The 65570-nt window shown below is 33.2% G+C and overlaps 5 protein-coding genes across 5 annotated transcripts in view; 1 reads left to right on the top strand and 4 right to left on the bottom strand.

The window, feature by feature from the left end:
* Positions 1–7037: 7037 nt before the first annotated feature.
* On the bottom strand, positions 7038–8069 carry LOC132624606 (uncharacterized). The gene has a single exon (XM_060339361.1). It carries the CDS (start codon positions 8067–8069, stop codon positions 7038–7040), a length of 1032 nt encoding a protein of 343 aa, XP_060195344.1.
* Positions 8070–10545: 2476 nt separating this feature from the next.
* Positions 10546–12962, bottom strand: LOC132622451 (DAG protein, chloroplastic). The gene is made up of 5 exons (XM_060337057.1): positions 12555–12962; positions 11753–11850; positions 11590–11655; positions 11316–11499; positions 10546–10818 (listed from the first exon to the last, which is right to left on the bottom strand). The coding sequence occupies exons 1-4, from the start codon at positions 12899–12901 to the stop codon at positions 11333–11335; spliced, it is 678 nt and encodes a 225-aa protein (XP_060193040.1). The 5' UTR covers positions 12902–12962; the 3' UTR covers positions 10546–10818; positions 11316–11332.
* Positions 12963–35283: 22321 nt separating this feature from the next.
* Positions 35284–38575, top strand: LOC132622966 (transcription factor bHLH112). The gene is made up of 7 exons (XM_060337659.1): positions 35284–35827; positions 36131–36740; positions 37057–37179; positions 37314–37379; positions 37474–37539; positions 37641–37691; positions 38002–38575. The coding sequence occupies exons 1-7, from the start codon at positions 35532–35534 to the stop codon at positions 38149–38151; spliced, it is 1362 nt and encodes a 453-aa protein (XP_060193642.1). The 5' UTR covers positions 35284–35531; the 3' UTR covers positions 38152–38575.
* Positions 38576–45265: 6690 nt separating this feature from the next.
* On the bottom strand, positions 45266–48101 carry LOC132623118 (NAD(P)H dehydrogenase (quinone) FQR1-like). The gene is made up of 4 exons (XM_060337826.1): positions 47944–48101; positions 46493–46586; positions 45809–46071; positions 45266–45724 (listed from the first exon to the last, which is right to left on the bottom strand). Exons 1-4 carry the CDS (start codon positions 47964–47966, stop codon positions 45493–45495), a joined length of 612 nt encoding a protein of 203 aa, XP_060193809.1. The 5' UTR covers positions 47967–48101; the 3' UTR covers positions 45266–45492.
* A 17177-nt stretch (positions 48102–65278) lies between these two features.
* The window catches only part of LOC132622902 (U-box domain-containing protein 8), a 1873-nt gene continuing 1581 nt past the window's right edge, over positions 65279–65570 (bottom strand). The window contains exon 1 of the mRNA XM_060337584.1: positions 65279–65570. This exon is cut by the window's right edge and continues 1581 nt beyond it. The gene's annotated coding sequence lies outside the window, so the exon portion shown is untranslated.

Genomic DNA, 65570 nt, shown 5'->3' with positions numbered 1-65570 from the left:
ATCAAATGCCAGACGCATTTACTGATTTGAAAAGGATAACTAAGTCACATATCCCTGCAGAGAATGTGTCTATCCGAATTGATGTCCCAAAGGGAAAATCTACTAGTGTCATAGCCTCTGAATCTCATGCACGCCTGAAGCGTGGTAGGCCATTGGGTTCTAAGGATAAAAATCCTAGAAAAAAAAACACGAAAAATGATCAAAATGACACTATGAAAGAATATCATAAATATATTCAAGATCTGACTAATCCTGATACTCCTGAAGATATTAGGGAACCCGAGACTCAAGTAAATAAAGAACTATCATTGAGTTCTTCTGGTGATGGGATAAATTTGAATCGATCGAAGATTATGGTGGATAATGTTTTTGCATATAATGTTGCACTAAATATTATGAAAGACATTGACGATCAGGAACCCCAATCTGTCGAAGAATGTCGACGAAGTTATGATTGGCCAAAATGGCAAGAGACAGTACAATCAGAATTGAATTCACTTGCCAAACGTGAGGTTTTTGGACCTGTAGTCCAAACACCTAATGGTGTAAAACCAATTGGCCATAAATGGGTTTTTGTGCGAAAAAGGAATGAGAGAAATGAAATTGTGAGATACAAGGCACGCCTTGTTGCACAAGGATTCTCTCAACGACCCGGTATCGACTATGAAGAAACATATTCACCCGTTATGGATGGCATAACATTTCGATATCTCATCAGTTTAGTTGTACATGAAAACCTTGAAATACATCTGATGGATGTGGTTACAGCTTACCTTTATGGCTCACTTGATAATGAAGTCTATATGAAAATTCCTGAAGCATTTAAAATGCCTGAAGCAATTAACTCAAAGTCTCGGGAGATGTATTCAATCAGATTACAAAGATCGTTGTATGGTCTAAAACAATCAGAGCGCATGTGGTACAATCGCCTCAGTGAATACTTGGTAAAAGAAGGTTACATAAATGATGTCATTTGTCCATGTGTTTTTATTAAGAAAACAAAATCAGAGTTCGTTATAATCGTTGTTTATGTTGATGACATAAACCTAATTGGAACTCCAGAAGAGCTCCAAAAGGCGATTGAATATTTAAAGAAAGAATTTGAGATGAAAGATCTGGGAAAAGCAAAACTTTGTCTTGGTTTGCAGATTGAACATTTGACAGATGGGATCTTTATCCATCAATCTGCTTATACCGAAAAGGTTTTAAAACGATTTTACATGGACAATGCGCATCCTTTAAGTACTCCAATGATTGTTCGCTCACTTGAAGTGAGTAAAGATCCGTTCCGACCTCAAGAAGAAAATGAAGAGCTTCTTGGTCCTGAAGTACCATATCTTAGTGCAATTGGTGCACTTATGTATCTTGCTAATGCTACAAGACCTGACATAGCGTTCTCTGTTAATTTGCTAGCAAGATATATCTCTTCTCCTACACGAAGACATTGGAACGGAGTTAAGCATATATTGCGATATCTGAAGCGAACTAGCGATATGGGTCTGTTTTATACTAACAAAGGTAGTACAGATCTTGTTGGTTATGCAGATGCAGGTTATTTATCTGATCCACATAAAGCTCGATCTCAAACAGGCTATCTGTTTACATGCGGAGGTACTGCTATATCATGGCGATCCACAAAGCAGTCCATTGTTGCTACTTCTTCGAATCATGCTGAGATAATAGCTATTCATGAAGCAAGTAGAGAATGTGTGTGGTTGAGATCAGTGATACATTTCATCAGAGAAAGATGTGGCTTGAAGTGTGATACAAAATTACCCACAGTATTATATGAAGATAATGCTGCATGCATAGCTCAATTAAAATGAGGATTTATAAAAGGAGATAGAACGAAGCACATTTCACCAAAGTTATTTTTCACACATGATCTCCAGAAGAAAGGTGATATTGATGTGCAACAAATTCGTTCAAGTGACAATCCTGCAGATTTGTTCACCAAATCTTTGTCAACTTCAACTCTTGAGAAGATGATATTCAAGATTGGAATGCGAAGACTCCGACATCTGAATATTGGTCTTCGTCAGGGGGAGTGAAATACGCGTTGTACTCTTTTTTCCTTAACCAAGTTTTGTCCCATTGGGTTTTCTTGGTAAGGTTTTTAATGAGGCAGCTCTCAAAGCGTATTACTAGATATGTGTACTCTTTTTCCTTCATTGAGGCCTTTTCCCACAGGGTTTTTCCTAATAAGGTTTTTAACGATACACATCATCTATGGACATCCAAGGGGGAGTGTTATGAAATATAGAATGGATGTCCACTACACAAATATAATGCCTCTTCCATTATCTTCCACCATATTAATGGTTCTTCCATTATCTTCCACCATATTAATGGTTCTTCCATTATCTCATATATTGAATGCATATGTAGCACTATAAATAGAGGCATAAGTTTTCGTATGTAATGTACTTGAAACACATTTTGGAAGAATAATAAAATCTCCTCTTTGTCACTCTATGTTTATAGTTTTCATCCTTTAATATTATTACTCTTTTAGCTTCATTTTATAACATATAGGTTTTTGTTTTGTCATTTGTCCTGTTAACGTCGCAAATTAGTTATTCTCAATTTCTCATGTCTGCTCAGAGGTTTCCTCAAGGGATCTCTCCTTTTAAGCTTTAGTTAAGAGTAAACAAAATGAAGGAAGATTTACGCTCTTAGTCCCTCTAATATTGACTAAATTTTATTTTTGGTCCTTAGGATTCTGATTAAGCATGTTTAACGTTAAATTTGAAATATGCACTTTTAATCCCTCTGTGTGTGGATCTTCCCAAATTTATAGATTGAGTATTAATTTATTTAATTAATCATTTAATTTGTTAAACTTATATTGTTACTTCATATTTTGAGGGTAATATATAATTTTAGATATAGTGTAACGACCCAGTGCGTTTTGATCATTTTACCCCTGCTGATCCGTTTCCGAGACTAGGAGCGAATCTAGTGAAAACTTAAGGAATTAGAACCCTTAAGTGAAGGAATTTGACCAATAGTTGACTTTTGGGTAAACAGGCCTTTTTTGGATTTCTGTCGATTTCGTGAGGTCCGGACGGTCGATTATGACTTGGTGGGCTGGATGGTTCGATTCCCGAGATGTTTGGCTGTACTTTGTACACTTGTTTGAAAACTTATTTTATTCCATTTGGGGGTTGACTTAGTAAATTAGACCTCCGTTGGGAATTTCGAGGCCACGGGTGAGTCTGTAGCGTGTTTTTACCTATGTGTGCATATTTGGTTTGTGTATGTGGGCCCTCGGACTGATGTGGCGATTTTGGGAAAATTTGGTGAAAAACCAGAAGTTTCTGGTTCTGGTGTGACCGCCTTAGCGGGCGTGGTGCCGCTATAGCGGGACCGCCACAGCGGAGTGTTGATTGCCACCGCGATGAGTTGGGTTTAGGGGAAGTCTGCCATAGCAGGACCGCTACGGCGCGGTCTAGACGCTATGCCGAGTCGTGCCTTTTAATGAGGTCCGCCACAGCGGGGTGTCTGACCACTATAGCGGGACCACTAGAGCGAAAATTTCGACCGCTGCAGCGATCGTCAAGAAACAGTAACCCATTTTTATATTGCTAAGTACGAGTCATTAGCCATAAACTCCCCTAAACAATTCTCAGATGCGATTTATTTCATTACTTTGGAGGAAGCATCCTTGAGGGTAAGTCCTAACCATTACTTTGTTCACTTTCATTCATCCATTAAGTTCTTATGCTAGTTCAAGGTTCTCTAATGGTGTAAGAAAATCCTAGAACCCTACAATCAGTAAACCATGTTTAAATTGTAGGTTATTGATCTACTCATATTATCTAGAAGTGTAGTTTGTCACCTTCTAGCTAGGATGGAGTTGCTTAACTATTTGTGATTTTATGTTGAGACGTAGGGTTTCACCCAAATTGGAGGTTTTGGCCTAAATTCTTATTTGAAAGGTCTAAAGTGATTAGAAACCTATAAATTGGAGGATTATGATTGTTTGGACTGAGGGTAGGATAAATTCACCCTTAAATTCTAGTTTCGCCCTTTTGGATGGTTAGGGTTATTTTGGATAATATTTCCCAAATATTGATTCTTGTTTGATTGGATGGTCCATTGTTTACTTAGCATTATATTGCTAAACTTTGAGCGTTTTGAGGCGTTACGAAAGGGAAAATCTCCAACGGAGTAGTTGCGATTGTTTCAGTTCTACATATGAGATAGGTTTTGATTTACTTGAGTTAAACTTTGATTAGCAGATTGTATATGTAGTAGAATTGACGGGAGAAAGGATGATTAGGTCTTCGGACACGACGTCTGGCTGGATATTACCTAAGTTGGTATGACTTCTGATTATGTGGGCTTATCGCCATAACTTTATGTATTGACATGAGGTGTATTTGTTGTGTTATTGGGAGGAAGCGGTTAATATATACTCTTCGCTATTGACTGAAGTAGCTTATATGTTTATGCTGTTGTTAAGCTGATTTATCTGAGTCTTGTTATGACTTATGGCATGATGACTTGTATTTGTTGACACTGATATTATTAATTGATCATGCTTTATATATATAAGGCACATTTGACAGGGGGTGAGGATATGGCCTAATTATGGGCTCGTGATCCGAGGTCAGTTCCGGAGCGAGTGGTACATGGACACCATGAGTCCTCTACAGGTCATGACTATTGTGCCAACAATTCCCTTAGCATGTGTGTACGGTGGAGATATTATCATTGGTTGCATTGCAATGGACTTATCTTATTCTTGTGATGCATTGTTAATTGGTTGATGATTGACTCTTGATATTGTTGGGTTGTTGTTTTGTTGTGCCTATCTACCTATTTTGTTGGTTTTACAAATATATGCATGATACTAATTTTAGTCGGCCTATGATATCAATCGGTACATAGTGTTTGTACTGATACTACCTTGCTACACCCTTTTTGAGTGTAGATTGCGTCCTGGAGACATCTTCCAGACCTCATATCTAGCCCGAGGCCATATCTTGTTCAGATCCGAGGGTGAGCTCCTATCCATGCCATGCCGCTTGAGGATCTTTCTCATTTGATGTCTATTTCATTTCTAGACACTTCAGTTATTTTCAGAAACTTGTTTGTTTCTTAGACAGTTTTATGATTAGAGTTTGTACGATGACTTTCGAATTTTAGGGTTGTAATAATTTAGTATTCGCACTATTTATATTATTAAGGCATGACTATCATTGATGTTAACTTATAATTGGTTAAATGATTGAATAATTGGCTAAGGGGATTGTTCGCCCACCATGGGGGTTAGTGTGGGTGTCATCACGACGGTTTGGGTCGCGACATATAGTTTAAGTATAACACATTTTCTATATGATGGCACCAACAACGCAAAAATAAAAAATTAAGGCACCAATAAATAAATAAAAAAATTAATTAATCACACAATTTGTTAAACTTTCATTGTTATTCCATGTTTTGAGGGTAATATATAATTTTAGAAAACAGTTTAATTATAACACATTTTCTATATGAAGGCACCGACAATGAATTTCACCATAGTATCACACCTATGAACTGGCGTATATGTAAGTCAACGCAGGCAATGACCACATTATCGCAACAACCTTGCAACCTTCTCTCATTCCATTCTCAATGCATCTAGCTACACCTTCTAGCAAGTGTGATCATTTTTTGTCTTATCTAATCTTATGGAACTTACTTTTTCTTTGGCATCCTTCTATCATCAATCTTCTTAGCAAAAAATTGTCTGTCGTAGATCTACCGGCATTAATTCAAATTGATTCTATGTCATTCTTGTTGTATTTCTGAGCCTATGCTCTATCACTCTTCTCTAGAGTTTCATCGTATGACTCATGAGTTTAGTGTCAGGATAGTTCCCGCAACTAAAAACATCTCATTTGTTCTTATAAATAAGAATCAGGCAACTCTATCTCTAGTCGTGGGACATCCTAGCCCCACTTCTTAATATAGCATTGCATATATAGTTTGATGAGTCATTCTATTACAATCTCTCCAAGAGACTTTCAAACTTCGATGGGATTATTATCTGAACCACAAGTTTTTCTAATTCTCATTTTGTTTCGTGGCGCCATTTACCTTTGTCGGCTTAATTCCAGGAGTATAGCTAAAGGTCTATCATGCACAGACGTGTGAAGGTTCAAAATGTTGTTCTCTTGATTTGAGTTGAACAATTGATCAAAATAGTCTTTCTATCTCATTGACGTTGTTATCTCCTGTCAAAACTTGTTGAGGATCGTCTTTTAACACACTTAACATGGTTTATATCATCACCCTTCTTATCTAAATCGTACTAGTTTAAACATTACTTTATCCCCTTCTTGTATCTCTATCTTTAGGTACAAGCAAGCTAGAGCTTTCCTCAGGCTTTAGCCTTCTTACCTTCCCTCTTAGTTCTCTTGTAATTTGAAGTGTTTCTCCATCTTCTGCTTTTGGCAACTTCTTATAGCATTCTTTTTTAGAATTAGTAACTCTTGGTACCCACTCATCCCACCGTCAGAATTCCTGTGGTCGGGATCCTAAAACACCAGACACACCTAACACTTCAGTTGCTACTTTCTTAATGCAACCAGAGTACATTTCCTTCTATAGGACGTCTATGCCCCCTTCTCAGTCCCAAGATCCCATCTCCCAACTTTTTTTCTTGAGTTCAGCCGGGTGTATCAAGGTTTAAAATTAGAAGATATCAATAATTTGAAGACCAAAATAATAGCAATGACAATAATGATAATACCAACAAAAAAAAAGAGGGGGGTGGGGGGAGCTACACAGGCTAATTACAGCAAGATAGACAAGAATTTTAAAGATTATCTTACTATTTGACGGAGAGAAAGGGAAATGTCTAGATATTCTCTACGGAATAGTTTTTATTACTGGTCCTTGAATTACATTAACTTCAGACTTATGTTTTAAACAGCACAGAACTGTCCAAAGAACTATTACCAAATTGTAAATGAAGTATGACCTTCTACTCCAATTATTGTTGAATGGATTGGATAAGGTATTTCTTACCAATCAATCACAAATTAAAGTTGTTGCTGATAGTAGTAGTTTTGATTAACATAAGCAGAATCCCCATATCTTTGATCTCTTCCATCACCACCATATCCATAGGGATTCCCAAAAAGATAACCTGCAGTACATTCCCAGAGTTCATTCCTGTTATCTTCAGCACTGTTTACATGGTTACAGTTTCTTCTCTGATTTTCCTTAGCTATGCAGGGCCAGTAACCAAATAAGCACTCACATATATCCATAGCTTCCAAACCTGAACCATAAGGAATTTGTTGCAATTGCCTCCCATAATCATATCCATATTCCCCTATAGTCCCATTTCCAATTAGAATATCTTGATCTTGTTGAGGAGGTTCTACTGGTTTTTCAAGAATATCATCCTCAAGAATGGTTTTTCCCCCTATAGTCCCATTTCCAACAACAAAATCTTGATCTTGTTGAGGCTGTTCTATTGGTTTTTCAAGAATGTCTTTTTCTTGCAAACCAGATAAAGATTTTTGCTCATCTTTGACATCCATCTCCTTGCTTTGGTCCTGAGGTTTTTCTACCTTATCGCCGTGGTTTACATAGGGTGAACGAATTGTTCCATAGTCGAAACCATCTAAGGGAAGTCGATTAGGTTCAGGAATCGAAGGAGGATAACATATTTCATTGGAGGGAAGAAGGGGTTTGCCATAAGTTTGAGCCATGTCATAGCCACCACCATAAGGGGTTGGATCATATTCTTCAAACACAGTGTCATCCTGTTCTTTGGTTGAACAAGAAATTATGGTTCTTATCTCCAATGAATTAGCACCCTTTTCATATTGGATAACTATAGGCTCAGTAGAGTTGTGAACAGAGTAACTTAATTCTGGATGCATTTGATTAGTGTAGTAGTAATTGTAATTAGTACTCAGCTCAATTTGTTCTGAGTTGCTATATCCATAGGAAGAATATGATATTGAAGAGTGAGTTGGAAAAGCATCATAATCATAAGGGACACTGAAATTAGGAGTCCAGTGGCACTCACCAGCCTCACCATTGTACCCATAGAAAGCCATCTGCTGAACCTTTGAGAATAATCTTGACTTTCTTTATACTTTAAAATATAAGGCCCTTCAAAAGATCGTACATGGCACGAAATATAATGACCTATGAGGAAAGTAAGCCTATGTGGATGCTTTCAGAGACAAAAGGCTATAGGAAGATACCGTCTTGTGATAAATGGATCTTCGTTCTGGAAACCGTATCCAAGCTCTTCTAAGAACAATCATATCAGGAATTCATTCAAATTTTGTGCAGCCATAGAAAGATATCTATTGTACCTTCGAATTCTGAGACCGATCATATGTGAAATTCATTCCAAAGCTGGAGATCTTGATAGTTTTATCCTATTGTAAATCTGGTGAATATGGCTATGAAGGTTGTATGAATTCAGCCATATGCGAAATGGATACTGATATAGAAGAAAGGAACATGGGGACTGTATAGTGGTAGGGTGAGGTGATGCTATAATAGTGGAAGCAGATAAGAACCTAGAAAAGGAGAATGTGTGATTATTGTGCACTTAGTCTATGAACAAAGACAAGCACGTCAAATTCACATGATTGCTGATGGGTGGCCCACCTCACCTTCCTGGAAAGAGTTGGCAATGCTACTGGAGTGGAGTAGTAATATTTAGTGCCACATTGTGTTGCTAGGATTCCTTTACTGGTACGTATTGAATATGTGTTTGAGCAAATACCTGATATGTGTGTATCAATTTTTGTTGTTACTTTAAAAGTATTTTGTAGTATCTGCATTCATGACACAAATAAGAAGTATTCACGTAACATATAAGAAGTGTTGGAGCTAGAATTTCACCAAGCGATTTAAAATAGGAAGTAAATGCACAATGAAGCTAATTGGATTTAACATATATTATATAGACAAGACATAAAAATTATTCACCAAGCGATTTAAAATAGGAAGTAAACGCACAATGAAGCTAATTGGATTTAACATATATTATATATATACACAAAAATGACTTTAAGCTTGTATATAGGTACTGTGTCATTTTCTGAAAAAGGACCCCTAGCTCCGGCTTGTATATATATATAGTGGGTGAGGTTGTAAGGGAAAAAATATCTAGATTTCTCAACTGCGGAAGCATGGTTGGACCGCATGAAATTTCAATAACGGAGATACTCGGATCAAGATTTTAAAAAGGCTCGTTTTTTTTTTTACTTTTTTCTTTTTGATAACGTGGTGTCCTTATTTTTTCTTTTTGATAACGTGGTCCGGGCAAACTTGCGCATACCTCGACTAATTCCCCGGGAGCTTTACTCGCTTTCCCTGGCTATGATCTTTTAGAAACTATGCAAATGGACTTGGCTAGAGTTACATATCTGATATGGGTATATTTGAGTATTCCATAAGAATATGTGCAGTGTTTTTCTAAGTAATTTTTATTTACACTCGATGTGTTGATTAAACGCACTACATGGGTTTGAATCTTGTCACATACAAAAGTCAGGTAATATAAGTTGAGAATGATACAGAGACGGGCACGCTATCCATCAAATTTCGAACCGTACATCATTGAGAGTTATTCATATAATACAGCGAGCTTAGAACAATCACGCTTTCAAGTTGTCCAGGTTTTATTACCATTTGAATCACATGCAAGCTCCAGAATTCACTCCTTATTCCATAACCCTAACGCCAGGTTCAGACCTCACCTTGCTAAATTCCCCCAACAGGAAATGCATTTAGAAGTAGCAACATACAACAAATTTAAAAGGGGAACGCTGGAGAGGTTGAAATTAAATAGGTCAACCAAAATATTTATGTTAGAAGCAACAGAAGATGATAATTCCACAAGTTTCTCTTCAGCATATCTGTTCCCTTGACTAGATCGGATTTTAAATCACTTATTGCAGACCAAGCACATTTCATGTCACATCTGGCTTAGAGCCCTGCCTCACTGACCATAGTTTCTGCACAACCATAGTTCCATTACTGGAATTATACCATCAGTCAGTTAACCATCCAATTTGTAGAGTTCAGTATAAAAGATGGAATTTCATTTAATGTGTCTTGGCCTACCATGGAAGGGAAGAGCACTGGGTGTTATGGTATTTAGCATAATTAACTTGTATAGTTGTATTGACAACAAAAGGACTTCAAAGTCAGTTCCATTCAACACATGGGCACCAAACATTGCACCATGCGCAAAATTAGTTTTGTGAACCAAGAATTTTGAGAGGGCAACTCAAAGGAACAACATTATGCTGCTCCTTTTTTGTCATTCCTGGGAAGCATTGTGCAATTCACTAGCAAGTGACAATGCAAATAAACATATTTACATAGGTTTCAGCAGCATTAAGTTCCTTTCTTCAGTCTTTAAATAAAATGAATACTATTACTTTTCATTTAAGAAGCAAATTTCCTTCCAGGAAGATGCATCTCTATGGTCCTGCATCATCTAATTTTGTAAGCATAGCAAACATACAAGATATATGAACCAACAGCAAGGCATAATGAGTCATCACGTACATATTCAAACTTTGAACATAAAATAACCAGGTCACAATCAAAATTACATACTGACACAGCTTTCTTTCTCATTCTTGATAATGCAACTAGAAAGCTAGTCTCGAGGAAAGATAAAGCCATAAATGCAGTCGACCAAAACTCCTAGACTAGCAGTGTATTCCCATCTAACCTTTAAGCACCAACATCTTTGTCGAAATGCTCACCAATACGAGGCTATAAATGATATATTGGCGTTTCCAAATGGCAATTCGACTAAGATCAGATAAAACCCTGCAAAAGAGATAGACGAATAGCAACAGAATGAACTTATTTGGATCAACTAAATAAACAGTGGAATGGGGGAATAGTTTTCCTACAGTATTATTTCATTACTTTCCGTCACATGAGAAGGGATTATAAGGGTAAATGTATGCCAACGACAACAACATACCCAATGAAATCCCACAATGTGGGGTCAAGGGAGGGTGAAGTGTACGCAGACCTTACCCCTAACTCGGAAGGTAGGGAGGCTGTTTCCGAAAGACCCTCGGCTCAAGAGAAAGCATGGAAAAAAAAAGGTTAGATAAGGACAAGCAATTCAAAGTAGTATGGGAATGAAAGAACGAAAGCGAAAAACCATGGTACAACAGACTGGAAAAAAAAAAAAGGAGTTGTAGCTACCACAGATGAATAAAAAAATTGAAGTACAAGAAACAATAGATTGTAGCATAAAATTGTGAGTTCTCTGTTTGTTTAGTGGTTATCAAGAAAGAGACTAAGGCACTTACAATGCACCATTATAGTTTTAGGAGGAAGACTCAGGAGCTGCGGCTTGTTTTGTTCGTTCAGGGGGAGGACCATCTCTTCTTCTCACATATGCTTTACTACTCTTGCTTCTTGTTCTGTTAGACTGCTTGGGTTGGTAAGTAGGATACTGACAAGGAATTATCTCTCCATTGATGTACTTATCTCCTGAAAGAAGAAACCACAAAGAAGTTATCTCGCTGTAGAACACTAGTGAAATTGAGCTCAAAGGGAAAGAAACTTCTTAAGAAATTTAACCTCCATAGTCCTTGTTCTTCACATCTATGTAAGAATCAGGCAGGACCCACAGAACTCCAGGTAGACCTACAAACGAATATCCAATTGGGAAAATGAATGAGTCAATGAAGAACACTGGATGTTCAGTGTCTCATGTGTTGAGATAAGAAACGCTTGAACTCACCCTTAAACTTCTCTGATGTTTCTTCAGATACAGTGCATTGAAATCCAGTGTAAGTGGTAGTACTAAAGGCATACATGTTCTTCTTTGCCTCTTCCATACTGATAAGAAAATTTTGATTAATAAGCAAAAAAGGCAAAAGAGAAATCTGCTGGTTAATAAGAAAATAATCTATTCTGCTAGACCAAAATAGCTACAAATCCCTACCAAATTTTTGAGTAACTACTTTGTCAATATCAACAAGTCTACCACCCTCTTAATCAATGCAACTTTCACAGGATTAAACTGAAACTTGAGTATACCTAGCAAACTGGATTTATTGATTAGCATAAGCTTAATTTTATGCTTCACAATAAATGGAAAAACAGGGGTCAAGTGATTAGGATGGACTATGTTTGAGGTCCACAATTGGGAACAATCTATGCCTAAAGATGTCATTTTTGTACACAGTTTACAAGTAACAATTCTGTATCTGACTCTCACCACAAAGAACACAACTTGGAATACACTCACCACGGTAAAATTATCAGAAATATTCAGAATCACATATCTCCAATAACTAATTACCAAGCTAAAAAACATTCACTGCAATCCCAAAATAATATATACACTTCTTTCTTTGACTACAATTTCAAACATAGATTCTTCAATATTTTATAATAAAATTTACGTATTTGAAAACCACATAAAAAAAAATGTTATAAGTCTGCATAATTAATACTAATTCACAATATATGAAGAAAATTTCAATCAAATAAAGAGTAGGTCAACCCTCGGTAACGGAAGGAATAGTACAAAAACTAACCTGCCAAGAACAGTGGCAAGGGTGTCAAGGTAAGTATCAATCATCTGTTCTCTAGTAGGAGCAGGGTCCTTAGGGAACTCCATCACAATAAGCCAATGGTTATAATCACAACCAGGTAACATAATAGTCTCCCTTTCATCACTGCTCCTCTTAGACGAGTATTCCCCATCTGAAATGGCTCTTACAACTGGGATTCTTGAACTTTTTCCGGCTGGAATTGAAGAGATAGAGGTGGTCACAAAAGGGTAGGAAAGAGACAGAAGAAAACTTGGGGTTTTAGGGAGGTTTTGGAATTGAGAGTTAGGGTTTAAGGTTTTGGATAAAGGAGCAAGATTGAGAGCTGCCATGGCACTCTGTTGGTGTGTAAGACGGAAAATGAAGTGATAAGGGGCTTGGATTTCAATATACCATACCTCCTCTTTGCTCTTTAGAAATATCTTTTCACTCCAGGCCCTTCTTTTTTTAATTTTTTTTATTTTTATTTTTATTTTTTACCAAACATATAATACGTTATTTAATAAAATATATGCAATGTCCATTTATAACTTAAAAAATAGTTGATTCATTAGCAAATTATTGACAAGAATTGTTAATATTCCAAAGTTCCCTAATTAGAGGAAACACAAAGAATTTTTGTAGAATTTCAATTAAAATAAATCTCTAATTTATGCTATTATGCTATTATCTGTTATTTCCTGTGCTTTAATTATTCTATGTTATCTGTGTCACTTGCGTTACTTCATTTCCATATTGCTTTGAATCTCTTAGCTGTATCTGACCTCTTTCTATGTTTTATTGAGCCGAGGGTCTCTCGGAAACAGCCGTCCTACCTTGGTAGGAGTAAGGTCTGCGTACACTCTACCCTCCCCAGACCCACGTTGTGGGATTTCACTGGGTTGTTGTTGTTGTTGTTGTTCAATTATATAAAGGAGAGTCTTCTATAATACACCACTAAGGGGTTGTTTGATAGGGTGTTTAAAAATATTGCTAGTATTAGTAATGCTGACGTACGCTGGCATTAGTTATGCTGAGATTATTTTTATCCATTGTTTGGTTTGGTGTATTAAAAATAACATGCTTTGCATAATTTTAAAAAATTAGTTGTTTACAAAAATACCCTCCAACTTAATAATTGAAAAAGGTTTTGAGAGATTTCAGGGGCAATTGTGTCTTTAGCCATGCTTATGCATGTAAAAACCCTTGCATTGCTAATACCATGGTTTGCTATGTATTATTAGTTATACATAGGATAGGATGATACCAAATAGGGTGTATAACTAATACTTGTATTAGTCATGCATAGGTTGAAAAAGTGTACCGAACAAGGTAATAGTAATACACAAAGCTAATGCATGCATTATGTTTTACCTCCTACCAAACTGTTTACCTTCAAAAGGTACGGTTGAATTTGTTCAGTGATTTAAAGGATGTGTGGATCGATTTGTTATATTTAAAGTAATAGCAAGGAATAAGCAATGAAATCAAGTAATATAAAATGATAATATAATAAATTAAGCCTGGGCCGCATGAGCTCGGAAGAATCTCACAGTGAAGATGACCCCGGTTGAATACTCAGCCTTAAAGAACAATATGAATCTGGTACAGAAAGTAGATAAATTGTAAGACGATTTGCTAGAATGCATAAAGTGTAAATTGTTAGGCTAGAATTGGATGTCTTCTAACACTTATGTTGGGCTCCTTTTATAGGTACAAATTTTCCAGTAGAAGTCCGTGAATCGCTCCCTCATTATGGATAATAATGATCAATAAATGGTACTTTAATTGCAAGAACGTAAAGTTTGACTGCATATCCGGATCGATAATGTAACGCCTGAAGCACATAACTATTTTGTGACAATTGCGTCGGATTCATTGCTACGGATACACAAGGAATAGTCTCCTCCAGGTTATCGATTGAATTGCTTCCTAAATCTCTTTGTCTGCCAAGTGTCAACACCATCTCTTGCCAACGTAATTTCAGATTTTACCTTATACACAAACGACCCCTAAATAGCGAGAGCAATAACTTGTCTCTTTCCTTCCTAAGAGTTCCTAGATTTGTAACGAAAGTTTTCTTCATTACATGTCATTAACATGAGAGCCCTCCTAATAGCGCAAAAAATTAAATATTTTTTATTTCCTTTCAAATAGTGCATACAAAAATTATTAATTTTAAATTAAATGATTAATGTTCGAGAGGTGATGATGTAAGGACATTATTAGAGGAGATAAAGATGAAGCTCATAAAAAGTAGATTAACCCATCTTCACTTTAACCATGACAACCAAGAAAAGATATAAAAAGACAAACATCTCTAGAGTCTTTATAAATCGTACTCCTTCCATCCCCAAAAAGATGTTTTAGTATGATTTGTCATAGGGTTTAAGAAATAAAAAAAAAAAATGAAATGTGTGGTCCAAAACAAGTCTTAGATATTAGTGTGGCTGCAAATCATCTCATAAAAATTAAATTATTTCTAAATATAAAAATGTGACAATCTTTTTGAAACAAAGTAATAAGAAAAGTAAGAAAATCTTTTTGGAACGGGTGAACATCAAAAAAATTCATATTGCAGCTTGGAAAAGAATAAACTTCAGTTGTATCAGAATAAGAAGAAGCAAATAAAATGTAATGTTGTTCAAAATCCTCACCCTGGCTATACGAACACGTCCTTTACGTGAATTAAGAACAAAACAACCCAAAAAGAAATATTTATCGTTCTATAAAATCTAATAATCGCAAAAGGTAGAGATAAAAATTCCATCAACAGTAAAATGCATGAAACCTCATACAATTAACAAAATCAAGGCTACAACCCAAACAAAAAAAAATTGTTAGTTATAGAAATCAAATAACTGCGAAGTCAAGTTCCCAACAAAGAAATTGTTAAAAGAAATATAATATATCAAAGGTTTCTTGACAAAAATAAGCAAAAGTTCTCCTATGTCTCAATTTATATGACATTTTCTTTTATTCAGTTTCAAAACAATAAAATCTTTTTATATTTAGTAATGTTTTAATTTTAAATTTTTCATTTTACTCTTAATTACATGCCACAAAAATTTCTATAATTTATTTTAGACCACAAATTTGAAATTTCAAGAGTCTTTGTTTTGCTATTAAAATCATTGTTTAGTCAAACACATGCACATAAATTGAGATGGAGAAAATTTAAAAATAACTAAAATAGTGCGAACAAATAAAACTCCCAGAACAGAAGATTTGCTAAGAAATAAAAAGTAAACGTAGATAAAAAAAAAAAAAAAAAAAAATTGTCAAAGGAAATTTTGATTTTAACTGGTTTCATAATAAGAACAGTCAAAGTATGCTATTGGGTGGGAATTTGAGGATGTGAGAAGAAAACTTACTGAGACACATAAGTATTGTACAACGAAATTTTTCTCCAAATTCTTTGTACCTTTGAGGTTTGACAAGCTTCTTTATAGAGAATGGTTTACAACAAAGCAAATTTTAGGCAAAGGATTAATAGGAAACTCGCCAACATCAAAGGACACATCCATTCGGTTTTGAGTGTTTTGGACGGCAGCTTTTTCTTTTACATAAAAAAAATTAAAAAAATGATAATTAGATCTTTAAGAGGAGTATTTATGTAATTTAACTTTTATATTTAGGAGTTTATGCTTTTAATATAATATAGATAGATATAGATTATCAATTTTTTTGCTCTTCTTGACGTGTGAGAGTGAAATTTGTGTTTAATTTTTTATTTTTATCCCTGTTTAGATATTTTGAGCAAAAATAGTTTTCGGCATAATTTGTCTGGTACATAACATGCCTTGTTTACGATTTATGTGGTGGAATATATAACAACAACATACCTAGTGAGATTCTATGAGTGGTGAAGAATGTGAGGTGTACACAAACCTTATCCCTATTTTTGTGGTGTAGAGAGGTTGTTTACATGGACCCTCGGCGATGGAACATATTCAGAAAAATTCTGCACAATTGACAAAATTTACCTTGTTCACAAGTTTTCTCATTTCAATTATTCTTATTTCCAACAATCCCTAATGCATCCCAACTTCTGATTCGAACTTAGAAACAGATTAAACATTACAAAATCAATACAGCCATTTTTCGTTATCTCTCGTAACTCATACTAAGATTAAATTGGAGAAAAATTATATTGTACAGCACAAGTACATAAGAAGGTAAAAGGCACTTCTATTGTAGTTACAGTCATTAGTTAAAAATTCATATTTAGTGCTAAGAAGAAGAAGGAGAAATTCTGTTAGACTTCTCATGTTAGATCAATATTTGCATAACTAAAAAAAATAGGAATAAAAGTCGAACACATATCCTTGTAAAATTTTAGCCTACAAATTTCTGGGAGTTTCATCAGCAGCCCAACCCTTTGGGTTCATTTTTTTGTGCGGATTGCCCTTCAAAGGCACTGGTCTTTAATTTTTGTCCCTCAAATTTGTGGTCTTTAATTGTTTTCCTTCACCTAATACCCCGAGGTTCTGGGTTCGAATCCTAATTCAGTAAAAAAAAAAAATCACAAGGCAGAGGTTTGAATTCTTAAGGTAGAATTTGAAACACTGTATGAGGTATTAGGCGAACGTAAAAAATGAAAGACCACCAACTTGAGGGACAAAAATTAAAGACTAGCGCCTTTGAAGGATAATCGTGCAAATGTTGACAAATAGGGCCTAGGGAATGCATTAAACCAGACCTGGACATCACCATATAAACCAAAAAGCAGAATGAAAATTGCAAATTTGGGGAATTTGCACGATTGGCCTTATTTGGGGGTGGTCTTTAATTTTGGCCATAAAATTGCTAGTCTTTAATTTTTGTCCTTCGCCTAATATTCTGAGGTTTTGGGTTCGAACTCCAGCTCAGTCAAAAAAATAAATCGCAAGACAGAGTTTCATAGCAAAATTAGGCCTATTCAGGCAAAAGTTAGGCCTAGAATAGGCCTTAAGGTAAACTTTTGCCCAAAATTAGGTCTATTCGGGCAAAATTTAGGCCAGAGTAGAATGGGCATGGTATGGTAGATACCGATTACCATACCGAAATCGAAATTTTTTATACCGCGGTTTCGGTATTATGGTATTTGGTACGACATTTGGTATGCATTTTAAAAAAGTTTGGTATTCGGTACGGTATTCGGTATCCATAAAGAAAATACCGAATACCATACCGAAGTATATAATTACATATACAATTCATATATCTTATTATTATAATACTAACAAATATATAAACTAGTATTATTAGAAAACTAATTGTTTAAACGTTGGAACTTTGACTACTCTATCTTGATTTAAATGTCTTTTTTGTGTAATTGATTTGTGAAAGGGATTGCTTGTACTTTCTTTTGAATATTTTTACATGTGTAAGGTGCTTAGTACATAATAATTGAGATGTTTCTTAAGTAGCGGAAGTCATAATTCTCCACGATATGAGTATATGTAAGTCGAAGTCAGACAAACTATGTTACTAATTTTGGCGTACCATAAAATACCGAAATTGAACTTTAAAATATCAAACCATACTGAATTAATTCAGTACGATAATGGTATAGTATTTTTAGAAACCGAAATTACCGTACAAAAGTTTCAAATACCGTACCATGCTCACCCCTACTTAAAACAGAGGTTTGCCTTAAGGCAAACTATTGCCCAAAAATTAGGCCTTAAGACCTAACTTTTGCCTAAATAGGCCTAATTTTAGGCAAATGTTAGGCCTTAAGGAAGAGATTTTGTGAAAGTCTTGACTTGCGATTTTTTTTTTTTTTTTTTACTGAGAGAGGTTCGAAACCAGAACCTTGGGGTATTTTCGGTCATTTTTTATTTAAGCAAAGGGTAAAAGTTGAGTCAAACTCTGCTTGATCAGGTAAAGTTTGACTGCAAACTCTGTCTGAAGGGAGAGTTTGATTAAGCAGAAGTTCGAATTCTAAACCAAAGGATTTTTAGCGAAGTGCCAACAATTAAAGACCATCCCGAATATGGGACAATTGTGCAAATTGGCCCTTGTGGGAAGGATGAATAGAATCTAGTATTGCTTGCCGTCTCTTGGATAAAAGTAGTTCGTTGATTTTGTAACCTATGATGTAGATCAATTCTAACAAATCCGTCATTGTCACAACAGAATTTTCAAATTTGGGCTCAATCTTTCCAAGGCTCGCAGACTACAATAGCATTATGCGTTGACAATGGATATTGTTAATCAAGAAATCCTATCTAAACTAAGATTTGGTAATAATCCAGCATAATCGTATCAGGAATTAAATAGACTAACTTGATTCTGCAGCCCTTTATACCTCAATCGATTTGTACCAAGCTTTGCTAAGCACACTTTCCAGAAGGGAATAATAAATTACTCTTGTTTATAATTTCTTTGATTTATTGGCTTAATCAGACAGAATCTAATTAGTTTTACTTGGTAGTTCAATAATTCCTTTCTTGATGCGATACAATCAATATGTGGACAAATTAATTAACATTAACAAATGTGTAAGTCACGTAAACAAATATCTTTATCTGTTCATGGGCTTGTTCTATTAATTAATTGATACCTACATTCCTAAAGATAGAGTTGTTCAGTTTTGAGCTGCCCTAATCCTGCATGGAAATTGTTTATCCCAATTTTGTCTTTATAAAGCTCTCCTTACTTTGTCTTTGAATACTTAACTGAAATATATATTAAAGCAATTTCTCACTGGATTTGGCCCTGGGTGTAATCGAGAGTTGGGATCTTATTTATTTATTTATTTATTTTGAGTATTTTCTCAGGTGTAATAATTCATACTAATTAATTTGGCTTCCCTAAATTAATGTCTTTGTGGATACTACAAATTAAAGGGTCACAAAGCGTGACATAGTGTACTTTAACCAATCTCATTTTTGTTTCTTTCGTGGTCACTAGAAACATTGAACAAAATTCATAAAAGCAGTTTTAACTTCCCTTGGGAGTTGGTTGGCATGTAGTTCTTTGGAAGTGATAGCATTGACAATCCTTTTTTCTTTTTGGATAAGGGATTTGATCACCTTATTATTTGTCTAAAGGCAGTTATTGAAAGGATATACATTTACATCATTAACATATTAAGACTAGCTAGCCTAAATGACAATCTTTAACGCTGCGTAATATAAAATATACTTTAGTCAGATCAAATTCTTGGGAAGATAATAATTTGTGATGCTTTTCCTTTTTAACAAAATCATCTAGAGAAGAGAGAAAAGGTAAAGTAAACATGTATCATATGTGTTCATCAACAAATATAAAACTTTTAAGCTAGGAGACAATTGTTGCGTTAACATTAATAATAATGAGCATCGGAGAAAATTAAAACAAAGGGGAAAAACAGTAGGTCCAACCTTTCTCTCAACTCCATCATATTCTCATGGAACCTAAAACAATAAAGTCCTCTTGTAAACTCTATTTATCTCAACACCTGTGTTCCTTTTCATCCATAAAATAGTATTGCATTCTATATCTCAACCTTCATTCATTGTGATGTAGTACGTATGTCACGGCAAGGGAAAATAAACTAAAAATGAAGTGTTGAAGAGTTTTAATTACTATATTTTTCTCGAGAGAAGAATGAATTTCATCCACATAAAAAATTATTTCACAGTATTTTCATAAAAATGAGCTCAAATTATTATTTTATTTAACCAGTCTATAGCAATATTTCAAGGGTTAATTTTGATGGCAACAAACATCATGTTAACTGCGCAGCTTGCAAATTTTAACGCCTATTTATATTATACGTATACATATATTATTACATGAGGAAGCTTTTTACTCATAATATTATTCATAACCAAATCAAACTACCGAAAATGAAAGACAAATGTGCAGAAACAATTGTTGAATGTGAAAATTAGAATGATGGGATTATTGGAACCTAAGTGCTAATGTGAACACCGTAGGACGAAAGAGAGTGGCACTTGAGATAAATTTCTTCAGAACAAATTAATGATTTAGCCATTGAGGTGTAGAATAGGACGACTCTAAAGAGAAGGTTCTACATATCGATACGAGTAAACCCCACTAAAAGGGGTACCCTAGTTTGGCCACAGTTTATAAGTCCACGAGTCAAATAATTAGTGGACTTATCATTCTATATAGTCTTACAGAAGATTAAAAATTCCTAGTTGGTGGAAATCGTGTTTACAAAATTCAACTCACAAAAAAGTCAATCTTTTTGAAAAAAGGATAAAAAGGGGGAGGCAAAGAGCCTAATTCCGTAATTGCATATGGCTAAGGGGCTAGCTACACATAGAATTTTTAATTTAAAGTGGAGTGTGTGTTCAGACAGTAGGTGAGGATTAAAAGAATTTAAACATGTTTTCCATTGATAATGACTAAAAACTATATATATATATATATATATATATATATATATATATATATATATATATATATATATATATATATTACAAATAAAATTTTCAAAAGCGTCAACTAAGTGATCGAGAGAATAAATTTAGGCAACACTTTAATCACATTTATCTTACTTAATCATTTTGTGAAAACATATATATAGTACTCCTTCCTTTTCCCACAAGAAATCATGAGATTAGGAGAAGAGTAATGCATCTTATATTCGTTCAGTCCAACAATTATTTCTTAATTTTGTAAAATAGATAGTTTCAATCATCGAATTCTTTTTCTCCCGCTGCGTGATTTATTCAAAGAAATTTGGATCTTTAATAAAACCTTGATTTATCAAAGGTAATAAGTAGGCAAAAATTCATACACATTCTCGTATTGATTTATGATTTAAATTTCTATGATTTAGCATATACATTAGGTGTGGATAAACTTTAATTACCGTAATAAAACCAATGCTCTTACACCATAATAACATCATGCATCAACAATGACTTTGCCTACAGTTAAGGATAGAAAGGTATTAACACTTGATGTTCACACAAAACCATATTAGTATAATATCTTAAATGATAAATAGAAGTGAGAGTATTCATTAATTTTAATTATAAATAACAAAAGTGTATGTGAAAATAAGAGTCATGCATTAATTGTTTAAGCGTAAGCACTAAGTAAATATTTTCCTATATATCTAATTTAGAAATCTTATTACTAGAAAGAATCAGGTGATAATATAATCCAGCAAAATCACATAATTAAGGAAATGACCTAACTCATTTGCCAACCCCTTATTTCTCCTAAAAAGCACACCTGAATGACTTGTATCAAGCTTTGCAAAACTCTTTCCAGAAGGGATACCTAAACTATTTTTCACTTTCTTTCATTTGTTTAACCTAACTTTCTTTCTTGATGCATATGATTATTGATTCTCCTAATATGAACAAACTAATTAATATTAACAAACAGAAAAGTCATATTACCAATTCGTTTTATAAATCTTGAAAGGCCTTATATAATTAATTAATTAATTAATTAATTAATACCTAATTCGTAAATATTGACTTGTTTAAATTTTTATTGGTGTCAGGTTTCCTCTTTGTGTATTCAAGACAACCTGCTGCATGCCCCAAATATCTTTGTATAGAAGTTATTTTCTCGTTATACAAAAACACCTTACTTTTTCTACACGTAATTGAAATATTAATTAAAGCAACTTCTCATTGGATTTTAGCCCTTGGTTTAATAGTGAGTTAGGATCTTATAATTTTTTGTAACATTTAGTAAGCTATAGAATTCATAACTAATTTGGCCTTCCTTATATTAATGTCCTTGTGGTTACATAGGGTCATAAAGCATGACATAATTTGGATGTATTTGATTAATGAATTATCTATGAATATTCTTTGAATTCTATTTGTTCTTTTATATATGCCGTCATTAGACATGTTGAACCAAATCCCTAAGAGCAGTTAAATTTCCTCCAGTATATTAGTAGTTGCTTGTTATGTAGTTCTTGGAGATCATGACTACTATGACATTTTATTTTGACAAGGGATTTGATCACCTTATTGTTTGACTAAAAATACTACTCCAGCGAATACACTTACGTATTTATCTTAACATTGTGCTTAAATGAAAATCTTCAACAATTAGTCTAACAATAAATTCTTGAATATAATATGATTATCAAATTTAGTCTTTTTTACATATCTTTTTCTTTAATATTAAGATAACACTTTCTTAACATAAATATCACAGTCATGAATTGGAACTATCACAACTATTTTTCACGCTATATACTTCCACTTGCCGATTTCCTGCGTGCCCCTTGCTTTCTTGAAAGCATGTATATGCAATGCCTTGTTGAGCTTAATTTTGTCTTGTCATATTTCTCCTCTCTATTTATTATCGAGTAATTGTCATGTCTTCTACTTTACATACTATTAAACGATATATAGTATTAATTATAGCATTCAAACTTAAAATTTAATTTCTATAGCTAGAAGTTCAATTTACGAGTTCTGTCTTCTTTTGCTTTGATTTTTTACTACCTTTAATTCGCCTTATAATGCAAGAGTATAGCCAACACCCCCCCCCCCCCCCCCCTTCCCCCCTTTTTTTTTTGGTTCAAATCTAGGACAAAATCCATGTAAGAGCAGCTTAACTTCTCATTGGGGTCAGTTGCTTGGCATGTAGTTCTTGCATGTCATAGCATTGACCCTCATATATTCGTTTGTCCTAAGGGATTTGATCACCTTATTTTTTTATTAAAGAAATACTATAGAGGATATACCTTTGCATAATCTAGACAAGACTATCTCACGCCAACAATCTTTGAACAATGTAAAATATTTTAACCTGACATCATATTCTGGGGAGTATGTTTCTCATAATTTCACATACATACTACAAGGTTATAGTTTTTGTGTCTTTCTTCTTATAACCAATCATGAGGTATGATCTTAGCCCATAAAATATGATTTACCCACTCCGTCTAAGTTAGAGGAATTAATGATCCGCTAATTTATTATTTCAACCTATTTTGATAAGCTTAATTCAATTCATCTAAAAATTGAGTTGATTTGAGCTAAATATGTAGGGTTTTTACAAATAGTCAACGCGATTTACTGTTTACTTTTCATAGCCGGTATACATAAATTATACACAGCTATATACACGTTATACATAAATGGGAAAAGGTGCAAATATACCTCTCAACTATGCGATTTAGACCATATATACCCCCCGTTATAAAAGTGGTGTAAATATACCCTTGCTGTTATAAAATGGTGCAAATATACCCTTTTTGCTGACATGTATTCTTTTAAAACCATTTAGTTAATTTTTAAATTAGAAAAAATACCACGTGGCTTTAAAAAAAAGTCTATCCATTTTTTTTTGTAGACATATTTTTCTAAAGCCACGTGATAATTTTTTTCTGGTAGGTCGGGTCTGGTTCGTTTAAAAAAATGTATAGATTTAATTTTTTTTAAAGCCACGGAGATATTTTTTTAAATGAACCAGATCCGATCCACAAGAAAAAAATTAATCATGTGGTGTTAGAATACCCTTAACCTGTTGAAAAAGGCTCATAAATACCCTTAACCTATTGAAAAAGGCTCATAAATACCATCCTTCCACCTTTTGGTCTAAAAATACCCTTAAGGTTTGTTTTTGGCTCAAATATACCCCTCAAACTAACAAAGTTAAAATTAACTCTTTTAAAAAGCCAAATGGCATTTTGTGATTGGACATATATATTATTTAATTTAAAAATTAAAAAATATGAACAAAACTGTTTTTTTTTTTTTGCATTTCGTGAATTAATCAACCAAATATGTTTTTTTTTGTTTTTTTTTTGCATTTCGTGTATTAAAAAACGAAATAGGATTAAAAAAAAATAATTTTGTTCATATAAAAACGAAATTGGAAAATATATTTTGTCCAATTTTCCAATTTCGTTTTTATATGAACGAATTTTTTTTTTTATCCTATTTCCATTTTTAATACACGAAATGCAAAAAAAAAAAAATATAATTTCCTATTTCATTTTTTTATTCACGAAATGCAAAAAAAAAAACATATTTCGTTGATTAATTCACGAAATGCAAAAAAAAAAAAATCAGTTTCGTTCATATTTTTTAATTTTTAATTTTTAATTTTTAAGTTTCCACACAATTGTTTTTTAAAAAAAATATGTAAATTACAGAATTTTATTATTGGCAATTTTTTTTTAAATTACGAAATTTTATTATTGACCAATTACAAAATGACATTTGGCTTTTTAAAAGAGTTAATTTTAACTTGTTAGTTTGAGGGGTATATTTGAGCCAAAAACAAACCTTAAGGGTATTTTTAGACCTAAAAGGTGGATGAAAGGGTATTTTTAGACCAAAAGGTGGAAGAAGGGTATTTATGAGCCTTTTTCAATAGGTTAGGGGTATTTATGAACCTTTTCCGTTTTTAAAATTAAAAAATAAGCTAAATGATTTTTTTTTTTAAATCCCGCTAGTGAAAAGGGTATAATTGCACTATTTGTGTAAAGGCAAGGGTATATTTGCACCATTTCAATAAGGGTATATATGTACACCACTTTTTTAATGGTAGTATACCTACTCTAAATCGCAAAGTTGAGGGGTATATTTGCACCTTTGCCCTACATAAATTATACATCCGCAAGCTATTTTCAGTTTAAGCTGTGGGTGGACGGCAATTTAGGTAAATTCTTCAAATATGTAGAATAAATTGATTCATGAGAAATCTTGTCATAATTTTTAAAAATATATTTTATTGTGATATGTTATATATAGTCATAATATGGCAAAAATATATATTATGCAATTAAAATGTTATAAGAAATCAAACAAAATAAAACTTGATAAGGGTAACTTGGTCTATGACTCATCGTTTAGCCCATCTTGACCTAAATGATCATTGAGCACCCGCACATTTATTAACTCAACCCATTTTGATTCGTTCAAATTCAATTCAACCTATCCATTTTGACACTAGATAAATTAAATCATCGACATGGATCCATGGTCAAGCAGCAATTTTTACCTGCGATTGTTAGTGTGATAAGCTCCAAGAACTCTGCACATTATTTCGATCGCGACCAATGTTTTAAGCCCAATTTTGACGTTTAAATTTCCTGTGGTTGCAATAGTGTGATTAAAACTGATCCAATCCTTGTCAAACTTTAAATAAAGTAAGAACAGGACAAAGTCACATGAGACAAGGGACAAAATATAAAGAAAACATGTGTCATGTGTGTTTGTCGACAGATGCAAAAGATTTGAGATTTGAGATTTGAGACTTGTTCCGTTAGCAATAATGATCTATGGAAAATAAAAAAGCTAGAGGGGGAAATTAAAAGTAGGTCCAACCTTCCTCTCAAATCCATTATATTCTCATGGAACAATAAAAACAGTAACGTCTCGCTTGTATTTTTTTTTTTTTTTTCAGAGTACACCTCAGTTTCGTTTCATCCATTAAATTAAATTTGACCTCTTTCGATCTTCTTCCATTGTGATGTAATACGTATGTCACGCATGTTCCATGAGAAAAATAACGTTTTAATAAGGTAAATACAGAAAAAGTACGTCCAAGCGTAAAGCGTTTTATTCTACTCCATATGTTTTACTCCCTCCATTTTAAAATAAGTGAAATTTATACCTTTTTATTTGTTTTAATATAAGCGGTGTTTCACTAAATCAAAAAGCATTAATTTTTTCTTCTTCTAATGTTACCCTTATGTAAATAAATTGAGTTTTATGTAGCCACGGAATCATTAAAGATTACTTCTTTTTTAAGGCTTTTGATTAAAGGGTAAATTAGTAAAAACACTTCTTATTTTCTAGGAGTGTATTATTATAAGAGGTCTGTCCAAATAAAAAATAGTACTTATTATGAAACTGAGGCAGTACTAATTTATTACTCCATTTGTCCTAGTTACTGTACGGCGAGTCGCATAAATTTACTGTGATTGAAATCTTATTATATTTTATTTTATATATTTTGAATTATGAATTATCGATACTTATATCACTTTTATGTAACTTCTAACTATGTAAACTTTATTTGAATAAATTTGAAGATTATATATCAAAATTTACGTATAAAAAATTAGATAGTTCTACCCGGCTTGTACTCCGAATCGTCTTACATAAAATGGGATAAGAGAGCATGATATAGTTTGATTGGACATACGAAAGAAATGAATTCATTTTAAAATTTGTGATGTTAAATATGACGTAATAATTGTATGACTATAAAAGTTTTGAACCTTGTTTTAAAATAGCATAATCTTAGTGTGGAAATAAAAAAAATCTCATTAAGAGTAAAATGATAAATTCAAGTTAAAATGTCTTTAAATATAGAGATATGTGTTTATTCTTCTTTTCTTGAGCGGAATTAAGGAGTAATTTTTCAAAACAACATGAATTAATACTACGAATATGAATTTGTCATTTAGGTGTTCAACTAAAACCTTTGATGGCGTTTGGACTTCAAAGCAATGAGTTAATGTGAACACTAATATAAGACAAAAGAGAGTTACACTTCATTAATAAATTCTTTCAAATGCAATTATTGGCAATTTGAGGCGGGGATTAGGATGACCACAAAGAGGAGGTCCTTTCAACACAGGGTCAACCCCACTATAAAGAGAGTAACACTAATTTGGTCATATTTCACAAGACCGCGAGTCAACTGCTTAATGGATTCATAATTCTACACAGTCCATTCTTTGTTTTTTCAAAATAACAATTCCTAGTGGTTGGGTTGACAAAATTCAACTCGTTTTTACAAAAAACAAAATTTTACGACAGGATAAAAAGATTAAAGAGGGGGGGGGGGGGGGGGGGGGTGGACACCTAGAGCCTAACTCCAAGGAGCTACATTACATATGGAATTGTTGAGGACTTGAGGTAATTTAAGTTATGGGGTGTGCTTAGAGAGAGTCGGTGAGAAATACGTGGATATAAACACGTTTTTGCAGTGATAATAATGACTTAAAAACAATAACCAAAACTCCTAAAACGGAAAGTGAATGTAGGGCGGCAAAAAAAAGGGCAAACAGTTTTTGTTGATTTTAACCCTTTTTTTAAAAAAATAAATAATAATCATCTGGTATTAGAAATTTGCTGCGGATAATCCAGATTCTCGCCATGTAGAACCGAATAATGAGATAAATACACCTTCTCAGGGCTTTCTCGAGATCTGTGATTAGGAGTGGTGAGATTCCGCTCTCCCATTCACAAGAAAAATCTCAAATATCTTTTTTTTTTTTAGTTAATATGAATGATCCGGTCTGCGAGAACCATAATTGAAAATTGTTTAATTGTCTTTCTACAAGGAAGAGTCAAAATAGAATCATTACCTCTTGGGGTGGTTGATTTTAACTTCTATAAACTAAAATGTCAAAAAGAGTCTACATTATCAAATTAATTACAACTAGACTACAAATAATTACTCATAATTAATAGAACGAATACTTTGGAACATAAGATAGACAACTTTCTTTGATAAATTAGATTTGCTTATAATGCAAAGTTTTTCTACATTATCGTGTATACAAGTTATATAATTCCTAATTTTGCTTTTCTTACCGTATTAATTCATTTACTTGATAAAGGACATTGATTAATCCCTCGCACTATCCCTTCTATTATTATTTGATGCGTTTGCATAATGCTTTAGCCTCTAGCTAGGATAAAAGAGTTATTGGCTTTAAATATTTCTTCTTATGAATTATTTGGCTAATGATTTGCACGATGAATTCTTATGCCTCCTTTCACTTTTTTCTTTCCTTATGATGAATTATTCGATCCCTTGAAACTTTAACCTCCCTTGCGGCTATTTTACTTGAAATAACATTGCTAATTTCTTTCACAAAAGGAATTTCATAGACGGAAAACTAATTGTTTTTTTTAAAAAGTAGTGTGAAAAAGAAATACACGTGAAAGGAGAATGGGGCAATGGGCGGCGCCTCCTGTATATTCTGGATGGTCGTTCATCGTTTTTAATAAATTAAAAAATTACCAGTTTTTTCCACTAAAAATTTGTAATTATTTATTTACAAATTAGAACGAACTCATTTTTCTACTTTTTATTCACCTTTTTTGCTCTATAATATAATTGTTTAGTGGGGTCCACCCCACGTGTCTTTTTCCCACGCGTTATTTTCTACCCGTCTGTTTGTGTCGGTCCAAGAAGCCCAGCCCAAGCCCAACCTTTATCCTTTTTGTCTACGCAGTGGTCATGTCATTCATGATGTCATAATTCATGTTTCTTAAACTTCACAAATTATACCACGTGGGTGATATTGTAATAATTGAATTAACACGAGTTAAACTTTTTTAATCAACTTTTATCAAATTTCTTTTTAATTAGATTAGGAAAAGGAAGAAGGGATAAAGTTTAATTACACACATTCGTAGTTTACGTTTTACAGTAAATCATAGTATATATATTAGTATAAACAAGTGACTTAATGAGGTCAAATGCATATTAATAATCATAATCAAGTGCAAAAAATTTATATTAAAATACATGTTATGAGTCTATTGACTTGGTGTAAATACAATTAAGGTTTTAAAATTCACATCTGTCATATGGAAAATACTCTACCGATACATTTATGTTACGTTGTGTGTTTTGATTGTCACGAGTTCAAAATTCAATGAACTAAAATCTTCTATTGCCTGTGTAAAAAGAAAGATTGAATACTTTGGTAAAGTTTATTTCTAAGTGCTACAAAGTTGAAAATACTTGGTTTTATATTTATTTAGAAATGGAAATTTCCCCTTTTTAAAAGTTATTTTTCTCTATCCCAAAAGATAAATTTTACTTGCTGAAATGCAAATCAAGTGAACGTTAACGATTCTCTTTAGTTTGAGAGAAATTATACTTTGTAATACTTTTCGTGTAATTTAAATAATTATATTTTAATTTTAAAAATAAGTTGATTGGTCATATTAATTCCAAGTTGATTGTGAAATGTTCCAATCAACACAAGTTGCTCCGTCACTTGTCTTATTTGGCACAGCCAAAAAACTATTCAAAATCCATTGATACTAATAAACACTGACATGAAATAATTGTTTACAACTGGATGGGCCTAAGCCAACGAATAGGATGGATCAGAATGATTATGGGATTAATCAAATCATGTAATCTTAGTTAGGAACAAGCGTAATCCAAATATTCCCAAGTTGGAGAGTTGAGACAAGCGTGGGGGTTTAGGATCAGTTGATGTTTTGGTGACTGTCTGCTCCCTATAATTGTGTTTTTAAATTAATTAAAGTTCTAAGGGTGTCAATGAGGGGTCAAGTATCATTAATGACGCTTTTAAACAGAAAATTTGGAGGTTGAAAGAAGTCATAAATTATGACATTAGCATTAAGATTTTAACGGGCTGCGGGGTAATCTTCTTCAATTAAATCGTGAGCAGCTATACTGTTAAAAAAACTTTTATATTTACACCAAATTAATAATAAATATAAAATATTTTTTCATGTTCACCTTTATCACTAACCATAATTAATTAATATTCAATATTATTATTTGAACTCATCATATAATCATATGATAAATTATGTCATTTATATAACGAGTCTAATTAGTTTTTTTTCCGCTGCACTATACGGGTAACGATTACTAAGGGCATCGTTGTTGTTGAACTGTACATATCTTTTAAAAATATTAAAAGAAAGGAGTATTTTAATTTAAGTTCAGATAACATGGAACAATAAATAGTGTATGCATAAATTATAATCATAAATTCGCTTATACTGGCATGTATGCTTTTGGTTTAAAAGAAAATTTATAGTTTCTCCTCTCTCCATGTATACCTATTTTAAAAACAAAATATTCCCTTATAGGACTAAGAAATGGGTCATTTTCTTGTTGGGAAGAGAATAATCCACAGTACACAAGAGGACAACAAGAAAATCCAAAGAGTGGATGAACGTCACCTAATTCCGTTTTGCATCAAACGGAAAACGACTGTGCTCAATATCTTGTTCATTCTTTAGCTTATTTAAGACCCACCCACCTACATATAATTCACCGATATTAAGAACCGGCTTTTTCTAGAACAGTTTAGAGTTAGTAAATTCTGAGCAAAAGGTATTTAAAGTTAAAGGTGAAAATTAAAGCAGTAAGTCAGTAACATGTACAGTACATTTTTAAAAACTTTATTATATCAACAAAAGTCGGAAGTGAAATAAAGTCAATTTTGAACATTTTAAAAAGTAAAAGTAGAAGTCAAAACGCCTCTTTGATAGTGAAATAATAAAAGAAGTATAAGACAAGACGCAATTTTAATTAAGACAACTCAAAATGATTAAAGTGCTAAAGCAAAGATCACCAAAACTCTATTCTTGGTGATGGACCCACGTATAATTGGTACTCGTCCACAAGTTTCTTAGACATTAGTACACACAATATACTTATCCAAAGAGCACTAAGGAAGAAAATATTGAATTGTCGTGTGAAAACAGAGGAAATTAGGATATGGAGTCAACCAAAATATATATACTTTGTAACGAGAACAGTAAAGACGTAGTTTAAGGGTAAGATGAAGATTAACTAATTTAAAGTTGAGAAGAAGAAGTAGGTAGTGGGAGAAAAAATAGAAGTGAAAAGATTGTTCATTGACCAAATAAGTATGTACAGTATATTTTTCATTTAAGTGGGGAGTTGAATTTTGATGAAGTCAGTTGAGGATCAACTCTTTGTTTTGACTCTTGCCCGCTAACCTAGTAGACCCCATTTGGTCCACTCATGCACGCGTGCCGTGTTGGACCCACCCCCTACAACCAACCGCCCCCGCCCTCTCTTTTCAAAATTTCCAATTTTATTTTGGCTATCAAAATGACCCAAAAGCGCTACCTCACAAAGATAATACTACATCGAACGGGATTCGAATTTGAAATCTCTGCTTACTGATGAAAAAGTACATACCACTCAATCATAACTCTTACGGGTATCCATCAGTTTTATTTCACGCAACACAATTTTTAAGAGATTAGGGAAGGACAATTTTTGTCGCTAAATAATAAAAAAAATTCGGTGATAAGTTTTGGTGGATGTGTAGGAACTCCCCGCCTAAGTGTTGCAAGGTGGAGATGTAACCAATATTATACAACTTGAAATATCATTTAACATAAGTGGAGTCAATATTTGAACCATATATCAAGTTGTTCAAAAGCCAGATCAAAGGTGTGTGCGTTATGCCAAGTGTATGTTTAGTAACTTGAGCCTGTGATAGCAAATACCTGTTGGAGTTCGTCAAATTACAACGAGCGTGTTAGAAAGTTACACACTTCGAATAGTAGTTAAATCACTCCATCAAAAGAGGCTTTTAGTGACAATATATTTTCCTTTTAGCGGCAATAGTTATTGTCACAAAAACATTTACCAGCAATTGGTTAATGTCATTAGATCCAAGGTCAGTAAAGCCTTTAGCGACATTTATTGTTAGGGCTAAAGTTTGATATTGCCGGTAATAATTGATTCTAGAATATAATTAGCGGCAATTAAGTTATTGTCGCAAATTAATTGCCGCTAAAAGCATATTTTGTTGTAGTGAATATTAAAAGTTAAAAGGAGAATCATGTAAAAGTATTAATTAACGCATACAAAGTATTTTATCTTGAGATGATTGAAATGCTTCCCACTTTCGTTACCATAGTCGGGGAATTAGGAAAGTTAACCAACAATATTAAGGTGCAATGAATGAAATATTTAACACGTTTAATTAAACTAAGTGGTCAGGTTACTATTAGTATAAACATATTAACTTTTTGTAAAATTATCAAATTATGCTAGTTGAATGAATGACGGTAATTTAAGAATGACTTTTTTGTTAAAATGAGATCAACCCTTTTAGGTTATTGAAACATGAACAATTCACCTTTAATCTAGAAATCAAGAATAAATAAGCTCTAACCTAATTTTCTTGCTTCTTTCTCTCTATACTTTTTCGATAAAACAATATAATTCAAGGAACTTGTAAATTATGAGTCAACAGAAAAATGAAATTCATGGAACTGATCACACTCCATACCTTTTGAAGATCAATAGTACCAAAAATAATAAAGACCGCGGTCAATGAAATATAGTAGTTATTTTACGTCTAAGTAGGACGAAATACATCAGATTGAACAACTATGATTACTTCGGATTTTTTTTTTCTAATGAAAAAGAGTTCTGGTAAACCCACTTTATGATGCACATCAATTTTGGTCCTAACTAGGTCATAAGATCAGACATATTGTTTAATTCTACGAAATTGACAACATTTGTGATCACAAATTTCTAGATATTTGGACATGTATCTAAAATTTCAGCTGACTTTGAGTGCATTGATCATTAGGTCAACTGCCACATTCTTTTCTGCTCCATCAAGTACACCAATTTTGAAAATAAATAAAAAAAAAAAATAAGAAAAAAATGTTTTGACTTTCTCAATGTCATATCAACATTGCTTATTTATGACAAATAGTAATAGACTTGAGTTTTAAAAAAAAAAAAAGAAGAAGAAGAAGAAGAAGTAGAAGAAGAAGAAAATTTCATGGATTTAAGAATAAAAGAAGTAGAACTGTACTCTCACAACATTAGAACAATTGATTAAAATAGTAGTTGCGGGGGAATATTTGCGTGAAATATCATAATTCACTACTAGGAGAAATTATTAGAAAAAGGTTACTCCATGGAAACTGAAAGCCAGAAGAATTCATATTACTATTGATTACCTATATTACATAGATAGTTTGCAATCAGCAATGACACATTACTATTGATTATCTATATTACATTTCATTGATACCATTTTTTCCCCACTTCTCTTGTGATGAGCTTTTCCTCTTTCTGAAGAAAGAAAAATAAAGACATCCTCCTTTTATCCATATTTAGGTGTACTTTCTTTACCAAATATGAATATTACACCGTCCATAAAAATGATAGTTCCTATTATTAGAATCCCAATTGGATTTGATGATTCCATCATAATCAGCATGCAGGTTGCAGCATGTGTAGGAAAATTTTCGATTGTGAAACAGTCCATAAAAATAAAAAAACTGAAAAAATAAAATTAATAACATAATAAGTATATGCATTTTGTTAATGTTAAACATTTTGGCTCTTTTTTCTAAAATTAAAAATTAAATTACACCTGCAAATCTGCAACTCTTCTAAAGCCCTTGACTATTATGGTAACAAATTTTAGTGCACAAATTTCCCCATTCCTAGCCCTATCAGTTTCGCTTCTTGGCACGTGGCTACGAGTGATTGGAACAGGAAAAAAAATGAAACCTCGTATGGTTAAATCTCCCACACTAGAAGTAAAAGTAATGATGCAAACTTTTAAACTGTAAAACAAATTGGACTAAGGTGAAGCAATAATGGCCTTTCACACCGCCAAGGCGCCAAGTGTATACTCCTTCTATCCCGTAATAAGTGTTACTTTAGTAAAAAACACACGTATTAAGAAACCAATAATGCAATGTGAAGTTTATCAAATTACCCCTATATAATAAAAATAAATTATTTTTACCTTTTGATTAGAGCATGCACAAGAAGTAATTAAACCTTCTGACATTGAAAATCCAATAATATCAAGTTACTATATGACTTTTCCAATCATCATTTAGATGTTACTTTATTGTCTAAGGGTAGAATTGAAAAAAATTAATCAATTTATGTCTTGGTTTCCTAAGGTGACACTAATTAAGAGACAATTTTTTTTAACTAAAGTGACACTTATTATGAAACGGAGGGAGTATATATATATCCATCCTCTCTTCTCCCAATAACAATTAGAGTTTAATTATATAAACTATTGTATAAATAACCTTTTTACTTTATTAGATCATTCAAATAATATATATAATTATAAGAGCGATTACCGGTTAAAAATACAAATTTTCTCATCTCTTCTTCAATTATTCATCACTAATGAAAATTGAGTTTAATTTTGGGGCATTGCCAATTTGTATTATACATCAAATTAAATACCTATTATAATATGCAATTATTCGTAACAAAATATGATATGATGATGGAAGAAACAAAAAGTAAATAATTATTTTAACAAGTATATATATATTGATAATGTAAAATATTTTACTTTATAAGCTAAATTAAAAGATAATTAAGGAAGAAGAGAAAAACATAAAAGCCCCTCCCCACCCCTCTCAAAAGAAAAGAAAAAGAGGAAACAAAAAGAAAAGAAAAAGATAGAAAGCAGAGACAGATCTAGGATTTAAACTTTAGGAGTTCAATCTTTTAAATTTTTGACATTGAATCATTATATTTCTAAAGTTTTAAGTTTATACCTACTACTATTTATTATAATTTTAGTAAGATTTTACTCATAAATTTATATCACGCATCAAAAGTTTCGGGTTCAATTCAACCCTTAGTTACCGTGCTCCATCCGCCTGTGATAGAAAGACATCACAATCATAGTGAACCTTGAAAATGAAGGATGGCAATGGTCCTGAAATTCCGGTTCGCTAAGTATAAAAAATTTCAGCCGTAGAATTTTAACAAGACTAAAAGCTACATTATTCCTCCCTAAAATGTGACGTGTCAGCCAATCAAACTTCACCATCATTTCCTATTAATCTCACCCTTTATATAAGCAACCATATTCCATGGAAAAATAACAATTCTTTCTATAATAATTATTATAAGACGACCCCAGAAAACTTTCTTTAATAAAAATATTAAAAGTAGGAGCTAGTAATATGTAAAGTAGCAAAATAAAATAATAGTAAGACAATTCGATCCAAAATTCCTTTATCTTTTGTTGTCATATTTTAATATGCCCCTCTCTCCTTTTCTTTGTCTAATCATCTTCTCTTTTTTACAATGTCAACCTGATTCCTGTAGTTTCTCTTCCCACCCACCCCTCAACTCCACCCCACCCCCTATATACTGTTTATATACCTATATATATGTGTATATAAATACAACTCTCAGTTCATAAATTCAGTTTCATGTCATACCAGAAAAACAAGTACTATACTACTCAAGCTTTTCAAGTTGAAACAAGAACAAGAACTATAGTTTTACTACTGGACAAAACAAATTAAAGTGGATATGGCTGATGAATTTCAAGCTGGTGTTTGTGGAGGAAACTGGTGGAATTCAAGTAGAAGTATAATTGGTTCATCACTATGTGCATCTTCAGTTCCAATAGGAAACTCCAACTTTGCATGGTCAAATGACTTGTTGAATATGAAATCCTCATGTAGGTCTAATGACGAATCTGGTAATTCCGATGAATCTGTTGTTCTTCAAGAATTACCCAAACATGACTCCACTCTACACATGTTGGGTATTGGCCTTTCTTCATCAACTTCATCTCCAACTCCTGATTGGAATCATACCTTGATGTAAGCAGTTTTTCATTTTGCGCTCCTAGTAGTCTTATTTTGTATAATATTTGTCTGAGATGAGCCTAAACGGAGTGAATTAGGAAGAATTTATACAGCCGACCCCAATTTGTTTACAACTGAAGGTGCAATTTGTGAGATTGAGAAAAAAAAGGGAATAAAGGAGATACTTTCTCTCATACGTGTTATTCTTTCGTTTCTATGGAAAAAACTGTTTCTCTGTAAAACCTAAAAGAAGTCAATTTTGTTGTTTCTATTGATAAAAGTTTCTAACTTTTTTTTCCTTTTCTTGAAATTATGCAGCCATGGAAATGAGAGGGCTGATAGCTATCCTTCAATACTACAAGAAGACCTTAATAATTCAAGCCTGAATTACCAGCAAGAAACTGGGGTTGATTGTTCAAGCAACTCATTTAAACAAGATTTCACTTTAGGCATGAATCATCCAATCACTAGCTCAACTAACATTGATCAATCCACTGTGATTTCTTCAACTTTTCCAATGAGCTCTTCATTTTCTAGTTATCCTTCAGTACTTCAAACTTTATTTGATAATGATCCTCCTCCTCCTTCTCATCCTCAACAACAACCACAATTACAACAATATTTCTTTATTAATAATAACCAGCAGCCAATGAATTTCCCATCATCATCCTTAAACTATAGGCCGGATTTGAATGACTTTTCACCTTCTTTGCCTAAATTTCCTTCCTTGTTGAGGCCTTCATCAGCTTTACCGAAACAAACACCTTCGAATAATTTTCCCTACTCTAATCCTCCATCTCTCTACAATACATCATCAGCCACATGCTTAAACAATATGCGTGGAAATCTTTTGCCTTCGATGCATCAACAATTGCTGCAGTCACCAACATTTAACGGAAAAACCAGTGGTCCTAACGTTACTGCCAAGGTAAATATTTTTTTGCACCATTAATATAGTTTAACTTGTGATAGTCCATATTTACTTGAAGTTTAAGTTCTATGCACTGATGGTCTAAAACATGTTTACACTCAATCAGGTAAATTTCTATGATAAACAATATTAATTGGTAACCTGATAATAATAGTAGCTAAACTGTTATAACAACATGTTATATTAGACTAATTATGTAATTTAGTTCACAATCAGTACATAGAACTTGATACATGATAGTTGGACATGTTGTTGCTAGGGTTTTATATCTTTGGGATTAAATGTTTAATTATTTGTTGAACAAATACTTCAGTCTAATGTTGAAGAATTAAGAGAGTCGAGGTCGAGCTCATCACAGGCTAAGAAAAGTGGCACCAATGAACCAACATTGAAGAAGGCAAGAATAGAGACACCATCACCATTGCCAACTTTTAAGGTAAAGGACATATCTTTTATCTATTCCAACTTTAGACTAAAGGAGGAAGCTTTTAAGCTTTTTCTTTTGGTAAGTAAAATGATTGCTTTGTCCAAAGAAATGGATGAGAATTTTCAGCTTTTTGTTATCATCAGGTCAGAAAAGAGAAATTGGGGGACCGGATTACAGCTCTCCAGCAATTGGTCTCACCTTTCGGAAAGGTAAATATTTGGATTTTTTCGCAGCGCACTTGCAGTTTAACTCTATCATCATTTTTATTAATTCTTCTAAATTTTAATTCCTTTGATGTTTCAGACTGATACTGCTTCAGTTCTACATGAAGCTATTGAGTACATCAAGTTTCTCCATGATCAAGTCAATGTACGTTAATTACCTTCATTACTCAAATTAACACAAGTTTCTTTAATGAATTAATCAAGAAATTCAAACGTAACTTACATGTTTGTTTTATTTGATTTCAGGTTCTTAGTACTCCTTATTTGAAAAATGGATCAACCCCTCAACACCAACAGGTAAAAGATCTACAAACTCCTACTTAATTATTAAATGAAGCGCACTATCTTTTTTTTAAAAAAAAAAAAAAAAAACTTAATGAGCGATGAAATTAATGATACTTAATACAAGGAAACTTATATATAGTGACCTTACAAAAAACTTTTATACTATGGGAAAAGTTTAATTTAGTATAACAAGTAATTTACCTTATTTTTCAGGTCAGTAGTGTCAAGTTCATAGTTATTTTTAGGTGACTTGATACTGTGAAATTAATTTTTTATTGTAGGTATATAAAAATTAAGCTCTAAATATATTTATTATTTGCAGACTGTTGATAAGGTTACGGATCAAGAAGGATCAAAACAAGATATGAGGAGCCGAGGGTTGTGCCTTGTACCAATATCGAGTACTTTCCCTGTAGCAACTGAAACTACTACAGATTTTTGGACTCCAAATTTCTCGGGTACATTCAGATAGAGACATATAATCAATTAGCAGAAGCTGGAGAGGTTATTTTTAGCTAATTTGGTAAAGAGAAGGAAAAAAAGAGAAGAAAAAACAGCAAGAGAAAAGGGAAAAAGGGAAAGTGAGTACCATCCAAAAGAAGACAGCCAATACTGGTCCATCTACAGGCAGAATGATGTATTAAGTAGGCTAAGTACATGATTATAGAGGATTGGATAATTAATGTAGAGCTGTAATAACATTAATTACTAATAATTTGGGATTAGGAACAGGAACAGGTGCTAAATTTAGCTGATGAGTTTTTAGATTAGTTTATTTAACATTTGTGTTTATGTTTTGTGTACGTTGTTGTTGGTGTTGGTTGAGCTGAATTTAGCACATCATAAGGAACTTTTTGTTCCTGTTTCTATATTTATATTAAGCAGGTTATGAGTTATCATGACTTCTCTCTTTTTCCTTTTTGTTGTTTTTTATTCTTCTTTATATGCTAATTAAGATAAATAGATTTAACTAGCTTAAGGGTCAAAGTGGGAAGAGAATCATGAAGTATCAGGTTCAAAATTAAATGAAGGCAAAAATACTACAAGCTGATTTGAACACTACGATTTTAAAAACATTAAGAAAAATAAAAATGATGAGAAATACAGAAATGTCTTGGGATTTTAAAGAAAATGCATAGCTTATAATTTGTTTAGAAATTAGGAATGTGTGTAGTGGAAGTCAGAAGGGAGTCCCACTGATGATACTTTTAGGTTTAATTTCTGAGAATTCTTGGCTAGTGGGTCGGGTCGGCCATAAGCACTATTTATAACCATTTTAAACCATTTTTATGCGAATCAAATTGTCTTGGCGGCCATCGCCCAAAACTCTGGCCTACACCAACTAAAAAACCCTACTTGAACTACCCTAAAATATGGAAAGTTTTATTAATTTAATCTATGTTTTACTATAATTGTGTGGTGCATTAATGCTATCCTTTTCTTTTAGCTAGATTAGGTTTAGCTTTAAAGTCTTGTCTCGATATGCTTTAAATTAGGTTTAGCTCACTTGATGAGTTCTCTTTCGCTCATAGTTGTGCCGGAGGGATTAAACCCCAAGCATCGCAGTATCTCTTTCTTCTTTTACCTCTCCGTCAATAATTAAGAAAGATGTACTTGATGAAATTGTGTACTGATCCATCCTTTGGCTATTGATCTGTAACGATTTAGTTGGTCCTACTGAAAGATTTTCTATTTGAACGTGCAGGGCTATCATAGTATAGAATTTAGACATATTCCATACGAAGTGAAGTATTTAACATGTTGAAATTTAGTTGGTCTATCCCAACCTTTACGTCTTTCACTTTATCTATTCTCAATAGGACGAGTACGTAGATTATAACCAAAGGTTGGTGGTATAAAAAATACAGTTGCGATGATAGTTTTCGGAGACAAACATCATTAGTCATTTGAAATAATATTCAAGATGAGAATTGTTCAAAATCACATAGAAAAGTCAAATCCACCTATTCCACAATCGATGAGGGAAAAACTCAGCACCACCCCCCACCTCCCCCACAAACTCCGCCAACATTAAGCATATATGCATGCTATGTATCTACTAGAAAATATGGAATTAGCTAGAATTGTCGATAATCCCCATCTAATCCATAGGTAAATAGCTTCTAGCTAATTGAATTTTCTTATAATTTGTCACTAAATGGGATTAGCATGATCTTTTTGCTTTTTAACTACAGAACATTGTTCATTGCTTATTCCTTGTTTTCTAGTGTTGTTGTCGAAGTGATAAATGTGTCTGGACCTATTACGAAAAAATAAGGTTCGTCCTTAATATCAGTTGCACCCATATTTTCAATCTAATTGTTATATTTCTCTTGCTCCACCTTTTGATACTTCTTTCTATTTGCATGTCTTTTATGTGAAGACTGATGTTACTTGTTAGAGAGTGACTTTGGCAAATCAAATTATAGGCCAAAGACCCATAAAAAAAGAAAGATAAAAAATCAATGATTTACCAACCGAATTTACTAATGGAAGTAGATGACTAAAGAATAATTGTAATCGAGTTAAATAAGTGAAGACTTCAGGAAACTGAGGAATTAAACATTTTATAAGAGTCAAAGGGCTTCAACTAATTATAGTATTTTAACCCTATTTATGCATGCGTATCTGTAATTGAGAAGCTTAAACTTGAAGAATCCCTATGACAAGCGACTCATCACAAAGAAAAAAAAACCTTTAGTTGATTATTAGTATCTCTAGCAATCAACTTTATGGTCTTTTTATGACAATTGAATTGATCGGTTGATGGCTATTACACCAAACCTTAGAGCACCAGGATCTGTACCTTTGTTCTTCACTTATCCATCGACGAACTTAAATCTTATACTTTCTCGGAGATATGGGTTTATTTATGACTTCCACCGTGATTGAACATAACGTTTTAATATTTTAAATACTTTTAATTCTAAAAGTTGTCACTAATAATATTTTTAATCTAGTTTCTAACTATATCAATTTTATTTTAAAAACATTAAAAATCAGAGTTCGAATTATCCCACGGTGGTAGCTGAAAATAAAGAACAAGAAGTTATAGAAGAGATATTCTTAATAGTGGGAGGCATTTTGGGGAAAATTATATGGGCTTGGACCAAACCGAATGATGTCACACCATATTAAGCGTATCTTTAGGGTAATTTAGCTCAACAACTGGTATCATATAGACTAATGGTTCGACAATACGAGTGTGGGCCCCAACTTATTACCTTTTTCGATCGACGTGCCGGTTTACTGCCTTTACCTGTCATGCACGAAAAAAAGCTTGTGAACTTTGGCGACCCTAAACATTCGAATGATGTGGGTGGCACATAGACCCGTAGCTTGGAGACACATACACAAAAGAAGTTTGGACTCGGGTGCGAGTGAATGATACGGGTACGGATTCGTCATGATCTAAATTTTAAGATTCGTGGGTACAGATCTAGCTACGGATATGAGTGCAGGGATTCAGCAAAAAGTAATTCAAAATTCTAAAAATAGAGTTATAAAACCTAAATTATGAGATATTGTGTGGAAACCTGAGGAGAAAATATTGATCAAGAGGGGAATCTCGGAAGGAGATGATGAGAAAAGGAGTGATAGAAATTTCTATATACAAATTATTCCATTTTCTTCAATTTCACCATAATTTTTGTTTTAATTACATAAATTATTGAATCTGTCTGGAATTTCTCCCTTGATTTTGGTCAAAGTACCCAAAATTGGTTGACCAAATCGGGTACGGATCCCACACCCACAACCACACCCATGTCGTGTCGACACGGGTGTGACACCGAAAGTGAAGAGTCCGAGCAACATAGGTTATAGACACTCAGATGATGTGGGTGGCATACAATGAATGCCCAGATTTGACCATGAATATTAGTAATGGGCATGTGGAACAGATTGAGTTCCAAGGAGATAGTTGGATTGCTAATAATGTCCTACATTGATAGCTGAAAAGAAAAAGAAGTTGCATATCACATCATGTGAATTTACTTCGGACAATGTCAGACCATGTTAAAATATTTTAAAACTAACTTAGCTCAACTCTTTTTGGTGGAGGTAAGATGGGCTTGTGAATAGAACATAAGAACATGACTGGGCTCGTGGATTATACCACAACTGAGATCCCCTATTATCTCAAAGATATTACTCCTGTAACTTAGAAGAATAATTTGAAAAACAGAAAAGAAAGAATACTATACAGGGGAAAAAAGAAAACAAAGCATCATTTGATGTTAATAAAGTGTATATAGATCTTTGAGTAGTCTCACTTTAGTAGGCAAGATTGTAGCATTTTTTCTTGTTTTGGCTAATCATTGCAAGTTCTTAGACTCTCTTCGACTTCAAGCATAAGTTCTTCCTACTAAAAAGTCCATTTGCTTTCTTCAACTTTGAATCTTTCAAGTACTTTCGCACTGAGATTTGGAATGGTCATCAATCCGAACAATTCTGCCCTACATATATAGCTTTGAACTGTTCCAACATGTTAAAACCAAGCTGACGAGTAAAAATCTTACTGTACAAATAGGGCAAAAATATTTTTGTTGTTGTACACATATAAACTTTTGAATTCATTGACATAAGGGAAGTTTATATTATATTGGCAAATGTAGTTCAAAAATTGCTTTAGGACATAGTTTAGTCGTTTAATCCTCTTGTTCAAATTTCGGGCTCCGCCACTAATGAGAGGCAGGGGTGGGAGTGTCATGCACCCCATAGATTAATAATTTTTTTTATATACGTACATTGTAATTTGCTTAAATTAGGTTAAATATTTGATCCTGCCACGCCCAGTCTTAAATTAGACAAAAGTGTCACAGCTAGTAGACACAAGTTTGAATCTATTTTGAACATTTTTCGACTCCCGTTTTTCTTTCTGCTTTTTTACTTGCTTTGTTCCAGTAATTCCCTTTTCGGCTCTCCCAATTTTCTATTTATCTTTTTATTATTTATATTGCCTTTTCTTTTTCTATTATTTTATCTGTGATCTCTAGCGAGAACACACAAATAAAAACTTCAAAATCCCTGAAATTAAACAATTCTCCTAATCTCAAATCTGTGAGTATTTAAATCGAAAAAACTTGGGTCTCAATGGGAATTTTGGATTGAGATCAAAATTCAATTTTTTTTATATAATTTCTTTTGTTTATTACTCCCTTCGTCCATGTTTACTTGTCTATATTTGACTTGGGACATTCTTAATAAGCAAAAAAAAAAAAGAGAGAGAGAGAGAGAGAAATGAATTCGAGTACTTAATAATAAGGGTAAAATAGGTATAAAATGGTAAATTATGTCTTGATTTTTCAAACTATGTAACTTACAATTAAAAGTGGACATATATTTTTAGTATAATGGACAAATAAAAATGGACGGAGGGAGTGTATTATAAAAATTTATGCTATTCTATAATTGTTAAATTCAATTTAAATTACTTTACTAGTTAAATTATGATGGAAATTTCGTAAGCACTGCTTAGAAAAAACATGAAATTTTTTATTTATTTTTGAGAACTTGTAGTTCATCTAATTGACTAATTCTACATTTACTTATGGGGTGTATTTACCTATTGAAGAGTTTTTCTATTATTTTTCTTATTTTGATTGGTGTAATTCCCTTATTGAAGATGTTATTTTACTTGTGCAAATTCATTTTTTAATATACATGAGATACAAGTCCCTTAGTGAAAATGTTGATTTTACTTTTGTTGTTAATGGGTGTGATTCCTTGTTTAAGATGCTAATTATGTTCGTTTTTTGATTTTTGAGATGTAATTTCATATTTGCAAATAAAAAAAAGCCTATTAAGTTGACACCCGAATAAACTAAAAAGAGATGGATCCAACCCAAATATACGTTCCTAACAAGATGTACATTGAAGAAAATTGTAGCACCCGCTACATTCAAATCCCAGATCCGCCTTTGATGAGAGGAAAATATTAACTTGCAAATTTATTTCCTGTATATATATTAACTTGAAAATGGAGCTTTATAATGATTCATATATTTGGGAATTATATGGTTGAATCTTGAAGAGGACTAGATTCACTTAATTGAGTTTAACTTAATTCACAAGTTTACTTCTTTTTTCGATTAGTATATTTTTGTCTATCCTTTTTCAATTGAGTCTAGTCCAGTCGTGTTATGATTTCACTCTTCATTGCAATGAATAAGACCAATAACTTTGCACCTCCTTGGGGCTAGGCTCTTTCAATTTTATTGGAAGCAAAAAGTATTTGTAGCTCATTAGCAGGCCAGCAATTTAGCCCAAATCAAATACCATTAGTTACTTCTTCTGATGCTCAACAAAGCCTAGCCTTTGTTCATTTGCAGAAGCCTAGAAAGTCAGTCAACTAGTAGTTACATTGGCCCTTTTAAACTCTAAAAAAGCTAGTTGACGTATAGCAAAAGGAGAATCCTGCTGACATTATGCATTGAATTTCTGGGAGTAGATAAATAATCAAAAAAGTGTGTTGATTGTTCCAGAAGAAATGAAACAAAAATATGATAGAACTAGGACAGTTATTATATGAGGCCTACCCAATGCTAGAATACTTTGAATGAATGTTAAATGGTGACTGGGATAAAAATTGCTACTGGTAAATCTTTGCCTAGAACCTAAGCTGATTTAGCAGTTTCAGACTTGCTCCAGTTGATAATAACTTTGTGCTACCAAATATATAAGCTAAAACTCATTAGTACTAAAAATCATTTCACTGAAAAGAAACAAATGAAAGGCTTCCATAAAAATTATCGTAGAAACGAAAATGAAGTTTTCATTACGTACATTTGCCGCTTTAAAGTGTGTGAATTATCTCATTGTTGACAGGTGTCAGTCGCACTAGAATTACTAACTTCTTATCTGATGTGACATAAACTTCCCATTAAAGTGTGTGACCCAACCCATCTTAATCTTCTAGAAAAGGGGACACCAAACATACTTTTTATTCATTTCGAGCATGCAATAGATAGAATAACTTACAAGAAGAATAGCTTAACATTAAAAGCCTGCAAGTTGCCAAGTCCAATTATTGAGGTGATTGTTTTGTGGAATTCATATATATGCACTACAAGTCATCCTGAAAACAATATATCCAACAGAGACAAGGAAATGAACAAGATAGAGGATAAAAAAGTGAATGAGGAGATAGAAATTGCAAGCATCTGACTTGGGATTTTACTACTTTTAGCAGAGATCACAAGGACCACTTTTACCTTTGGATATATTCTCTGGACTGGCACTCAATTTTAAGCTGATTTATTGCTCTGTTTATCTTTGGAAAATGGCTGTGTTGTTTTTATTCAATATATAATGCTAACTGTTGCTTCTTAAGCAAACAAGGTAGCAACATATGTTTCATAACACGATTCTGAAGTTTGGGCCACCTTATAGGGATTGGACCACTAAACTCTTCTTAAGAGTTCAAATGACCTTTGGACATCCAACACATAAAATAGCATTACCTCCCAAGAATTTTTTTAATCCGCTCCGCCATTTTTCTTTTTGTTCCTATTTTTCACTAAGTTCCTGCCATTTTTGCCCGGGTTTTGGGGGTCGGGGTGTTGTTTGACTGTAAACATTGGCTATGAAAGGGGAAAAATATTAAGTATGATTCATAAAACATGTAAACCAACCTCTGTAAACTGTGACAGACACCGACAAATTACCCTATAAATATTCTGATACAATAGGAAATCACTTATTGTTTAGTTCAGTAGAAATGCAACTTAAATTTAAAACAAGGTGTAGCAGCCATTGGGAAAAAATGAACAGTAGAATGCAATACTACAATTGTAGACTTGTAGTGAAACAATTAGGCAGAGCCTTTGAGCTTCTTTGTGATGGTGGCAATGTATTTTCCCTGGTGGAAGGCTTGCTCCAGTTCAAGCTCTGTTGGCTGTCTAGAGCCATCTCCAGCAAAAGTTCCAGCACCATAGGGACTTCCACCTTTAATCTTCTCCATCTCGAACATGCCAGCTCCAAATGTGTAACCGATTGGAACAAAGATCATTCCGTGGTGAACAAGCTGTGTAATTGCTGTCAACCTGTTGAATTACCGAGTTTAGGATAAATTTTCAAAACACAATTCTAGCTCTAAATGTGAACGTCTTTGAAGAGAAAGGACTAACGCGGTAGTCTCTTGGCCACCTCCTTGAGAGCCAGTGCTGAAGAAAAGGCCAGCTGGCTTGCCTGCAAGCGACTGAGTTCTCCAGAGACCACCAGTGGCATCAAGAAATGCCTTGAACTGAGCAGCCATCATCCCAAATCTTGTTGGAAACCCAAACACAAAACCGTCAGCTTCAGTAAGGTCATTGGGTGTGATAATTGGTGCATCGCCTTTCGCTGGTCCACCCATCTTTCCAAGAATCTCTTCTGAAAGAGTTTCTGGTACCTGAAAATGAACACATAAGCAATACACACTCATTAGTTTTTCGCCTTTCAGCTCCGAAGCCCTCTAAAGGGGCACTGTTCAGAACATGGAATCAATCATAACATTCAGGAAGTCAAGGAAAAGTTCAACTACGTGGATTATCATTAAATGGTTTTCTAAGTCTAATTGCATAGACCCTGTGTAATTTCAAACATGTAGTAGGAATCACTGCATCAAATGTCAAGACAATGATTTGTCAGCGGGATTTTAACGTAAGGACTAGGACTCTAGAGATTTCAACTGTCAATGATTAATGTAATGACTTTAGGAGACATTAGGTTTGCAAAGTCAAAATCACATACTTACTTCAACTCCCAGGGATAAAAGATTCTCTAACTCACACTCACATAAATAACATCTTTAAAATGAAATGTAAACAGACCTGCCATAGTTTGGCTTCTACGCCTTCAACTGATGCGGCTCCTTTCTTTATCTCTTGTGCTAGCTTCTCGACATGTCCATACATGGAGTAGTAACTGCATAAATTTATATATTTTCACCATTAGCTATAAAATCCCCAAAATTGAAAATCAAATGAATTATACAAACCATCCCAACTTTAAGAGACAATTTTTTTGCTTCACATACGAGACACAAGAATGTTGACTTTAAATTGAATAAGAAACACAGATCATATTGGAATAGTTGCAAGCAATAACACCTAATACACTCAGGATGAGGACATCAGGCACAAAAAATGGCATAAACCAGATATTAGCACTCAATGATCACATATCATCCTATGAGGGAGTTCTTGACATGTTTAATTTGGGGAATTTGTAGGAGTACCTTATTACTAATGGCAATATTGAAAACAATGGAGTTCAGACCATAAATTTATATGATAGTAGTTGAAACTAATCAGCAAAATCATTCACCAAAGATAATATCACCAACTCCATCCTGCAGCTTTAAGTTACTCCCTCCGTCCCAAAAAGATTGTCTTAGTTTGACTTGGCACAGAATTTAAGAAATAAAGGAAGACTTTTGTAATGTGTGGTCCAAAATAAGCCTTAAATATTACTATAGAAAGGTGTCAATCTTTTTGGGACGGACTAAAAAGGAAAGGAAGACAATCTTTTAGGGACGGAGGGAGTAATATTTTTCAATTTCAAGAACGTCATCTTAAAAAGACTAGTAAAACAGCACCTAACCAACTACTGTAAATTAGTTGCTAAATCATTTTCATAAGAACCTTTTAGTAAGCAAACATTTTCCTATCTCAGATCAAGACAACGAACACTTGTAAAAAGTGGATAAGAGGATAGTATTTTCAATTTCAAGAATGTCATTTTATAAAAAGACTACAAAGAGTACCTAACCAACTCCTGCAATAATTAATTGGCTATATCATTTTCACAAGACTCTTCCAGTAAACTACAAATCTCATATTACACTAGATCAAGAAAACAAACAGTGGAAATAAATAATAGTCTTCAGTCTTCACACACAATCTCTTCAACAAATGCATTCAATTGAGTTGATAAAAAACAAAATCCTGATACTTATATCCAGTAAAGCAAATCTTATCGACCCTTAGATCATTACCATAAAGAAAAGAATATTCCTATAAATAAATTTAATAAGAGTAGAACATAAAGACAGAGTGTTTACCAGCACACATACATGATAAAAATAATTGAAGCAAAACAAGAATTAAAAAAAAAAAAAAAAAAACATATTATCCCAAATGAAATTAACCAAAACCAAATCACACCCACAATTCATGTCACATTGAAATTCAAAAAAAGAGAAGTCAAAACTCAATATGAAGATCAGAATAACATGCACAAAATCAAGAACTTACAAAACATGTAGAGAAAGAATACTTACACAATGTAGACTTTGGTTGCCATTGAAGGGATGTTGTGAGAAAGTGTTAGGTGAATGAATGAGTTGTTGGAATACAAAGAAAAGAGAATGGTGGAATGGAAGATAGTGGGGAGGCCATTGCTACTTATATAGTGCCGGGGGGAACCCAAATAGCCTAATTAAGAGTTGACCATATTTATTTTTGATTTATGTCCGCTTTCTGTGCTATTAATTAGGGGGTAATTACGTCATTTGATACCTCTTTTCAAGATTTTGTTTAATTCATCCTTCATCACATAAGTTGTTGATGTCACGCTCATCATCATTATCGTAATAATTATACTTCTGTTTATTTCTTTGTTTTTAATGTTATACTAATTTAATTTCTTATTCTTCATTATTATTAAGGGGGAAAAGAGAGACGAGTGCAAAGGAAAATTTGACCAACAAGGATTGTGGAGGAATAATAAGTACTTATTTATTTTTAATCGGAGGTCTCGCATTCGGATCATTCTGGGTGCGGAGTCACGTTAGCTAGGGAATGCTTTGCCACTCAATGTGGGACTTCTGGTGAGTCAGGTTCCAATACGGATACCGAACACCAGATACAGGATAAAAAAATCAAAAAATAAAAAATAAAAAGGAAAGTATAAATAGGTAACAGAATATACAGCTTTCTGCACAGCTGGTGTTGGTGCACTTTTGCTCTTTTATTTACGTTCTTTACAAGAAAGGATATTATGTAAAAAAGAAAAAAGAAACAATACTACTTAGAGCCTGTTTGGATGGGCTAAAAATAATAATTTGGATAGTCTAACTTATTTTTTTTGGTTTATAAGCTGTTTTCAGCTTATAAGCTGCTTTAGATAAGTTAAGTCAAATGGACCCAATTATTTTTTTGAGCTTATTTTAAGCACAAAATGACTTTAAGCTGACCAACCAAACACTCAAAAAAGCTGAAAACAGCTTATAAGCAACTTATAAGCCAATCCAGACGGGCTCTTAATTACTAAAAATGTTTGGATTACTTGTCAATAAAGTAAATATAAAAATTGCATAGTATAGATAATTTGATACCAATACTTACTACTTATTATCTATTATAAGTTGCAAACTTTCCTAATTTGTGGATAGTTACCTTATATGTAGTTGACTTGGGCGATTTGATGAAAATCTTCTTATATTGTTCGTTTAAAAATTAGATCTAATAAATATTTAGATGCTAGCATATATTTCTTGCTTATGAGGCCGTTTGGATTGGCTTATACGTTGGTCAAATCAGCTTATAAGCCATTTTTAATTTATTTGGGCGTTTGACAAAATAGAAAAATGCTTAAAATAAGTCAAAAACAAGAACTTGGGAAACCCAACCTTTTTCTTTTTAACTTAAAAGCCATTTTGATTTAACCAACAAAATTACTCTTATATCTCTTATATTTTGTTTTAATTTCAATATTACTCTCACGGCTAAAAACCCTAAACTATCATCTTTTCTTGTTTCTTCTCCTCACTTCTTTCCTCCATCTCTGCGATTTCACTGGCTTCACCCATCAAAATAGTCAGATCTAAGTACATGTGGAAAGCGAGCAGCTCCCCTTTCCAGTGATTGTAGTTGTATACAGATTGACAGTTACCATCTAACTAATTCTCTAATGATAAGTTTACACCAAGCAAAAGTAACGTCGTTCAATGATCTCAATAATTTGATAGGATTCAGCATAGGACTTCTGTAAAGCAACAAAACACCACTTTCGGATTCCACATTCAACTTCATATTTTTGACTGGGGCGCCTGCACCATTCATGTTTATCAATTTATATTGGAACTAAATTAAAATATAAATTAATTTTAATTTGATCTACGAGTAATAATAAGTTTTTTTATAGTGTTTAAGGGTATTTTAGTCGTTTTGACAGAAAAAAGTGCTTAACTGTACTTGTGTATCACACACATAAATAATTTATTTTCAACTTCAGCACTTTTATCTAAACACGTAACTACTTATTTATAAAATAACTTTCAGCACTTAAAAAGTACTTTAAGCACTTACGCTTAAAAGTTATTTTTTTCTAGTTAATCCAAACGGGCTCTATGAGGGCCTTTTACTCATGTTTCATTTTGATGTTTAGTGCCCATTTCAGTTTTTAGGTCGTATGACTTTACTCGTCAGTCGTCACAATTAAAGAAGATACTGATTGTTATAGTAGCACACTTAATCGTTGACGTCAATAAAAAAGATTGACTTTTAGTTTTTCCGAAATACAATATGTATATATATATTTACAAATTACATGAGAATACTATTAGTAACAATATTTGTGGATAAACGTTAAAAGAATAATTGAAAATAATCGTATTTAAAGGAAAATATTTAATTCCTCGAATAGTATAATATAATTCTTTTCTGGACGGAATAAGTATGTAAAATTTGAAGAAAAAAAAAAATTCTCAATGGACTGCAAGTATGTGGGTTAAGTATGCTTACTCTTACTGGAACCCAGCAAAGAGGTTTTTAAGTTAGTTTGGCCCCATGCTTTATAATTATACAATTAATAAGACATAGTTCACCTTTTATGACTGAAGATCAACAATTGAAGATTGCGAATTAACCAAGATACGCAAAAGAAAAAGAAAAATGAAAAAAGGAGACTAAAATACCTACCATTCGTCCAAAAGATAGCACAGTACTAACGCATGAATCAAAGATGATTCTCAAAAAGAAAAAAAGAAATAAAAAAAAAAGTTACATAAAATTGAAGAGATTTAACAGAATGCCATGGTCTTAATTATTTAAAAAATGTAGCTTTATGGATGCCAGCACATACGAAAAGATCAATCTGGATTAATATTCTTAAGTGGTCATAGCCTTTTTAAAATTCTTTTATGAACCAAAAAAGGAAGGAAGGGAAAGGAATAAAGTGATCGCGAACGAAAGGGCTGAATAAGTGAATCTTAATTTTTTTTGTTTTTTTTGTCCCATTCGATATCCGGCACCTGTATTGAAGCTTGACTTTTTCGAATTCGTATTGCGTTGAGCCCATTCAGGGAAAGTGCTTCCTATAAAAAAAAATCCATACCTGAATCTTAATTTTCATCCTTAATTAAATGTGTCAAATTTGAGCTGTACAACTAAGAAAATTTTTGTAGAGAGAATTTTACCGTCCTAATTTGATCCAAATTGGTCAGATTAATAAGTTTTAGATGCTTAGCGAAAAAACAAAGAGAGAGAGAGGGAAAAAAATGATGGGAATTAAAACAAACTAAACATGTCCAGTAAGGGCCATTTGATTATAAGGATTAAGGCGTTATCAAAATATAAAATATGAAAATAAATTTATTTCATGTTTGATTACGGATATTAGCTAAAATCAGAATAAAATTCATACTAAAATCATGGAATTATATATATACCCCATATTGAAGGTTTGATTATCTATCTTGATTATATTTCTACTTTACAATAAATTAGAATTACAATTCTGAATAACCTTATTTGTAATCAAGACTTATCTCCACTAAACTTATCTCCACTAATACCATTGTCGAGACTTGACTTGTTCTAGAATATGGAGTCCGGAACCAAAATGCCCCCAAAAAAATCACTTTGAACCAAAATACTCCAATAAAAAAAAAAATTATCAAAGTACCTTTAGCGCAGTATTTTACTGCGCTATAGTACTTCACGGAGACGGAGCCGTTAAGTGCTATAGCGCAGCATTTTACTGCGTTATAGATTTTTTTTTTTTGGTACTTCTATAACGCAGTATTTTACTGCGTTATAGAAGTACCAATTTTTTTTTTCTATAACACAGTAAAATACTGCGTTATATAAACAGTACAAAAAAAAAAATTGGCCAACTTTATTTTTTGCAACACTTAGTGTTATTTTTCATACTTTGACCAATAATTAGTCATGTGTCAAGATTCCGAAACGTCAATATTTTATATAGAACCTGATATTTTTTCTGCGTACAATAATGTAGGCTCAATACATCAAGGATACGTAAACGTTCGAATCGTCATTTTAGGGGTTGAAAAGGTGCCCGAAGTAAGTTTTGTTTGAAAAAACTTAGTGTTTTTTCCATACTTTGACCAATGATTAGTCGTGTGTCAAGACTCCGAAACGTCAATATTTTATATAGAACCTGATATTTTTTTCTGCGTATAATAATGTAGGCCAAATACATCAAAGATATGTCATTTTAGGGGTTGAAAAGGTGCCCGAAGTAAGTTTTGTTTGAAAAAACTTAGTGTTTTTTCCATACTTTGATCAATGATTAGTCGTGTGTCAAGACTCCGAAACGTCAATATTTTATATAGAACTTGATATTTTTTTCTACGTACAATAATGTAGGCCCAATACATCAAGGATATGTAGACGTTCGGATCGTCATTTTAGGGGTTGAAAAGGTGCGCGAAGTAAGTTTTGTTTGAAAAAATTTAGTGTTTTTTCCATACTTTGACCAATGATTAGTCGTGTGTCAAGATTCCGAAACGTCAATATTTTATATAGAACCTGATATTTTTTTCTGCGTACAATAATGTAGGCCCAATACATCAAGGATACGTAGAGGTTCAGATCGTCATTTTAGGGGTTGAAAAGGTGTCCGAAGTAAGTTTTGTTTGAAAAAACTTAGTGTTTTTTCCATACTTTGACCAATGATTAGTCGTGTGTCAAGACTCTGAAACGTCAATATTTTATATAGAACCTGATATTTTTTCTGCGTACAATAATGTAGGCTCAATACATCAAGAATACGTAGACGTTCGGATAGTCATTTTAGGGGTTGAAAAGGTACCCGAAGTAAGTTTTGTTTAACTTTAGGGTGTTTTATTTTTTAAGATTTTGATTTAAGCGTGTTATTTTTTAATGAAGACAAAACTTTATTTTGAATATAAATATAATTCTAAAAAATATAGGGAGAAAAATTAGTTGTAAAGTCGTCAAACTTTAGATGGTCATAACTTTGCGTTCGGACGCCCGTTTTACGCTTTTTTTTTTTTGAACTTGCGTATTTTTTCGAGATCTACGCGGACAAACGGCCATAAGGCGGTTTGGCCGAGCCGATTTTTAAAAAAACACCTTTTATCCCATTCAATTTCAATTTTCCCCCAAATTGGCGTGAAATTTTTAGTTTTATTTACTTATAAGATGATGATACGCAATAAATTTCAACGTAAAAATTCCGGGGTAAAGTAGCTGTGAATGTCAATTTCACTTTTGCGGTTTCAATTTTTGAAAATAAAGCTGACTAATTTTCTCGACATATTGTTATATCCCGTATTTTACATATTCGGATGATTCAAGAAAATTGCGACGAGTTAAGAGCAAGACTATATTTTTAATCTTGTCTAGCACACAAGTTGTTTATGAGAGTTATGGATGTGGAAATACTAAGAGAGGCTAGGGGTAAAAAGGGAAATTCGCAAGATGACTCATAGAGATATGGAGGAAGGCTAAGGGCAAATTTGGAATTTGGAGAATAATTTTTCATGAATTACAAAAAAAAAAAAAAAAAAAAATTGGGCTTGAGAAAAATGGCCAAGGTGGCCGGCCAAGTTAATGGGCCAAGGCCCATGTGGGAGTTCAATATATGCTACAAAAGATGACAAAGTCATCTTCAACACAAGAATAATCAAGAAACTTGGAGAAAAAAAAAAAGACCACCCCCATTCGGCCAAGTGAGCCAAAAAATTGAAGACCAAAAATCTTGATAAAAAAAAATTATTTCTTCTAGCATTCCTACTAATTTGAAGGTCCTCTGTAACGTGGTATAATTGTTGGAGCAAGAAAACCTCTCTTTGTTGCAAGATCAAAATTCTAGTCAAGTGAGAAGTTAGAGGAAAAAGGTAAGAATTAATCTTCTTTGTGTATGTTATGGATGGTTGTGTATGTTGTAGTATGTAGAAATGAATGAAATTTGTGAAAATATGAAAGTTGTGTGGTGGTCGTGTATGTGTAGTGCGTGTGGCCGTGTGTATGTGTATATGTTGTATTGTATTGTGTAGGGATGATGAGCTAATTTTATCTAGTATTTTGGTTGTTGTTGTAATGGAATCTATGATGAGAAATGGAAGTTTAATAATTCTAGTCTAAGTTGTAATTGTTGAAAAATTATTTTAGAAGTTAATGTGAATTGAATATAGTGTTCTTGCACTTATGGAAAATAATGTTGTTAGTGTGTGAATTGTTGGTGAAGTTCATGAAATTGAAGAAAGAAAATGTGTTGTTATTGTTCTTATTCCATTTGGAAGATTTCGGGTGGCATAGCATATGGGTTGGATTATAGTGAATATTGTACGAATTGTTTGAAGCATTCTTGAAAATTGTTTGAATGGTTGCGGATTAGAACTTGAATATGTAAGCAATTACGAATATAACATAAATGGAACGCCGTCGAAGTTTGTAGAAAGAAGTTGTTAATGTTGGAATGTGTTTTGAATTGATTGTCGATATTGTTGGAATAACTGTTGGCATTGTCGTTGCTAAGTTGGCCGAGTTAAATTCTCGGATTTGTTGTTGTATGTTTAGCCGAGTTGAATTCTCGGGGATGTTGCATTTACAGGGGAAATGCTGCCGAAATTTCTGTAGATTAAGTGTTGGTTTAGAATTGGACTCTAAGTGTTTATGGATAATGTTCGGTATATATGAATATTGTTGTAGATCTTGCGAAGCGAAAGACTTAAGTTCGGATTAGCATAGAAAGCGGGCAAGGTATGTAAGGCTTATCTTTCTTTCTTTTGGCATGATCCTTATGAAACAAGTAGATGATGTATATGTATGACTTCAAAGAGATTCCTACTCTTAGAGCCACTAGGATGGCTAACGTTCTTGACTTCCATAAGCTGTCTCATATGGTTTTGATGCGTATCCATAATGTCCGAAGTTTGTTTGATATGTTTCCAAATGACATTCGAAAGATAATTGATATGACCAAAGTTTTGATCTGCAAATGCTAGCACGTCTGATTATTCCGTTAAGTCTTTGATACATTTTGATATGTACATATGATTCCAAAAGCTATATTTGATTTGATCCATAACGATGTCCGAAAGGTACTTGATATGATTGTTGCTTTGAATTTCCAAAAATAGCTTCTGAAACGCTTGTAGAAAGTTCTGTACTTCAAACGCTCATAACTTTCTTATACTAAGTCGGATTGACCCGAAACTTGTTCTGAGTCTTCTGGTATCGGTAAGTATACTTATCTATCGAGTCTTGATTTATATGCATATAGTTCTCACTACTCTGCTCGTGCACGCCTCAATATGTCTATTCACCGAGTCCCGAGCCGGGTATGTTATCGTGCGCACTTCACTGCATTGTTCACCGAGTCCCTCATTAGAGAGTCGGGTACGGTATATGTATATGATGACATGATGAGATGATGATATGTTACGGCGGCCAGGAGGGCATATGACGATTTGATTCACCGAGTCCCTCACTAGAGGGCCGGGTACGGTATGTATATATGTATATGCATGATGACGTGATGGCATACTGATATGATGATATGACTTCACTTACCGAGTCCCTCGCTAGAGGGCCGGATACGGTATATATATATGACATGATACATGATATATGATATTGATACGCATGACTCTATTCACCGAGTCCCTCACTAAAGGGTCGGGTACGGTATATGTATACATGTATTCATGATGACATAATGACATGATTTCAGTCACCGAGTCCCATAATGGGCCGGGTACGGTATGTGATATGAGAATGTTTGATTCTGATTCGTACTGCACATGTACAGTAGTTTCTTTGCTATGATACTTGACTCCTAGAATCTCTATCTCAGTTATGATCTCTCCAGTTGTATTTCATGTCTTACATACTCAGTACATATTCCGTACTGACCCCCTCTTCTTCGGGGGCTGCGATTCATGCTCGCAGGTACAGAAGCGCACGTGAGCGGTCCGTCAGCGTAGGCCATCCATCCTGCTGTGTTGAAGTGCTCCTTCGTTCCGGAACTCATACTTTTGGTACAGATCTTTTCTGTTGTACATATTCATGCATATATGACTACTTAGGGGTACGGCGGGGCCCTGTCCCGTCATATGGTTCTGTTATGTTTGTTAGAGGCCTGTAGACATATATGTGGGTCATGGGTCGTTATTGTTCGGTTATGTCTGTGATTTGCGTCTAAGCGGTCCTATTTGCTATGACAGCCTTAACGGCTTGTATGTATATATACTCATGCATATGCTTGGGACGATATGTTCTACGACAGTCTTGGCGGCTCCCGTATGATGTGTTTGATATATATGATAGCTTAAGATAACATCTGCCCTTAATATCTATAATAATTAGTATATGTTGGAAGTGGATAAGTCGTTGATACGCTGATTTGGTAAGTAAGTGTGTATGGGTGTCCAGCTCGGGCACTAGTCACGGCCCACGGGGTTGGGTCGTGACACATATAAAGTTGACTAAAATAACCTTACAGTCAAACACTAAGTTTTATCAAACAAAACTTACTTCGGGCACCTTTTCAACCCCTAAAATGACGATCCGAACGTCCACGTATGCTTGATGTATTGGGCCTACATTATTGTACGCAGAAAAAAATATCAGGTTCTATATAAAATATTGACGTTTCGGAGTCTTGACACACGACTAATCATTGGTCAAAGTACGAAAAAAACACTAAGTTTTTTCAAACAAAACTTACTTTGGGCACCTTTTCAACCCCTAAAATGACGATCCGAACGTCTACATATCCTTGATGTATTGGGCCTACATTATTGTACGCAGAAAAAAATATCAGGTTCTATATAAAAATATTGACGTTTCGGAGTCTTGACACACGACTAATTATTGGTCAAAGTATGGAAAATAACACTAAGTGTTGCAAAAAATAAAGTTGGCCAATTTATTTTTTTGTACTGTTTATATAACGCAGTATTTTACTGCGTTATAGATTTTTTATTTTTTTTGGTACTGCTATAACGTAGTATTTTACTGCGTTATAGAAGTACCAATTTTTTTTTCTATAACGCAGTAAAATACTGCGCTATAGCACTTAACGGCTCTGTCTTCGTGAAGTGCTATAGCGCAGTAAAATACTGCGCTAAAAGTACTTTGGTAACTTTTTCTTTTGTTGGGTATTTTGGTTCAAAGTAATTTTTTTAGAGCCATTTTGGTTCCGGACTCTAGAATATGAAGGTGGGATATGAGAGTCCTCATATGTGCACCCTGCACCGTATAAAACTTCTGAAAGTTCCAGAATTGACCTAAACAAATATTCTAGTAATTAAACAGCTTTAGAGTTTTGAATACAATATTTTAGTAATTAAAAATGTTCAAAGGCTTCATATGTCAGACTGGATACATTGGAGGCGGCCTTGGAAAGTTTAATTTTTTTCCTTTTATTTTCAACTGTTCATGTGTTAGTTCGAAGACATTGTTTAATTAACCTGATCAATTATATTCTCTCTACTTCAACCTAATTTTTTACGAGGAAGTTTTAAAACTGGATCCCCTAGGTTGATAGAACTTAAATTAGAAGCAGTATATTTTCATTAATTATAGGCTTATAGCTGTGGGACCAGTCAAATATCTTCGACATTTCAGAACTGTACGTAACTTGTAACAGGACTATTTCGAGTTAGTACGATTTTGATTTGGACTTAGTAAATAACAAATCTTTAAATTTTAAATTAAGACACACAATAAATCCCGCACCAAAGTCCAAAAACAAATTCTCAAAGTAAAAAAAAAAAAAAAAAATCTGCGTAAGAGTGACGAAATTATTACTCATATCTCGCAATATATCTTAATCCTTTCATAAACAATAAATCGAGAGAAGTAGTAACTGGATTTCCATAAAGAGGAGAGACGTAACATGCATACAATTTTAATATCTTAAAATGGCTGCTAGATCTACTGTTGACAACGATGACCATATCTGTCAAATTCCTCACGTTACAAATTCTAGTTATATTCAGAACAATTTCACATAGCGTCTTGCATCATTATGACGACCATTATATGTCAAATGACACACTACAAGAAAGTACAAAAATAATAACAATTTTTTTTATATTTGGCAACAACTTAGTTTTATTGTTGGCAAATGATTTTTTTGTTGCCAAATAATTTAATTTTGTTGCCATAGCATTGATTATTGTTGCAAAAAGTACTTTTGACAAAAAAAAAAAAGTTGTTGCATGTTGTTGCAATAACAGTCATTGGAAAAGGTTCGTGCAACGAAATATTATTTTTTTTTGCCAAAATTACTTTTTGCAACAATAATCAATCTATGGCAACAAAAAAAAATTTGTTGCCAAATATAATTTTTCTTGTAGTGACATAGATTGATGTAGCCACAATCCATGTTAATTAATAGTCAAATATTAGTTTATAGTCGTATAACTTAGATGTAATATTCAAGTATGTTGAAAATATAATTACGTCATTATTATTATTTTTAAATAACTTAAAGTTTTGAAAAATAAGATGGTTACACACTTTAATTACATAATAGCAGAGAAAGAATGAGAGATAACTATGTCAAGCGCATGGCAATAGCTATTATACTATTTACCGATTAGCTATAGATTCTATGGCTCCGTTTTTCTTCGGCTAAGTAATACTAACTTTCATGATTATAGTAGTGTTATTTCTTTTGTTTCTCCATGAAGTTTGTTTTAATTAGATTTAATTTGTATCACCTTCAATAAAATCTGTAAAGTGTACATGTTAATTAAGCAAGAAAGGATCGAAGAACTAGAAATGATCACAATCTTGCAATGAAGGAGAACTATTGAAAAAAGTCATTGACATTGACAACCCTGTTGTTCTTTTGGAGGACATGTTAAAATTGTTAAAATTACTTGCATGTCTGCTGCTATATACTGATCTCAAATGGAAAAAGGCTGAAACTTGCCAAATTTGACGATGACTTCTAAATCACAAGTTGATTTCCACGTACATCTTTGCAAATCCATTTTGTTGAGTTTAGCTGTACCACGTATCAATGGGGTCATTTCAATGTTCAATTACTACAACTAGAAAGTTTCAATTTATGGTGACTAAACGGTCAAGAATTTCAAACATGAATGTGATCAGACTAAACGGTCAAGAATTTCATACTATGCGTTTTATCACTAGTCTATTTTCATTGCTATATAAAGCCTTAGACTTAAGTTTTACATTTTGGATGGATGTTGTAAAGGAACTCAAATAATTGATGGATCAATAGAATGACCTAATATTGAAGTAACAAATTTAAGGTCAGATAATTATGTAAATGGCACTGGCTGCTAATTCATCTGTCAATATCCAATAGGAGATAGTACAGCAAACCTAATATAAATATGTAAAGTACTTAAATATATCTCCAACAATTTAAGATTTTAAAAGAGACAAGTTAGACTTCAAACATGGTGTTAGTCGAGATACATCACGTATTCGAGCCATCGACGGAATATTAATTTCATCCTGCTTGACTTAAGAAAAATAATCAGACATGCATACAGATATATATAAAGCATGTTGCAGAGTTAAAAATAAATAAAGTCACACCGGATTAATGTAATATGTGATTCCACACGTCACGATACTTCTCTCCGATCCATTATTTTCCTATACTAATTTGGAACTCCATGAGCAATAGGATGTTAATTAATTAAGATTCGAAATGAATTTGTCATTTGTAAATTCTTAATCGTCATGGGAAGAAATATATAGTAAAAAAGGAATTAGCATGTCTTTTGTGTTTGTCACAACATGAGTCATTATACTGTAGCGAATTCCTGCCATGTATTCCTCTATGTTGTTATGTGTATATTTTAATTTTCATAGATATTTAACTTATCTAACCTTTTGTTCCTTTTCTATTTTTATTGATTGATATACTCATTATCATCCTGCCGCACCCAAGTCGGGCCAAATTACATTAAAAAGAGAGAATTTATTTAAGAGTGCATGGCTTAGCCAGGTAGCTTAGATGGATCAGAAATTGCTGTGTAGTTTTCAAATCCACTTCTAGTACGGTTCGGTTGTTTGAACAGTAGAACATGATAGTGTGGGATTAATAACACATTTCCAGTAGTTTAAACTTTTTAGATAGCCGGTCTTAACAAATATCCAAGTCAACTATTAGAAAAGAAGTCGATCGATCATTTTTTCAGAGCTAAGCAAAATAAATTATATGATCAAATATGGTTTCTCTTAGAAGCGTGCTCATCTTTTCTTAATTTATAAGTTCATCCTCTTTCTGTCAGTTTTCATGATCTTTTTGTTCTGCTTTTTCATGATATCACAATAGAATATAAATATGCACTTAATAAACATGCATTATTGCTAATCAATCATTATACTCAGGATTAAATCTTCTATTGTGGACACGTCTCTTTCTTTTGGTCGGCCCTTAGGCCTATCTTCATTAGGTTCGTTTTTCTTTTTTACTTACTGCTGAATTGCAAGCTGTTTCAACTAGCTGCTTTAGTCACAATTACGATTAGCAATTAATAGCTAGAATTACAACTATTACGTTTAGTCCGAAATATTAAAGATCTTGTATGTCAATCATGTATGTTTCTTCTTACTATGACCCTGAGTTAAACTTAGAAAGCAATTAAAGGATCAATTTCTAAGTTTTAACTCAGGGTCGTCATAAATCATCATCGAAGTTGTATACGGTAAAAACCGGATGCAAGGCAAACCGGTGGAGCGAGGGGACCGACTGATCTGCCTTCTTCGTCATTGGAACGACCAAGCCCGGTGACCCGAGCATTCGTGGCCGTTGGTCCGTATAGCCGTTGGTCCGTGTGGCCGTTGGTCCGAGTAGCCGTTGGTCCGTGTGGCCGTTGCACGCGGATCACGCGCCAGTAACGTCCTGTCCTGGTCAACTACCCACCATGCGTGTGTCAGACGGCGCCGTCAGTCTAATCCCACCAAATCCGTGCAGAGCTGTCCTTGTTGCTATTATTTTATTAGTTCACATCATATGAAACCCATGGAGGTCACACTATAAATAGAGCACATCCCCCTCCTTTGTAAGGGTTGACATCTTTTACTTTCCAAGAACATTTATAATAGAAGAGCTCATATATTCAATCTCTCTCTCAATATCTGATCCGGCCAAGATTGTTTGTTTCGGTTTATATTGTGTTTCTTCCATCAAAGTGTTTCACACTGCTTATACACGTTTACATTCTTGGCAAGTCGCCATCCTCGATTGCTTTATCGAAGAACAATCACATATACATTTTCTCCATCTACATAAATCAAGATCCAAGCACATATCCTATACCCACTTACAAATTTAATTGATTATCCGAATCCGGGGTAAACAGAAGTATCTGGTAATTAAGAAGTAGCATACATGGTTGACATACATCATTTATATATAGCGTGTGTGCGCGCGCGTACTTAAAACCTTACATCCACCTCATAAACATGATATTTTAAAAGAATCATCTTGATCATCCTGAATTGGCATTTTAGTCCAATTTAGTTAGTTGTATGTGTTCATCGGATAACCCCTGAAAGTAATAGAATATTCTGAATTTAGAGGTTGTGAGTTCTGTGTAGAAAATCGATTCTGAAATATACAACTAACTCTTTCTATAGTTGTTTTCGGGCCCCATAGATTTTTACTCTGAAACACTGAATTCTATTAAATCTGCAAATTAATCCGTGATTGGGTCGACCATTTGAAAGCATGTGTATTGTGGTTCAAGGATGTCTTGGAGGCATGAGCTTCAAATCATTTGGTCCGTAATAGCATTGCTTGTCTCTGAAGTAGTAATATATAGTATAGCAGAAGAATGTCTGTGTAATTGCTTAATACAAATTAAATACTCCATGATGTAGAACATATGAACTTGAAGACAATCATGGCATCGTCCCACTTATTAGTTGAATGTTGGCTTTTACGAATGCTACATCATGTCAGCTTTCATTCTTCTTTTGAATCTACCACTAGAGCTTGTTATTCCATATGTACACACATTTTTTTAAATATATCCGGACTATTTTTTCATTTGATTAAGCTCATCCTCTTAGTCAATTTTTTGGCCGGAAGTAGGGTCTATGAGTCATCACTTATAAAAGGTCGCTTTTGCTAGCTTCATATTTTCTTAGATGTTCATTATTTTAGTGGTCATTTCTCCAAAGATCTAATTCAATGATGACTATCACACTTGTAACTTTGAGAATGATTTCTGTTTCCCATAACATAGAATGTACTAGTTACTTTTGTTAATTAGAGATAATAAATAGATTAAAACATACACACACTCGAAATTTTTATACCAAATTAGTTATATTATTATAAAGTGATTAATTAAGATGAACATGTATATTAATTAGTTATTATGTAGGGATAATAATATTAGAAAAACATGCGATGGGCTCGTTGAATGAGTGTAAACATCAGATGTAAATAAAAAACAACCCACAATGTATCGTTCAAATGAAGCTCTCCATATGAAACACGCAGTTAGGTTGATCTCAAGTTGATCCGGCTGATATATCTATATAAGGGCAATTTGCAGGAATGTCCTTATTTTGGGGTGGTCTTTAACTTTTGCTTATTAAATTGGTGATTTTAATTTTTCCCTTCGTTAGAACCCGTTGGTTTCGGGTTCGAACCTCCGCTTAATCAATTTTTTTTTAAAAAAAATCGCAAGTTAGAGTTTGGATTCGCAAGACATATATTTTCCTGCAAAACTATGCCTCGGGCAGAATTTTGCTACCTTCTCAAACTCTGCCTGATCAGGTAGAGTTTTGAAGCAAACTCGCATGCCAAAACTCTGCCTTATACCTAAAGGCAAAACTCTACCTTAAGGCCTAACTTTGCTAAAAAACTCTACCTTGCGATTTTTTTTTTTTTTACTGAGCTAGGATTCGAACCTCAAATCTCATGGTATTAGGCGAAAGGGACAAAAATTAAAGACCACCAATTTGAGGGGTAAAATTAAAGACCAGTGCGTTTGAAGGGCACTCCGCACAAAAAAAAGTCTATATAATGTCCAGTTTTTAGGTCAATCATTTAAATTTTGTTCCTATTTTTAAAAGTTGTGCGAATATAGCTTTTGTGAAATTACCCTTCTACAAACGCTAGACTATATATCATCTAATGCTTGCTCATATATTTCTCAACTTTACAGACAAAACATTAGCCTATTATCTAACATTAGTAATAACTTACAAAATTTTTAAACTGTTGTTAAGCATCTTCTCATTAAATTCTCAATTTGGCAAAAAGAATTTTTTAACCGTGGTCCAAAAAGTTCATAAGTTGCAAAAGAAATAAACGGATAATCATTTACTAATAACTATACCAAAAAGAGACCATTGGTGAAAATTTCTGAGTTGACTGCTGATCCATATGTTAGATTTCCATACTGGACTAGTTCATAGGCCTGCAAACTTGTCAAGCCCACAATAATAAATCCCAGGCCCATGAGATAGCGTTCCTCCCTTAGAGCAAGGGATGTCACCTACTAACTACTAGCTTCTGAATTTTCTTCTTAAGAGGAAAAGGAGATGACGACTAAAGAGAGAAAAGAAAAAGAAATATGATTAAAAAAACATACTAGTAATAGGTTTGGCACCTTCTTAAGAAGGACTAGAAAGGAATCTATATGCAACTCTCGTTGAATTGAAACTTTCCTTGGGAAATGAAATTGTCCACATAGAAAAATTGAACAAAAGCTTCACAATTCAATTAGAAAAAATAAAAAAAAGGTAAAAGAAAAGAACCGTCTTTGTCATCAACAAATAATAGTAATAGTAATAGTACTATATAATAATAGTCAAATGCAGGTAGCTTTGTCAAAATACTTAGCTCCACGAACCAGGTACTTTTTCTTGGAATAAAAAATTAAAGTAAATGGTTGGCCAGAATTAAATGATAAAATTTAATATATAAAATATATCCCTAGCTACATTAATTTTATATACCTAAAGTTGTTAATTTAATTGAATGCAAATAGAGGGCGAATAAATGTTTTTCCCCAATGACATTGTGGCTTGTTTGGTTGAGTAGAAGCTGGGTGAAAGATTGTCAACCAAAAGAGAGAGTTCATCCTTATAATCCGGGTTGAAATTCTTCTGTATTTAATTCAACAGGTAGAGGAATCTAAATGCTAAGCGTGTGGGGATGGTCACCTAAGATTTTCCAACTTTATTTTGTTATATTCATAACCTGAAATAAGATTCTTACCTAACAAATTTAATTTAAAAGATAGATTTGTATAGGTTCATCCAATCCATAATGAATGTAATTCAAATGCATAAAACTATTTGGTCCCATTCAACACATTATTCTATGTGTATCACATAAATCATATTTCCACTACTAACCCCCTCCCCTCCCCCCACAAATAATAATTAAAAAAAAAATAGTAGTAGTATAACATGTGCATTTATTATATGGTGATATTTAGCTCTCCCGAGAGAATATACTATGAGAAATCCGTATTCTGGAAATCTCACACTCATCAGCCATATTCAGTTCTTTTGTGCCACACTTCATAAAGAGGATACCATCATTTCACTGCAAAGGCTATCTTAGGAAAATTTTATTACGTCTGCATACCAACGGCACACAAAACTTGCGAGAATTAGTTGCTTGAACATAAACTACCTGTATTCGACAATTTACAATTTTTGCACACAAGAGTTGCTCCTTAAGGCACATTTTAGCGAAATTGTCCTTCCTAATATCCAGAATTAACTAATTTCATGGGATAGACGTCCCATCAGCAGAGGTATGAGTAACTCTATCTACCAACGTGGGGGGAAAGAAATACAAAATGATTCCTTAACAGTTAACAAAGACAACCTATACCGACAAAACATCAAAGGATTCCTCTAAAAAAATTGGAGGCTAGGAGGAAAAATAATAATTGGAGAAGTGTTTTGGCTTGTTTACTTCTAAGTAACAGCAACAATTTAGCCATTAGCAGAGTACCATCCAGTTAGATGAAAATTTGATGCAGTAGCAGTGGAGGTGGGACAGTCTTAACATGTAATGTGGAAATCCAAAAATCAAGATCAAATCAATCTATGTGCTTCCCCCCTCCATGCACAAAAAGTACAGTGAATGAAATCTTTTAGCAAGTGCACATAACAGCATATAAAAATAGCAAGAGCGAATCTTTCTATATTCATCACCCCTTTCTCAATATCATGCTTAATTATACTCCTATCTAGGACACTACTGTATTTGTAAACTGTTGTAAGCAGCTATATAGACTCTCATTCATCATTCCTAATATTGACTACTCACTATAAGGAAAAACTGGGGATAAAATTTATATAAGCATTTAACCTGAAGAATGGATTTTAGTTTTACATTAAAAGAAGTAAAAGTTTAATATAAGGAGAAAGACAACAATATAATAACCATTGATTTTCTTTTTCATCTTTATTTTCAAAATATAAAAACAAAAGAGAGAGAGAGATACACATTTTTTTTTTTGCCCTAAAATTCTAATCATTTTGTACAAAGAAAAACTATTCAACAAAATGAGAATACCCAACTCACCTTCTTCACCCTCCAATGCTTTCCATAAATCCATCAAAAATTAACACTTTCCAAATTCCTAATATTGACTACTCACTATAAGGAAAAACTGGGGATAAAATTTATATAAGCATTTAACCTGAAGAATGGATT

This window comes from Lycium barbarum, chromosome 12 (genome assembly GCF_019175385.1).
Source record: "Lycium barbarum isolate Lr01 chromosome 12, ASM1917538v2, whole genome shotgun sequence".
Taxonomy (NCBI): domain Eukaryota; kingdom Viridiplantae; phylum Streptophyta; class Magnoliopsida; order Solanales; family Solanaceae; genus Lycium; species Lycium barbarum.
Note: the sequence above shows the minus strand (reverse complement) of the source record. Positions and strands in the feature narration are given on the sequence as shown.

Excerpts from the sequence above, each read along its gene's own strand:
- LOC132623118 (XM_060337826.1), bottom strand. The coding sequence starts at position 47,966 with ATGGCAACCAAAGTCTACATTGT. Across the intron at positions 46,072-46,492 it reads TAGAAGCCAAACTATGGCAG|GTACCAGAAACTCTTTCAGA; the intron begins GTCTGTTTACAT and ends GTTCATTTTCAG. Across the intron at positions 45,725-45,808 it reads GGTGGCCAAGAGACTACCGC|GTTGACAGCAATTACACAGC; the intron begins GTTAGTCCTTTC and ends GTAATTCAACAG.
- LOC132622966 (XM_060337659.1), top strand. The coding sequence starts at position 35,532 with ATGGCTGATGAATTTCAAGCTGGTGTTTGTGGAGGAAACTGGTGGAAT. Across the intron at positions 37,540-37,640 it reads TTCTCCATGATCAAGTCAAT|GTTCTTAGTACTCCTTATTT; the intron begins GTACGTTAATTA and ends ATTTGATTTCAG. Across the intron at positions 37,692-38,001 it reads CAACCCCTCAACACCAACAG|ACTGTTGATAAGGTTACGGA; the intron begins GTAAAAGATCTA and ends TATTATTTGCAG.
- LOC132624606 (XM_060339361.1), bottom strand. The coding sequence starts at position 8,069 with ATGGCTTTCTATGGGTACAATGGTGAGGCTGGTGAGTGCCACTGGACT.
- LOC132622451 (XM_060337057.1), bottom strand. The coding sequence starts at position 12,901 with ATGGCAGCTCTCAATCTTGCTCCTTTATCCAAAACCTTAAACCCTAAC. Across the intron at positions 11,656-11,752 it reads AACATCAGAGAAGTTTAAGG|GTCTACCTGGAGTTCTGTGG; the intron begins GTGAGTTCAAGC and ends ATTCGTTTGTAG. Across the intron at positions 11,500-11,589 it reads GAAGAACAAGGACTATGGAG|GAGATAAGTACATCAATGGA; the intron begins GTTAAATTTCTT and ends TTCTTCTTTCAG.